Below are 72,089 nucleotides of genomic sequence, written 5' to 3'. Positions count from 1 at the left end.
ACTATGATTTCTCAATGCCTGAGAAGCAGCTTCCCTTGGGTCTGGCTTAGATCCTGCCCTTAAGTCCAAGCAGCTCCTGCCCTGACCCCTCTCTCCCCCGCTCACCCTCCCGCACTCCTACCCTCACTTCCCAAGCTCTGAAGCTTCCAGATCAAGTGCCAGAGATTTGGAACCACCCCTGAGAAGCTAAGTGATGCAGGAGTAGCATCGAGCATTTGGGCGAATTGAGCAAATACAGGTTCGACCTCAGTCTCTTCCGGTGACCAGTTACCATGAGTAAGTTACTAGCCTGCTTTAGGTCTCCTCTTTCCTGTCTAGGAAAGGGTGTGGCCAAGCTGCTAAGAAAATATCAAGGACTCTACACTGGAAGATTCCTCTCCCTTCTACTCCTTTATTTCTGCCTGGAGTATATATTAAGTTTGTGACAAATACTTATTGAATTAATGAACATCTCTACTTGACGTCGTCTTATATGGTCATTAAGAGTGTAGCTCTGCCTATCCCAATGAACTCCATGCTCCTTGGGATATTTATCAAGCGTATACTATGTGCTAAGAACCATGCTGTGTCCATTGTTTCATCTCTGAATCTCCCACAATGCCTTGTATAATAATAACTAACACGCTACAGGGGAACCCAGGGTACTGAGGAGAAGCTCTCCTGACGTGACAAAAAATAGCTCAGGCAAGTGAGGGAGGATTTTCTCCCTGCTGCCTACACCCTGGCAAGATACAGAAGCAGCACATCTGGACGGTTCATCTCTGGAAGTCACGTCCCGGCCCCGGAGCCTCTGCCCCCTCATTCCATGGAGTTGCTATAAAGATTAAATGAGAGAATGCCTGTATGGTATCAGCATACAGTAGGCACTCACTCACAACTCCATTACAATCAGAACGCCGCTATGTCGCATCTCTAGAACAAAGAAAATCACCGAAACCAAGTAGCGATCTATTTTCTTAAAAAAGAAAATCTGTTTTCCACTTCCCTTTTGCTCGTCCCTCTTCTTTTTCCTCCATTCAGGACTGCTTGTCGCAGGCTAAGCAGAGGTGTGTGTTTAGAGGACACTCAATTAATCTTTTAATATACAAAACAACTGAACTATGTGAGCCGGCAAAGTACACGCTGAAGGGATGTCGGCTTCACTGAATACTTCTATTAGGAAAAGAGATCAGGAGAGGACACTTAGGCTTTGGCTGAGCCTGTTTTGAATCTGATGATCTCTCCTGATATTCGTTCTGGAAACTAGGCTTCTTGCAGCAATCAGAACCCCAGAACCCCAGGGCAAAGTTACTGCACGTAAGGAGTCAGTGGGACACCAGGCGGGCCACAGGTGCAGAACACTACTCTCAGGTCCAAGTGCGACACCTGTGTGGGAAGACACACGTAAGGAGTTTTATATTGAGAGGGATAAAACGCACGGTGTTGGAGGGACATTGAAAGCGAAGCCATTAGCACTAAGAAAATGAGTCTGAGACTGTGTCCCGTTTGAGGCATCTCAAAGACTATGTGGGAAGCGCGATGTGCTCTGGGTGCAACCAGGGTGGGCTCTGGGTAAACGGATAGAGCTGTGGGAGAAGTCTGCCTCAGTCCAAGGAGGGTATTTCCTCTGTCACGGCTGTCCAAGGATGTTCAGGCACACAGAGAGGGAGTGGAGAGGGTCTAGACATCCGTGAGGCTAGAATCGCAAATTTCCTTTCTATTTCTCAGTTCTGTGAATCTATAAAACCCACAAACCACCCACATTCCACCACACTGTGAAGGTTTGTTGTTCAATATGCCTGTACGGTCACCAGCTGCCTCCTTTTTCTTTCCTCCTTGATTTTCAAGAAAGAAATTCAAATTTTTTGCCACCTGTTATGCAAAATGACGTCCAATTCCTAGGTAACTTTGTTAGCAGCTAATCCCAGGTCACTGCACGGTGGGAATCTGGGCTGGGATCTGGACCTACCTTTATTCTGTTTATCAAAGCACTTATGGAAGTATTCCTTCCCCACAAAGACAATTTTCTACCTGTCAGAAAGTCATAGGAATAAATCAGGTAACCTCCTGCTGCATATTAGCGTGTGGGCAAGCATATGTGTGTGTGTGAGTGTGTGTGTGTGTGTGTGTGTGTGTGTGTGTGTGTGTGTGTGTGTTGGGAATGTTTACTAAGATTCTTAATGAAGTGCGAATCCATTTGCAGAAGATCAAGGTGGCAATTATTATCTGAACCTGAACTGGCAGCTACTGAGATCTGAGATTTATTTCATAGGTGTGCAATAATCTGAACAAAATCATGAATGATGCGTGGGAGAATTGAGCAGGCATCAGATAAATGAAAGGGGGTAAAATTAAAAAGTCAAAGGTACACAGAGTGAAATGACACAAGAGTGGCCAGGAGAAGGGTGGGGAGAAGTCTGACCAGGTGCAAACCCAGGATTTTCTAGGAGGAAACGAGCCTGAAAATCCAATGCAAATCGGCTGGCTGTCTTGGCCACCCAAGAGGCGAATTTTAAATGCCTCTGGCTTTTGGGGAGATTTTAACCAACTGAAGAATGCAGAGGAGAAGCCAGGATGGGAGAGTGTGGGAACTGAGCCTGCAGGCTGCTGAAGCTTTGGGGGTGCTGGGCTTGGGGACGCGCCAGATGGGGTGGCCCTCAAATCTGGGCGGGCGGGGCATCAGATGGAGCGTCCTTGACTTTTCCAGAAGCAGAGCCAGGAAAGAGAGGTCTCAAACTCACCATCCAGAGAGGTTGGGCGAGTGACGAAAACGTGGACCGGGTGGCGGTGACACAGGGCTTGCGGGGACAGTGATGTGGTGGTCACTCGTGCCCCAGCTAAAGTCAGATGGCAACTGCCCACCTCCTGCCATCTTGCCCTTTTGGAAACCAGCCTTCTGCTTACAGATCTGATATTCTGAGAGACCAGATAAATAAAATCTATTTCCACTGTGAATAATTACATTCAAAACTTAAAACTCCAGGCAGTGCAATTCACATCTCTAAGGGCCACTGGCATCGACCATATCTACACCTTTGATTGAAACTAGTGAGCAGTTGGATTTCTGCTCAACAAAAAGGACTGATTTCTAGTGATTGGAGCTACTCACAATGGACAGGATTCCCGGGGGGTGCGCTGGGATAGAGGAGTGAGCTCCCCTGTCATTAGAGATGTTCACGCACAAGGACACGAGACAAAAATGTGGAAGCATCGGTTGGGGCTGCAGACGGGTGACGTCGTAGCAGACCCACCCGCTGCAAATGAAAATGCCAGGACCTGTCCCCAGAGAGTCCGAGTCAGCAGGGATGTGGCAAAGCGGGGCATGAGCGTGTTATGGAAGCACTCCAGATCTGATGAGGAGCCAGGAGCGGGACGTATTCTGTTGAACGACCACCACGATTCGATCCCCGCAAAGCCTACCGGATGTGGAGCAGAGACGAGGCTCAAGGAACTGCAGCTGGATAGTTGGGAGAATTGATCTCGCACACCCGGAATGGCTTATCACACGTGTCACACTGCATTATTATTATATCTTGTTTGGGTGACTGCGTGTGACAGGTGTTATGAGATTACTTCCTTCGTGTGTGTCTCCTCTGCCTGAGTGCACTCTGTAAGAGTAGGGCATTTCTTGGTCCTGCGCACCAACGGTCTCACTGTCACATCAGCCCGGGTCCCCTTTCCTTCCCCAGATATTTTTATGGCTTCTTTAATTCAGGTGTCTGCTCAAGCGTCCTCTCTTCAGAGATACATTCCTTATCGACAAGCCTTAAAACGGTGGCCTCGCTCTCTCTCCGTTTCTTTATCTGGCATTAACCATTCTAGACGCGTTTATCACTGGCGTTGTTAATATACTCCCTGGTTAGGTGGTCATCTGTTTCTCTTGTAGAACGTAAGAGACGTGTCCTGTTCTCTCTTCCCTGACCTAGAATGCAGCATGGGATACCCGAGACGCTCAGTAAATAAGTGTGGGTGATGCAGAGTCATGGAAGGCTCCAGCAAGTCCCCTGGGTAGAGAGGATTCCCATGTGGCTGGGCCCAGGAAGAGCGGCCAGGTGGAGAATAGTGCACAAAGTATGGAGAAAGAATGCCACAGAAAATTCCCGGGGTTCGCGATTTGCCCTTTAAGCCAAGATAAAAGAGCTAGGGCAGTCCTCTGGAGGGGGTGGGCACTGGGGGGAACAACTCGATTACGTGCGACTCCTCTGGAAAGATCCATCTGAAAAATAAGAAGAAGATTCTCAGCATGTCTCTTTGGAGGATTTAGCATCCTGTGAGCTAGCAGAGTGGCCTCGGAATGCTTGCAAATGCGGCTCTCATCCTCCCTGTGAGGGGCCTGCGTTTCTTGCTTGGTGTTTTCTAGCATGGAAGGTTCATCATGCTGCCTTCCCCGTGTTGGAAGTCAAATCTTTCCAGGGGAACTTGGGAGCAGTTCCTAAGTGACATCCCCTTGTAATTTGACCCAAAATGAAAAGCTATGAGTCTGGCTTGAAGGTCACTCAGGGCCCAGAGTTATCCAGACCAGTGGGCTAAATCCAGTACCGTGAAGTTGGGCAGGGAGTTGGGGCGGGGGGCGGGGAGAGCAAAGCCTTGCAGTGGCCTTCATTAGCTCTGTGTGTTTTCTTTTTATTAAATTTTTTTAACGTTTATTTTTGAGACAGAGACAGAGCATGAATGGGGGAGAGGCAGAGAGAGAGGGAGACTCAGAATCTGAAGCAGGCTCCAGGCCCTGAGCTGTCAGCACAGAGCCCGACGCAGGGCTCGAACTCACGAACCGTGAGATCATGACCTGAGCCGAAGTCGGAGGCTCACCCGACTGAGCCACCCAGGCGCCCCAGCTCTGTGTGTTTTCTAACTGTAGGCAGACAGGACAGCTGAGGCACTGAGTGAGCAGTGCTCCTGGTCGGCCGTGTCACTGTGTGCCTGTCTCAGTTCTATGCCCTGACCCTCTGCCTTCTGAGGGCTCAGCCTCCCCAGCTCAGAGCCCTTGGGGACCAAGAGAGGTGGGGTCCTGGTCGCTAGGATTCCTAGGGTAACACCCGGATGCCTAGGGTCCCTCCTTCTTCCCTGAGCTCTGCCAGGCCCTCACCATGCCCACAGGAACCCTGCCTGGGCAGCAGCAGTCTGCGTGGTCAGTGCCCTGATCTCTAGCCCACCTGCTTCCTGCCTCAAGACCCCCATGCAACTATCTCCACCCAAAACCCTGTACCAGCCAGGAAAGGGGCTCTGACCATACACCCCAGGGACCTTTGCATCCTGCTCCCTCCCCTGTCTCCATCCTGCTCTGCTTCAGACCCCTGAGACAGTGACACCAGGCTGGGTGGAGGGAGTGAGGACAGAGAGGTTGAGGTCAAGACATCATTGTTAAAAGAGCAGCAGGAATAGGGCGGGAGCAAGAACAGTAACACCAGTGACATTAGCGCCTATCTCTGTCGGCACAGAGCAGTTTCCTGCCATGTGTGTCCTGTGGTAGCATTTTACACAAATAGGGACTGTCTGAGCCTGAGGCTGGGAGGGCCCAGTGACCTGCTGAAGGCCACCCATCTGGCTGCTGAGTCCGGATAAGATCCCATGTCTCCTGCTGCCTAGATCTGTGGGTTTTCCTGTCCATAGTGCTGACTGTATAGGTCTCAGATCCCCTCCAATGGTCAGGAAAGTTCCTCTTTCTTCCCTTCATGTATTTCAGAGTTGAAAACCCAACCTAAAAACCTGGCTCTGTGGCTTTGAATCTGAGCGGGGCTTACCTCCTCGAGCCTCAGTCTCTCCATTTGTAAAATAGGAAGATGGGGCGCCTGGGTGGCTCAGTCGGTTAAGCGTCTGACTTCGGCTCAGGTCACGATCTCGCGGTATGAGTTCGAGCCCCGCGTCGGGCTCTGTGCTGACTGTTCAGAGCCTGGAGCCTGTTTCAGATTCTGAGTCTCCCTCTCTCTCTGACCCTCCCCCGTTCATGCTCTGTCTCTCTCTGTCTCAAAAATAAATAAACGTTAAAAAAAAAAATAAAAAAAAAAAAATAGGAAGAGACAAAAACTATCCCGGAGGGTTATGCAAATAAGACAAACTAATGCGTGTCAAAAAGCTCTGTTCTGAGAACGCATTAAATCTGATGGCATTATTGGAGCAGGGACCCCCAAACCCCTCTTTTGGTCATCACTCCTGGCAGCCGTGTAGACTGTGGGATGAGAGGAGGCATCTTGGCACATTTTGCACCAGAAAGAGAACTGAGTGGAGCTGGTGGGGCACGTACTGAAGAGACAGTGACCAGCCAAGACACAAAGAGGCAGAGGAGATGGGCCAAGAGAGGGAAGAAAACGCAGAGAGAACCAGAACCTCCTGACATCGTAGTTCTCAAGGAGAAATTCAGATGGTGGCATCATCTCTAAAGTGATCTCAGAGTTTAAGGGGTTCAGGGTTGAGTCCCTGGCCCTCTCTCTGGGCTGAGAGTGAGGATACGCCCAGTGTCCCTGGTCAGTTGCAGATGAGGTATCAGTTCTATCAACGGTTAGGCAGGCACCCGCTCTTCCTGCTTGGATAGCAAAAACTAGATGGGATCATCCACATTAAAGCCTTATACGGTCTCCCCGCCCCCACTCTCACTGCTTCCTAGCAGACGACCAGAGTGGGAACATGGCGGGACGGAGGAGAACCTGGCCAGGGTGCTGGTGTCGCCAGGCTGTGCCCAGAGCCTGAGAACAGGTTGGCAGAGGGACACAGGGCATATGCACCAGCTGGGCCTCTGTCCCCATGTTTCCAAACTAGTTTCTCACTGATGGGTGTCCCTCTGTCCAACGGATTCCAACAGCCTCCTTCCCAGTGGACGAGCATACTTTGGCACTAGAGAAGGCAGCGGGGACAGGAGCATCTTTCTAGCCCTTTCCTGAGAGGGTACAAGCATTGGCAGGAATTTCCTCCTCTCTGTTCCCAGTCAAGACGAAAAATTGAGAAGCCCTCTCACATCTGTTCCTGCCTCAGGAATCACTCGGCCCCGGTGCATCCCCATCTGTAAGATGGAGATAATAAAAGCACCTCCGAGTTCCGTTGCAGCGAGGTGTGAACGAGCGGAAGTGTATAAAGCACACAGCAAGCGCACAAATGGCGTTAGCTGTTACTTTGCTGCTGTAAAGGAGGCTTCCTTTGTGATCTCACATGGATTCAGAGCGGATGCATTCGTGATGCACCATGGGTTGGCTGGAGGAGGCGATGGGCCCCATGCGTGGTACTGGCCAGTGCTCCAAAGTCCCGTTTTCTCTTACAGATGAGAACGCTGAGGTTAGCGGTAGGCAGTGATCTCCTGGAGTCAAACACAAAGCCACAGGTACGGAAGTGACCTTCACATCCGCCTTGAACCTTTCAAGTTCACTTTTGTTCCCCAGCCAACATTGTCAACTGCAGGAGAACAGGAGCAAGACACCAAATCGAGTGGGTTCCCCTGAGTTTCGTCCAAGGAAAGGGAGAATTTCTCTGTTCAAATGCAGGCTCCTTCTTGTAAGTCAATTTTCACAGACTCTTCCAGAACCACCAGAGACTGCTGGTCTACCTTTGAGGATACCCTGGAAATTATTCGTGCCTTCTTACCTAATGGACTTACTGACAAATTGCTTATTTGCTTTGTGGTTTGAGAACATTTTATTTTGCTGCGGGGGTTTCTGTTTATCTCAGAAGTCCTGAGCAGCTCTTAAGAGCCAGAAATGAACATGGCAGTTCTCCTGTGTTTTTGAGCACCTACTGGTGCTGAAGAGGGCACCAGCCACTTTGAAAACTCTCATCTCATGTAAGCCTCATCAAACACCCTGGAGTGGCTATTGCTTTCCCTTTTGAGGACGTTGAAGCTTGGAGAAGTGACGAAACTTGCCCAAGGTCATGGTTATAAATGACAGCATCAGGAATCAAACCCAGTTTCGTCCATCTCCAAAAATGGAACTGCTCCATTTCCGTTGCGAGAAAGTCAACACCTTCTTGAGAAAAGAATAAGGCATGGGTGGTGGAACTATGAATCATTGAGAATCTGCAGTCCTCCAGGCCTCGTTAGGCATTTTCATACATTGTTACCCTTCAGAACGGTACCACTTGGGCCAGGCTTCTTGATTTCCGTGTTAGAATTGAAACAACAGGGTCTAAGGGTGGTCCTAGCGTCTTGCACAAGGTCACATCAGCTGAGAATGGGTGGAGTCTGGGCCTCATCGCAGGCCCCCTGGCCCTAGACTACCACTTTCTTTTCATTGCACCACATGGCAGAATTTTCCAACATGCTATTGTATATAGGAAAATATGTCAACTATTTTTTATATGCTTCCTTCAGGGGAGTATACATTTATTATTTTGCCTGCCTAGTAATTTTTTTAAATCTGGTAAGAGATTTCGCGGTGGGGGGGGGGGGTGTTGCTTGTTTGTTTTTACTTTTCTTTGGCATAGCCACGGCGGTAATTCTCAGCTTTTGAATTCAGTCTTAGTGAGATCATCAATCACGTCTTCCTACCTTCCCCTGTCCAAGGTGTGGCATGTGACCCAAGTTCTGCAATTTGTCTCTTTCTGCCTAGAATTTGAAATTTAAGTGGAGAGGGGCACCAGGGTGGTTCAGTCGGTTGAGCATCCAACTTGGGCTTAGGTCATGATTTCACAGTTCGAGGATTTGAGCCCTCTGTTGGCTTTTCGCTGACAGCTCAGAACCTGCTTCGGATTCTCTGTCTCCTTCTCCCTCTCTCTCTCTCTCTGTCTGCCTCTCTCTCTCTCAAAAACAAATAAACATTAAAAAATGAAATTGAAGTGGAGAGGCTAACAGTGAGAACCAGTTGGAGCGAGGCTTCCTAACTGCAACATCCAAAGAGACCAGCCCTGTAAGATGACACACTGTGGTAGGTGCCTATTGTCCAACACAGTTATTGTTAGCAGCCTTTTTCACCCCCCAAAGTGCCTTGGTTGAGATGACAAGTTATATAGTCACCTTAAATACCACCACAGATCCTGTAGTTCCCATATTCTGGATACGTTCTGATGCCTAGATCTTCAACAGCCCCTTCCATTATGTAGCTGCCTCAGACCTCCCAGCAAATTTTTTTTTTTTTTGCATCCATGAATAAAGTCTGTGTCTTGTTTGCAACAACTTGAGTTGTGTCCCTTTAAATGATTCACCAGTACAACTTTGTGTAGAAGTGGTTCTCAGTAATCAGGTGGCTAGGGTTTTTGATGGATAATATTCCTTTCTCAGCAATATCTATGCTTGTTCAAAGGGCTTATGGACAGATGTCCCCGGTAGCATGGATAGAAGTCATTCTCAAAAGAATGACTTCCACGCACCTGGGTTGACCCAGTTCCTTCCACCGCTCAGTGCAGAAGCAACAACAAAGCCTGGGGCTGCTGTGGTACCATTCTTTGGAACGATCAGACAATCAAGCTGGAGACAGACTGATTAAAATGAATTTCATTCATTTTGGTGAGAAATGGATTAGTCCTCACTGGAATTGATGCCTATTCTGGATTTGAATTTGCCTCCCCACTCTCTGATACTTACTCTGTTTATGGACTTTCTGAATGCCTTATACGTTGCTCTGGTACCTCTTACCAGGAAACAATTACCACTGCAATGAAGCAGGACAGTGGAGAGATGCTTATGGGATTCATTGCTTTATCATGAACCCCATTGCCCAAAAGCAAGCACATGGCCTTCTAAAGAAGGGAAGAGGCCTACTGATGGCTCTCCCTTGGAGTCAGCCTGAAGACAACATCTTGTAAGGAGGGCAGCCATCTTGCTTATGTGGTTTATGCTCTGAATCAGAGACCAATGTTTGGTTGGTGCTATTTCTTTCATTGCCAGAATAGAGGGAGTGGGAAGCAACGAGAAAAAGTAGAAATGATGCAGTCTGACTGTCCTAAGGACCTGCTTACAGAGTTTTGGCTTCCCATTCCTGAAATTACGGACTTTGTTGTTGTAGGAGTCCCTGCACCTATTTCAGTCAGAATCCAAAAGAAACAGCACACGGAAGCTAGGAAAATTCAAGTATAGTTTATCTGTAAGAAGACTATTTTAAAATCGTAGGCAAAATGTAGTGGAACACAAGGAACAGTGAAGGACCCAGGGCCAGCAGCATTAGGGTTTTTATCACCTCTAAGCTCTAGGGAACAAGGGGATAGGAGGGTCTCAGAAAACTGGAAGAGTGATCCCTATAGAATCAGCTGTTTTGAATGGTTCCATGACCTTCTGCTCAGAGACAGCAAAAAACAATCTCACAGGGATGGAACCAGAGGAATAAACACCCTGCTGAACTCTCTTCCCTCCCTCAGAACCTTGTTCCTTGGGATCCATTGGCCAGACTCAGTAGAAGGCCGAAGGGCATTAGGTCCCTTGATATGTAATCCATTAAGGCAGAGATCAGTATGGGGAGCAATAGCTTATGTGTAGAGAGACAAACAAGATATTCAGCCCACTATCCAAATAAAGAATGCAGAAAACTATTATAATTAATCACTAGCTACCAATCAATGTTTTTAAATAGTCAATTTCTCCATACCACATGAGCAATCAAAACTAAATGTATACATATGTACATACATAACTGAAAAACCTCAGTTATATAGAAACAAATCTAAAAATGGACAAGATGTCTGTAACACAAAGCTGTAAAACATTATTGAGGTGAACTAAAAAAGGCCCACATGAATGTAGAGATGTATCATGTTCACATTATTGGTAAGCCATTATTGTATTATCCAGAGCTGATCCATAGATTTCACGCTACTCTAATCAGAATTCCAAATTCCTTTATGGAAACTTTAAGCTGACTCTCCAGTATACATGGAAATGCAACAAGCCAAAAAATAGCAAAGATCTTAAAGAAGAAGGACCAAGTTGGATGATTTATACTACCCAGTAAAATGTTTCTTATAAGCCATATTAATTAAGACAGTGTGGCATCGGTGCAAGGGCAGACACATATATCAATAGGCCAGAACAGAGTCCAGAAATAGACCCAGTCAAATAAGGACACTTCATTTATGACACAAGTGACAATGCAGAGTAGGTAATGGATGGTCTTTTCAATAAATAGTGCTATGTCAACTGAAATTCATATGCAAAAAAAAAAATGAATTTTGACCCCTATTCTGTCCCCTAAATAAAAACCAATTCCATGAGGCTTTGAGGTCTACATGTAAAAGCTTAAAAAAAAAAGAAAGCTTCTAATGAACTCAAAATGGGTCATGGACCTGAATGTAAAATACAAAATTATAAAACTTCTAGAAGAAGTCACGGAGAAAATTTGCACGGCCTTGGGTTTAGTGATGAGTTTTTAGATACCACACCAAAAATTACTGTAAAATTAAAATGTTAACTTTAGTAAGAAGGAAAAATTGAGAAGTTGGATTTTATTAAAATTGAAAACTTTTGCTCTGTGAAAGATCCTCTTAAAGGAACAAAGAGAGAGAAGCCACATACTGGGAGAGAAAGTTGAGTCACTTACACAGAATATGCAAGCAAGTCTTAGAACGCAATAAAGAAACAAACAACTCAATCCAAAAATGGGGGAAAGATATGAAAAGACACATCACTAAAGAAGATATGAAGATGGGAAACCATCATAGGAAAAGATGCTCCACATCATTTGTCATTATACAAATGCAAATTAAAACCACAAGATCCCACTACAGATCTATTAGAGTGGCTAAAAATAAAAAAGAGAACAACAAACAAAAATGAGTTCTGATGAGGATAGGGAGCAAGAGAAGCTGTCTTTCATTGTTGGTGGGAATGCAAAACGGTGCAGTTTGCGGGATAGGTTGTCTCTTGGAAAACTGAACATCCTCTCAGCATACAATCCAGCCATTGTGCTTCTAGGTATTTACCCAGCCTATCTGAAAACTTACACACACCTACACAAAACCTGTACATAAATATTTACAGCAGTTTTATTCACAATTGATGAGAATTGGAAAGAACCAGTAAGTCCTTTGATAGGTGAGTGGACAAACAGGCCATGCCACAGCCACAATATTGAAAGCCATTTAATCATCCGAAGCAACAACATGCACGAAGCTTAAGTGCATATTGGTAAATGAAAGAAGCCAGTCTGAGAAATGCTTTCACTTGTATAACATTTTGAAAAGGCAAAGCTATACAGACAGACAACAGATCAATGGTGGCCAGGGGTTTTGTGATGGGGAGGGTTGACTAAGTGAAGCACAGAAGGTCTTTTAGGGCTATGGAACTATTTTGTGTGGTAGCTACAGGGCACTAGCCAGTTGTCAAGATCCGTAGAACTTTATAGCACAAAGAGAAAATCTTAATGGATTTAAAATGTTAAATGTCAAATGTTAAAAAAAGTATGAAGGTGGGAGATCTCAAGGTAGAATGCAGACAATGGCCAAAGAATCTAACTCTTGTTACTAATGTGTGACATAGCCTCTCTGAGGATGGTGGGGGAAGAGAGGTGCTGACCTGTGAAACCTCAGGACCAAATAGAAACCATTAGGCTAACTGCAAAAGGAAATGTGTGCGAGCATTGTCCTTTAGCTGACACAGCTGTTTCCCACGGGGCACGGGCCTAATAATTCTGAAACCCACTGTAAAGGTCTACTGAAATCAAACAAATGAGTCAATGGATGACAGATGGCAGAAACCAGGTTTCTCACTTTGGAGTAGGAGGTAACAAGTAAGCGAGAAGACTAGAATGAACCAGGTGGTATTGAATTAGGGTCTGAGACATCGATCAGAATTCACATTTAGCTTCGTATGGATACTACTGCTAGACGTAGATGTGGCTGCAGATATGTGTGTATTCACGTATACTTGGTTTTAATACTTGGTTTCATACTTGGTTTCCTACTTCTGCCCCTGACGTGGTCCAGGAGCAACAAATACACTCAGAATCCAGATTTTGGTCTCTAATACCGATCTCTGATAAAAGAAATCAAGGCTTCTAGGAGAAATGACCGATTCTAGGGCTGGGTGGTAGGGGAAAGCCTGGGGCATATTATAGTGCCAGAGAGCAAGGATGTGCTTTAAAATAAATAAATAGGGGCGCCTGGGTGGCGCAGTCGGTTAAGCGTCCGACTTCAGCCAGGTCACGATCTCGCGGTCCGTGAGTTCGAGCCCCGCGTCGGGCTCTGGGCTGATGGCTCAGAGCCTGGAGCCTGTTTCCGATTCTGTGTCTCCCTCTCTCTCTGCCCCTCCCCTGTTCATGCTCTGTCTCTCTCTGTCCCAAAAATAAATAAACGTTGAAAAAAAAATTTAAAAAAAAAATTATAAATAAATAAATAAATAAATAAATAAATAAATAAAAAGGAATGGGCCATGGGCCCTGTCAAAGGGACAGGAGAGCCAAGGAGAACATTGGCCAAAGCTGGAACAAAAGAAACAGCCCAAGGTGTAAATTAAATATCCATGAGTCCATACCAATGTAAATGAATGATTGAATAAAGAAACAGGAGAGAAGAGTCAAATCTCTAAGACAGAACTCCAAATAGTTTTTGTAGCTCCTCTATCCTCAAGGAGGTGCAGACTTTTGTTTCCAAAAGGCACAGTGTGAAGAAGGGAGAGAGGAAGTAATTCTACAGTGGAGAAGACCCCACTCCAATTCTCAGGCTTTGACACTCAGGTGGGGACTTAGGCCATTGGTTTCCCTGATTCTCAGACCTTCAGATTGAGACTGAATTACACCACTGGCTTCCCGGTCCTCCAGGTTGCCGATGACGGATCATGGGACTTCTTGACCTCCAATAACAATATGTCCATTAGAAAAATGGATCAATAACGTCCATACAATGAGAAACAAAATATTGATGGGAACGAGCGAACCATTGCTATCGGCAACCACATAGATGATGCTCGCAATTGTGTTATTTAGGTAAGAAACTAGACACATTAAATAGATACCCTATGATTACTTTCATGCAACAATTTTTAAACATAAACCAGCATAGCTAATTTGCAGTGTTAAAAGTGAGGATCTTGCTTCCCTCAAAGGGAGAAGTGAGGGTGTCTTAGCACCTGGTCTAAGAAGAGTCTATAGGATTCCAGGGATTCTAGTTCTTAACCTGGGTAGGGTTAGATGGGTAGGCATGGAATTTAGGTAACCTTCCTGTCCTAGCTCAACTGAGAGGAAGAAATTTTATGACGGTTTTATAAAACAGATTGTGACTAAGCATCCTAGCTTGACTCCAATGACAACTTCCCCCCCTTACCAGCAGGCAGCGGGCTTACCTGGGGCAGGATCAGAGTCTGGAATGCTATCTCATTCAGAGCACTTATCATTGAGATCCCCAAATTTACAATTCAATTGATGAGTTCAGCTTTCCAAGTTACCTCACTAAAAGTCCAACTTAGGCAAATTTTAGACACATGGGGAATTCACTCTGGAGGAAAGGTTCTGGAAAGAGCAGTGGCCCTACGAAGAAATTAGTGGGGCAACCATACTAGCAAAGAAACAAGATTTTAAACCACATAGAAAAAAACTATCTGATCATCCCAAGCCATAAAATTTCATCCTGCTTTGAAGAGAGAATGCCAGGTGCCTACTATGGAGTGAGAGCAGGAGAAAATTTGACATTTTTCAGTACTTTTTAAACACTATGATTCTACTTCAATATTGCAATTCATATTAGCCTCCCTAGCACCTTGCCTTCTGTGACCCTCCTCAGCTGAAAGAGCTTGGCCTTTAGAATCAGGGAGAACTGAATTCAATCGTGGTCGCCATCTCCCAGCTGTGTGTCCATGGCCACCTGACTGAACGACAGGCGTGACATGATGACTCTCTAACTGCGTGGCCCCAAGGACAAAGGAGTCATTTTTAGTGCCACATCTTGTGGAGCGATAGGAATTGCAGCTGAGGGATTTCACTCAGGGATCACACCTAAGCCTAACCTGCATTGGGGTCATTGGAGGCTGAGGTTTGGGACCTGGAGCCTCAGCCCATGCCATGACTGGGTGAGACCTGGGGGTCGCGGGAGACCCCAAGAGTATTTTGCACACACGAGAGACATGAACACTTAGAGCCCGGGGGTGAAATGTAACAAATTAACAGCAAAGAGGTCTACGAAAGATTCTCCCATTCTTGTCCCCCTTCGAGAGGGGGACCCCATGTGCTTTCCCCTTAAATCTGAGGGGGCATTGTGATTCATTTTGACCATAAGAATGCCACGAAAGTGACCCTGTGTGACTTTCAGGATTAGGTTTTAAAAGGCTCATGTTCTCAGAGCTGTCTTGCACCCGCCAGCCCCTGATGGGCTCGCAGGGGAGTGAGTGCAGCCACATGACCCACACGAAGCAGCAACAGGGTCAAGTTGAGTCCAGCCAAGCCCTGTGATAGGAGATGTAGTAAGCGTTTGAAGCCACTAAGTTGTGTGGTCATCAGTTACCCAGGAGCAGGTAACGGAAACCTGTAACTGAAAGAGGGTGGGGCTCTGTGACCAGAAACCACAGGGTAAACACATAGGAGGTGTGTAAACACACAGAGGGAACCATACACTTCTAGAAGACAGAAGTGCCATGGCCACTCCATTCCACCTTGGCTGCCCTCTACACACCTGTACCCTCCTTCATATATGTTTGAGAAGCATCCTCTTCTCAAAAAAAGAGAACACTATCCTATATACAAACAGAAATATACCCACTTCCTCCCAAAGACAGACAACCCCCAAACACTTTCAGTCACCACAGCTGCTTCCAAATCCACCTGTTCTGATCCAGCACCTCCTAGTTGGAACTAGGAGGACTCGGGTGTATTTTTCATGGTCTATCAATGTGTGGAATTATAATAATGTAACTAATCCTGACATACCTAGGACACGGTCGTGGAGGGGAGAAGGGAAAAGAATAAGGCCAGGGTTCTCCCTGCTTTGGTAGAAAAGAAGAGGGGCAGTGCCTATGTCCACACAGCCATCCTGTTGGACAGGTGTCCTGAGAATCAATTGTTTTGTCAGTTCAGGGAGTTTCCTGATCGGTCAACCTGGCTGATCTGTCCAGTTCTGATCTCTGAAAGGCTTTCTTTTGTCCACTGTTCTCCTCCACCACATCTGAGTCAGGCCCTGGGGAGGATTCCCCTCCCAGGCCTGCAGTGACTGAGCAGGCTACTTCCTGTTGCTTCACACACCTGGGAGTTGTGCAACCAGACCCTCAATCGCCGGGACTGAACCTCCTCCTGCATACAACTCCCCAAAGATCTTGGTCATCTGTTGGTCGGTGCCATTTCTGGAAACAACACTGGCTGGTAACCAAAGACAAGGGCTTCTTGAGTCAGAGGCCATACATCTGGATACACCCTTGACATTTTCGTTGCTTATTAATGGGTCTCAGACCTCTGCCCATTCTAGCAGGCCTCAGTTACATAGCTTCCACCTGGGTGGCTGGCATGCACGGAGAGACAGAGGTGATCTGCCCTCCACCCCTCTGCTCCTTCAGAAAAAAGCTCTGTGCGCCCGTCATGCCCTTCCTGGCTTCTGAACAGAGGCCTACCACTCCCTTCCTTTTACAGGATTGGTTTGGATGGAAGGGTGTCCCTTGACCACAGTGCAAACAGTGAAGGCCGAGAGAGGAAGGGAATACTTCCCAATGTTCTGACATTTTCTCTGAAGTCCCCTAAATGCCAGCCTTTGAAACTTCGGGGTATAAGGTTTAAGATACCCACTCTAACAATTTTCACAGACTGCTCTGTTACTCCTGCATAAGAGGGCTGCCAGCTTCCTGGCTGCATCAGACAACGTCTCAAACCGTGCACCCTGCCTGACCCTGGGAGCCCTCTAGCACATGGCCTGTTGCTTCCAAGCACACATTCCCCAGTTCACAGAGGTCTTTCAGAGGAATTCAGCTAAAGGTAAATTAGGAAGGAAGGAAAGAAGGGAAGGAGAGAGGGAGGAAACAGAGGCTTAGAGTAAAAGAAAAACCAACAGAGAAATCTGCTAGAGGCATATCCAGATCTAGAGACTGCAGTGACGTCATTGGGCCCCATGTTTCCAACAGCATTTTGCCATTTCCTTGTGTGTTAGTGAGTTCTCCTCAGTCTCAGATGGGCTCTCTGCAGTGGAAGCAGAAACAATGCCTTCTGAACATCCCACACCCCGATTGTTATAGCCCAGGATCCCCCCAAACATGAAGACCCTTTCTTTCCCAGCATCTTCACATTGTTTTGCGAGCTTTGCTGGGCCTCTCACTGGTTCAAGGGATGTGGTTTTGCCCAGCACCCGGATTTTGTTCTTTCCCCTCTGCCGAGAAAGGCAGGAGCTGGGCACTGGCAGCCAAACTGGGCAGGGAGGATCAATTTTCCTGGGGAAACAGGGGTCTACGCAGAGACAATAGATGATGCCTAATCTCTCTAGTGGAGAAAGCATGCTTACACTTTTAACCTGAGTTTGACCTGAGGTTTGTCCAGCTGGAGAGTGGAAAGAGAGTGTCAGTAATCACTTTTTGGCCTGATCCTAGAACAGAATTTTCATTCATTTCTGGGGGCTCGGTGAGGGGCAGAAGGAGCTGCATGCTCATGAGCATAGGGCTCGCGGTTGCCTTTCCTGCTGTGGTCTTGGCTTCCCAATGCCTGGGACCCCATGGCTGAAACCTGCCAATGGCTATGCCCTCTCCAGCTGGCAGCTTAGATACCTCCAAGGACCACAACAAAGCTGCTCAGTGCCCTCTGCTGGAGTACAGAGACCACCCCCCCACCACCAGTGTTGTGCCCCCCAACCCCTGACCCGAAAGCACAACTGCATTGAGCTTCTGATGTCTCAGCGTCCTGGGGCAACAGCCCCCCACCCTTAACTCGGGCCGGAAGACATAGGGCCAGAGGTGCACCGACCGTCTTGGTGACAGACCCCAACTGAGCTCCAGTCACTGCTCCTCTCCAACACATCCTTTGTCCTAAAACCAAATGTATATATTTATAAGTTCTCGTTCCTTCAGGACAGGCATTGGCTCAGTTACTCCTCACGCTCATGGGCACACAGATCCTGTGAGGACGCTGTGCTGGGCCCGCCTTTCACCCTCTGATCTAATTTGACTATAAGATGAATGAGTTCTTTCCAGACTTTAGCTCCACAGGAAACCATTGCTTGTGGTCAACTTTAATTCCAGGGAATTACTTGGTGGAGACTCCCTCTCCTTTCTGGACCCTAGAATACGCTCCAAAGTCAACAGTGATGTCAGTTCACTGTAACCAGCCATGATGAAGTCAGCAGCAGCCAACGCTGCCATGCCTCAGATGTGCTTCCAAATTTAAAGTGGTGAATAAAAGTTGCTTCTTTTTCACAAATATTTTTTCCCGGTTTTATTTATGTTTTTTTAAAATTCACGTGCTTAGTGCCAAAAATATGGAAAACGCACATTTATCAAGACGAAAGTGAGATCACCCAAAACCTTTACAGTTAACTGCTATTATCAGTAACTGCAGTGACTTGGAAAAATAAGCACATTTCTGGGCAGGAAGTTAAGAGGAAATGTGAGCCCAGGCATGAGGTGATCAGTTTCCACTTACTTCATTATGATTTTCTGCCTGCCTTTCAAAATTTTGCCTCCAGGGCAGCATCCTTTTGAAAATGAAGCCACGTGCTTCCTGGTCCATGTCCGGTGGCAGAGAAAGAAGCCCACCCAGAGCCACAACGAACAGTCTTCTGTAGTTTGGATGGGTTAATTAGGTTCTGGAAAGAAAGAGGAGGTAAAGGGACATGGCTCAGTACCCCACACTCATTTTGCAGGAGCTTTATGAGTTTTGAAGGACAGCCTGGCCAAAGGGGACATAGACATTCTGGGGAGTAGTTAACTGTTAGAAGCAATTATCAGCACGTACCTTGTACTTGGCATTATCAGCGGCAGGACTCACTAATGCAAGGGTTCCTCATCCTCACCCCACTACTCGCTGTTTTTCTCAAAGGCAAGTACTCGCCAGATTAGTTATGAGGAATTGTTAATGTCAAGTAAGAAGAGGAGATAAAGAAAATCCCAACATGAGAGATGAGAGGCTGGGAGAGAGATTTTAGCTAAAGAGGCTAAGCTGATTTCTCTACTAAAGAGCATGGGATAAAGAGAAGAGGGAAAAGGAAAAGCTCACGGCCTGGAAGCTTATAGAAGATGCTGGGGAAAGGGGCACGCCTGGGTGGCTCAGTTGGCTAAGCATCTGACTTGATTTTGGCTCGGGTCATGATCTCATGGTTGTGGGATCAAGCCTTGCATAAGGCTCTACCATGAGCATGGAACCTGATTGGGGTTCATTCTCAATCTCTGTCTCTGTCTGTGTCTCTCTTTCTTTCCCCCTCCCCCCACTTTCAAAATAAATAAATAAACATTAAAAAAAAGAAAAGAGGTTGGGGAGAGAGGAGCATGGGAGAGATTCTGGAGCAGGTACAGAATCTGAAGGAACAGTTTCAAGGAAGAAGATCTGTGCAAGCCTGGTGTGGATTACAACTGGATCCCTGCCAAAATTCCTCAAAAAAAAACACGAGAAATCTTTGGAATCACTTTGGAAGATGGTGTTCGTGGCTGGACTGGGCTTCTCTGGCTGTGCCTTTATACAGGGCCTGGACCACCTGTGATACCGATTATACTTGGGTTACAGCAAAATTTATACAGTCCCTTGTTTCCACGGGAGTGTAGGTCCTGGGCAGCAAAATGCAACTTTGTCTAATTAACGATGTTTGGTGCAGTGTCTGTCTTCATGTAGGCACTCGGCCAGTCGGTGCTGAATGAATTAGTGGAGATGAAGAGAAAGGAAGGTGACTTGAATTTATTAAGCCCCCACAATATTCCAAATACCCTCTGCACAAAGTTGAGGGGAAGAAAGCTCAGAGAGGTCAAGAGCCTTGCCCAAGGGTACAATTTATGAGTGAGGCAGCCAGGGGTCAAATCAAGTCTGCACGAAAAAGGATCATGCTCTTTATATTATTCCACAGGGAGGAAGGAAGAAGAAGCCCTGAACGGGGATGGGGGGGTTAATTATAGGTCAATGACTTTTTCCTGTTATATATAAGTTCTCCCCAGGGCCTGCTGGAGTGCGTTGAGTCTAAAGCTACTGCTGCGAATGCCACTGTTACCACCAGTAAGTGCCACCAGACATGATGTCCCCAGTACCTACAAAGACGTGCATTATACGGAGGATCAGGTGATCTTCTATAGGCCTTAGAGCACCTGACTTGGAGTCAGACGATGTCGGCTCTGCCATTCCTCACCATACAGCAAGGTCTGCACGTCCTTTGCGTCTCTGCAAAGTAGGACTAATTGGCAAATGCCTACATCACTGCCTTACTGTAAGACTCAAAGGAAATAATGGTTGTAGAAGTTTCTCCTTTGATTGCTACTGTAATGAGGATTTCTTGGGACGATGTATGTATTGGAAAGATGCAGAAGGTGGTAATGGTGATCACAGAAACTACGCAGTGCACGCTTGTTGAATGAATTAGCAATGACCCCACACATGAGAAACTCCCTCCATCCAGGGACCCAGATGTAGAAGTAAATTGCAGAGAATCTTAGGGTCAGGGCTATGAGGGAGGTTGGTATGAGGAGCTGTGTGCACCAGGATATCCCTGCCTGGTCTCCCCGAAAGCCCACCAGGAAGCAGGGGCTTCCTGCCAAAGAGCTAACCCATCTGTCTGCCTTGACAGCTGGCATCCACCCTATCAGTTAGTGAGTGGCATGTGTGTATCCGTTCAATTACAGAGCAGCTTAGTGTGTGAAAATAAAAGAAAATGTGTCATTCCGGGCTCTTGTCACTCAGGAAGCTTCTAGATTACCTGGATCCCTGAGGGCCCCCCCAGCCACAGCCCTGGCCCCACAGGCAGTCTTCCCACACTGTGTGGGTGTTGGGAGAGAGACAGAGTCAGGAGGCCAAGCTTGTTTCTTCTCCTCCCTGGCTCTCTGCTAAAAGTTGCCTCCTCGGGGTGGGGGGGGGCACCTCGTAGAACTTCACCATGTGGATGGCCCATCTCTCACACTGTAACATGGGCTTCCTTCCTAATGTACTGTCCCATCTGTAGTGACTTGTTAATTTGTGCCTCCTTGTCTGTGGTTAGTCTCTTTCTGTGCTGGAGAAAGCTCCACGACAAGAAATAGGTCCCTTTCTTTCACTAAGGCATTCCGGTGCTTTCCAGCATGGTTGGCACATAGTAGGTACTTAAAAAGTAGTGATAAATGAGCGGACTCTAGCAGTCCCGTTCCTAACTGCTCATCCAATTCTGGGGTCCCAGCTACAAAATCCGAACAAATGGCTACGTATCTCGTCTCGAACAAAGCTGAACAGATACATTCAGGGAATTGGCTGCTGGTGTGGCTTTATTTCTGAAGGGTTTGGTAGAAACAGGCCTGTCCTGGGTACTTTGGGGCCTGAGTTCCAGTCCCATTGTGTCCATGGCATTGTAGGTGAACCGAACAAAGCACTTACACCTTGGATTTGAGTCTGTCATGGTCAACCAGATGAAGCTGGATTAGGTAGTACTTAGTTCCTGGGCTTTGAGGCTCCACCTCATTTCCTTCTTTTCCATGCCCTGTTTCTGTTTCTGCTCACTTGTTCATGGCATCAAGGCTGAAATCTTGCATCTGCCCTCCCCTCATCATTGAAAGGCAGTGCGGTTGCCTAGGGAGAGTGAACTAAGCAGTTAGACAAAGCTGGAGTCCAGCCCAAGCTGAGTGAGCTGGACAAGGCTTAAAAAAAATTTTTTTTTACATTTATTTATTTATTTTTGAGAGACAGAGAGAGACAGAGCACAAGCAGGGGATGGGCAGAGAAGAATGGAGACACAGAATCCAAAGCAGGCTCCAGGCTCTGAGCCATCAGCACAGCGCCTGACGCGGGGCTCAAACTCACACACCGCGAGATCATGACCTGAGCCAAAGTCAGATGCTCAACTGACTGAGCCACCCAGGCTTTTAAATACACACACCGTCAGCTCCATCGTTTGCAGACGGGGGTCATGACAATGCTGCATGTGGCACCTGACACCTGGTACCTATTCAATGGGTCACCGTCATAATCAGTATTTTACTGGTGAGAATATTCCAGATTTCATGGCCTTGATGTAACACGTAGAATTTAGATTCATCAAGAATCCGTGAATAATTGTTCATTCAGCTCACAGGTAACTGATATTTATTATTAACAAATGTGTGTGCTGGGATGTTCGTACATAGTTCGTTATATAATCCTTAACTGTCTATTTCAGAGATCGCACACACTGAGTCCCAAAGAGTTTACTCATCTTGCCTCAGGTCACACAACCAGTAAGATTAATAATAGTTACCATGTTTTGATGGCTTGTTATAAGTCAAGGATTGCATTTTGCTTATGTTTTATCACTTAATGCCTACAACAACCCACAGTGGCATGTGTTTTTTTTTTATCCCCACTTTACAGATAATAAAACTGAGGCTCAGAGAGTTCCACGAAGTTGCCAGGTTAATACAGCTATTAAGTGTCCAACCAAACACTGGAGTCCTATGCCAAGTGACTTCAAAATATCCCTGAACTACGACTAGAAATTCTTGCTTCTGGCTCCAAATTGCCATTTGCTGTGTTAAGTTGGGTCAGTGTCCTCTTCAGAAAGGATGCATGCCCTTGGATGGTTGATACAGTCGAAAAGGAGGTCAAGGTAGAAAGTACATTGTAACCTGTGAAGTGATGTGCTCAAGAATGGCATTCTCAGTGCTAGTGTTAAAGGCTTAACAGTAGGGAACAGTGCTGTGGCCTTTCATGGGACAGGGTAGCAGTGAACATGACAGTTGTCAAGAGAGTTGTCATGGGACCAGTGGTAGTTATGTTAAGAGCTGAAGGATGGCTAGTGTTGCATACACCACGTGAGGGCAGCCCTAGCGTCATCCCCAACTCCTTCCTTTTGGCCTCTCTTTCCAGACTCCCTTGTAGATGGCAATGGCCACCATCTAATGGGATGTGAGTAGAAGTCCTAAGGTGGCACTCTCCAAAAGAGACTCACGAGCATCTGCTCCCGCACCTTTCCCTCTTCTTTCTGCCTGAGATATAGACACAGGCCTGGAGAGACTGCAGCCTTCATGTGCCCATAAGGATGTGAACAGGGAGATGGCAGAGGCTCATTGTTAATGGCTGCCGTGACAGCAGACTTTCGTGTGAGACAAAGATATCCTTAGGTGGTTAAACTCTTGTTACTTGAGTTGTCTTTTATTTGCTACTAAAAGCATTCCCAACTGACACAGGTGAGGATCGCATAGGTGGGGGTCACAAATGACAGCAGAGAGGAGGGGGGTGCAGGAGAGAAGGGAGCTAAGGAAGCCATCTCACGTTGAGCCCGGATGCATGAATGAGGGGGCACCAGAGAGAGGGGTGGCTGCTGGCCCCAGACGGGGTCCCATGCTCTGCATTTCAGTCCATGCATTCCCCCAGCCCTGGTCATTAGCAAGGGATTCCAAAGACTGTGCCTGGCCCAGAGTGGGGACTCATTCACTCATTCAGAAGACAGGTCTTAAGCGTGACTGTCTTCCAAACATACCGCTAAGTGCTCCCCGTGCGTGGCCTTACTTAATCCTCCCAACACCTCTGAAGGATGAGTGCTGTACTATCCTGTCCCCATTTATGGATGAGAAAATCAAGTCACAAAAACCACGTCCAAAGTGGCTGACCTAAGACCCAAGCCCAGGTCTTACTGGCTCCCAGTGAGCTTTAACTCCTGTGCCATATCTCACGCCAAACGTCTGCCCCCCTCTGAAATCAGATTAGACCTACCTACGCACAAAATTGTTCAGGCTCTTTTTGTGGTCCCACATGCCTACCTCTACATGGAATCAAAATATAATAGTTATATTGTCGATTTCTCCAGGGCCGTGGGCCCCTTCCCAACCAGCCTCACACCCCAGTGCCTAAGATGCTGTCTTCAGACAGCGTGGCTTCTGGTTGGAAAAAAAAAAAAAAAGAGTTAATTAATTAAACAGAGGTTAGTTTGGGCACAACCAACCGGAAGGTGCTGATTCTGAGTAGGACAGGGACAGAAAAACTCCAGGCTCTAGTGACAGGAAACAAGAATGAGGTGATTCTGACCCTTCTGAATGATTAGCAGCTTTTCAGCTTTTTGCATCTTTCATTACACAAATTGTAATATTGCTAAACTCTTCACGCATGCTGTGCCTTTGTCTTACGCCTCAGATACACGCTAAGATTTCTGGGTGTGGCAAAATTAAGAAGCCACCTTTCAGTGTGGCTCACGAGTGCTCTGTGAGATCTGGAACACGGCCTGTCCCCTCCCTGTGAGTGGTAAGCCAAAGGAAAGCAGTAACAATCACATCCTGAAGCAGGTGAGGACTGTGGATCTTGTTAATGGCCAAGACAAACGCTCTCCATGCTGGATTGATAATAATTTGTCAACCTTTGTTACCAAAGTCTTAAAAAAAAGCTGATGTGAGTCACGAGGAGCTATTTCCATATGATTTGTCACCTTGATCTGAACGGGAAATGAATTGCTAAATATAAAATGCCGTTTTGCCGTGATTCAGAGCTCTTTCAAGCTGACAGACGTCGTAAGGGGATACAGTGTTTTCTCTCTTTCTCAAAGAATGAAGTCAAGGGGCCTGCCTGCTCCGTAGTTTCTTCTCAACCTGGACAGAGATGAGAGAGAGAATGCCGGCAAGACCAGCACGAGGAAGAGGTTTGTCTTTTCTGCTTTCAGACACTGTCCACGTAAGGAAAAGAGGCCGTAATCCACGTGCTCTGTTTCTAGGAAAACGGCTGCAAACTATGATTAGCCTCACCTTCGGGTGCTACAACTCGATTTGTTTCCTTCTCACAATGCATGTAAATGCTTATATTCGAAAATTAGAATATATTACAGTCCTTCCCCATCCTCCAATACTGCCACGTAATTGTAGCCTATACAGATTGCTTCTACTTACCTAAGCATTTCTGATTGAGTGTATGCAAATGTCGAGGTATTCCTCAAGGTATCTTAGGAGGAAAGACAGAATCCTTAAATGGTGGAGCTCAAATGGTGTTAAGCAGTTAGACACTAAAGCTTAGGGGCTTTTTTGTTTGTTTTTTGAGAGAGAGAGAGCACGTGGAGGAGGGGGACAAAGGGAGAGGGAGAATCTTAAGCAAGATCAAGCTCAGTGCAGAGCCTGACACGGGGCTCAATCCCACGACCCTGGTATCACGATGTGAGCCGAGATCAAGAGTCAGATGATCACAGATTGAGCCACCCAGGTGCTCCGCTAAAGCTTAGTTCTGGGTGTGTGTGTGCTCTGAGTGAGCAGAATGCGTAAACATCTTGCCGAGACTCTTTGAGAGATACAACCTGAAGAGCATCTAGTGACAGAAGAGATTCTCACTAGATATTTACAACACAGTGGATCTGATATCGCACAGCGTCGTGGCCGTCGGCCCAGGTTCTGGGTGTAGACAAATCCATGTGAGAATTCTGGCTCTGCCACTGACGACTGGAGCAGCACTTAACTACTCCAAGCCTGGAGTGTGTGCGTGTGTGTGTGCCTATGTATGTGTGTGCATTCATGCGTGCATGTGTGTACGTGCATGTGTGCCTGTGTGTTCACATGCATGCATTCATGTGTGTGCATGCATGTGTGTGCGTGCCTGCACGTGCATGTGCCTGTGCGTTTCATCTGGAAAATGAACATAGTGTTTTCCCCCTAGGGTTATTTTAAGTAATGGATGATATCACTGATGTCACTCAATGTTTGAAAGTTCCAGGTGTTGTTCACGAAACACAAAAACGCAGTCGATAGGTTAACTATTTGGTCACTAATGCAAGATGCAAATTGTTGGACATACGTGCTGTTTCATTAGAAATGCTAAAATAGGATCTCTGGTGATGTCAGAATTTGACCCATGACCTTGCCCCTCCAGCTCAATTTTACATGTTTTCTTAACCACAGATTCTCCCACTCTGAGAGTTTCGGGAACCCAGTCTGGAGGTGGGTGGACAGTGGAGTGAACCCTAAGGAGCTCACGGCTTCCCAGTTCATATATTTTAATCCCCGTTCCTCTTCTAGCTGGATCCGCATCTCTGAGCATTCTTTCTCCTGGACTCATGTTTCTCTGATCATCCACTAAAGATGGGTGATTCACAGGATCCATTTCTTAGCCCTCTTCTTGCCCATACCCTCTTCTGGAGGATGAGTCTTGTTTTGTGAGTCTGATTGCGACTAGTATGCCAATTCAGGCCAAGTGTGATTCTCCTGCCTGACCTGGGTCCTTCACTTAGAGCCCCTTATAGATTCACCTCCCTGCTGGGCTTCTCCGACTCAATCTTCCATTAGCACCTGACACTCTATGTGTGTCTGAGACTCTTCGTTCCTTCACCCCATCTCCTCTCCCACTGCCGTCTAACTCAGGTGGCACCTAAGTAAAAAAAAAAAATATGGGAGTCACCTGTGTCCACTCCTCTCCTTCACACTCCATATCCAATCAGTCTGAAAGTCCCACCAGTTGTTCCCCCTACATGTTGCTTTAACATACCTGACCTCACAGTGTCCACTACAAGTGCCCTGGGCTCGTCTCTTTGCCCCCTAACCAGGCTTCCTAGAGCCATCCGTATATTCTCACTAGCCTCCCATGTCCCTCTATCCATTTTCCACTCTGAGTCCAGAATAGTCTTCCTAAAATGCTGACCCTATCCCCACCCCTGCTTTAAACCTCGCAACAGCACGCTATTTTTCTCACTGAGTACTGCCCAAACCTAGTGGGGATGCTCAGGGCAAAACATACTCGGTGGTCAGACAACTACGGGGGCTGGTCCCGGCTATGCTTCTCCTCCCCAAGTAGTAACTAATCCCATGTAGGAGGAGCTTGCTTGATTCTTCTAACTTCCTCAAAACTTATTTGATCCTGTCCTTCAGAACCAGTGTTCCAGAAATCTCCAACCTATAGGATAAATCGCAAGGTTCCTGGAGGGATTTAGATGGCCTTCTGGGATCATGCCTGTCCTGTATCTCTGCAGCTCGGTAGGTTATCAATCCCCGCTTCACACTTGATGCTCTGAGAGAACGATCATTGGAAATGGTGAGTCTATCTTCCTCTCCGTGGGTCTTTCCTTGACCCACGTCAGCCCGCATGCCGAGAGCATGGCTGCCCCACAGGGGGCAAGGCAGATCAGAGATCAGCGGCAGGCTCTCGAGCCAGATGGACGAGACCAAATCTGGAGCGGGATCTTGGACGATTTACTTAACCTCTCCTGTCCTTGGTTTCCTTGCTTGCAAAACGGGGATGGTAATAATAAATCAAGCCTCCTAGGGTTATCATGAGGATTAAATAAGTCCTTATACGTAAAGCACTTAGGTCTAACAACTTCTACAAACACTCAGCTAATATTATCAATCTGCAGGTAGACGACTGTCATAAAAGGCAGGGATGTGCATTTAAAATCAACAAAGCTTTCCTGGCAGTGAGGCTCCCTGCTTTCGCTCTCCTCCAGCTTGCTGACTGGCTCCCTGGGCGCTCAGCCCCTGAGGGCTGTGATGGACTGCAATACGGTGCAGCCTCGTGCACCCTCAAGTTCGTCTCCCTGGGTACCCACACTCTGTCCTTGACCAGTCCTCGGGAGCCCACGTACAAAGCCTGCTCAACTTCTCCGAGCTACCTGTTCTCCTCGGTGCCCAGTTCTGCCTAACACAGGATGTGACGTCTCACCCTGTCTAGTCACACTGTTCTTGGAACACGCCAGGGAGCTGATGTTTGTCAATCAATAAGAGCTGAAACTCCACCAGCATCATTGGCTACCCCAAGGGGAGACTTGGAGCCGATGTGGGGGGGCAGTAAAATTGCCACCTGTCCCCTTCACTGATATGGTGGGTTGACATTTTCATAATCTACTGTCACATGCAATGCAAAGCCCGCTTTAAGATAAGTCCTCTAGCCCATACCTTCTTGATGCTGTCCTTACATCAATTTTAAAATTATGAAATATATTCGTGGGTCAAGTTATAGTTACTTTCCAATTTTTTGGAAACAAAAGTGTATAGAATGGCTAAAATGGAATGGAATGGAATGGAATGGAATGGAATGGAATGGAATAAAATAGAAAATGAGTACATGGCAAGCACTAAGGGTAAGTACTGTGTAATATATTTTGTTCAATTTTATATATCTTTTTATGCATTTGTGTATACACGTATGTGCACACTGGAGCATGACATCAAAGGTATTTTTACTCTAGGTCAAGGGATGGGGCAGTCTACAAAGCACTATCTGGAGCCCTTCTCATAGGAAATCTTTTGCAGTCCAACTCACTGGAATTACCCACAACTCTGTCTTTTCTCTTTCTAAGATATGAAGCCCTTCAAAATAGCAAAGTAAAGTGAAATACATGAAATAAAATCCTCCCTGACATGTTTCCTCATTTGAGGACCTCAGCCGCATCATCCCTGGGAACGTGGAGACACGTTCCCTGGGAACCTGTGCTCACAGCCACCCCCGGAGGGGGAAGCAATCTGTCCCCGCTGGAGTCCCAGGCACAGTGGAGATGATTCAGGTAAGCAAGGACAGCCGTCCCTGCCCCCAGAGAGATTTTTAGTCACAGAGAGTGACAAAGACTTGCCGGTGAACTCCGATCACCAGAAAGTCCACTTTCTATGGGTGCCACGTCTACATACTGGAGCTTGGAAAATATTTAATGAATGAACCTTCGTTTCCTCTGCCCCTGTCCTAATACACCCGTGGTTCCACACATTCACACTGACTCGCCCATGGGAAGCTTTGCCCCTTGTTCCTTCAGCATTTGATTTTTCCTCCAGGTATGTGGTTTTCAACCATTTTCAGCAGCTGAGCCCTTGGCTTCAAAGAAAATCTTTAACAGCACCCTAACATATAAAACAGATAAAAACCATGAAAGGGGTCCTACAGCGTTGAAATCACCATTGTTTGATGAGGGAAAATAACTAGAATAGGTTTGTTTTGCTTTGTTTTTAAGAACCTCCGCAACCTATCTTTAGAGCCTGGTTTGAAAAATAAGTACTTGAGACACTATGGCGAGGTAGGTCCTGTCCATCGCTGAGTGTTTCTGAAGCCTGAGTGGGAGAGTGCATGGCCTGGATGTTTACTGGAAGCCGTACAGGCCTGTTCTATTACTATTTCAAAAGAAAACAGATCGACACTTTTTTTTATTTGGAAATAGTTTGGGACTTACAAAAAAGTCATGAGAAAGCAGAATTCCTGCATATCCTTGACCCAGCTTCCCCAATGATGACGTCTTCCATTGCCATAGTACAATGACCAAAAGTAGAAAATTGACACTGGGGCCTTCTGGTAACCAAATGACACACCTTATTCAGATTTCATCAGTGTTTCCATGAGGGTCCCTTTTTCTGCTCTAGGATTCAATCCAGAATCCCATACTGCATTTAGTTGTTGTGTCTCCTTAGTATTTTTCAATTGCTAACAGTTTTTGGTCTTTGCCTTTTATGATCAGGATGTTTTTTAAGGGTATCACTTGGGGCGGCTGGGTGGCGCAGTCGGTTAAGCGTCCAACTTCAGCCAGGTCACGATCTCGCGGTCCGGGAGTTTGAGCCCCGCGTCAGGCTCTGGGCTGATGGCTCAGAGCCTGGAGCCTGTTTCCGATTCTGTGTCTCCCTCTCTCTCTGCCCCTCCCCCGTTCATGCTCTGTCTCTCTCTGTCCCAAAATTAAAATAAAATAAAAAAAAAAAAACGTTGAAAAAAAAAAAAGTATCACTTACTTTTTAAAAAAAAAAATTGGAATCCAGTTGAGGGGCTGAGCCTGGGTGGCTCAGTCGGTTAGGCGTCTGACTCTTGGTTTTGGCTCAGATCATGATCTCATGGTTTGTGAGTTCAAGCCCCGTGTCGGCACGGAGCCTCCTTGGGATGCTCTCTCCCTCTCAATCTGCCCCTCCCCTGCTTGTGCCCACTCTCTCTATCTCAAAATAAATAACATAAAAACTTATTAGATAAAGAAATTTGAGTATAGTTGACAGACAATGATGCATTAGTTTTGGATGTATAACTCAATGGCCCTGTGTTATTATTGTAGGTTCCACTTCAGTTTTCCGTAGTTGAATAGTCTTGGGCAAACCAGCTTCCTTGGGAGCTCTATTTTGCCATCTCTGAATCACCAGGATCAAACTGGAGGACGCTCAACCCTTCTTTAGACTCTGTATATCCACAGAACTGATACGGGCACTGTTCTCAGCACCAAGGTGCTGATACGTGCCATAAAGCCACGGTTCACGGTGGAACTTTAATCACCATGGCAGGTCTTCCCAGTTGTCTGATTTTATAACCTACTCAAAGAGGCTCTACACGTCTCTTAAGTAATTTTTACAATATTTAACTATTCAACCAAGAAACTCATTTTAACATGTATCATTGAGTTCTTATAATAACAATAATAATAACTATAGCAATGTTTTTAAGACTTGACAATCTGCAAATGCCCATGAAAGTTATTTCTTTTGATTCTCCAAACAACCCTGTGTTTCCACTGTAAAAGGAGAACGTAGATGCAGAGAGAATCGCTGACTTGCCAAAGGCTTCCAGCAAGAAGCTGGAGCTGAGATGGAGTGTCCCATGGGGGCCACAGTTCGGAAAGCTTTGGTACCTGGTCAAGAAGTCTCCATTTTATTGGGTCCACAACCCAGATGCAAGAATCCCACGAGGAAATGCAGACTAGCTCCAAACTCAAATTCAATCTCTCTTGGCATGTTAAGTTCCAGAGGGCAGAAAGATTCCCCTTCTCACCTCCTCTTTCTTCACAGGAACCCTTCTCTATAGGCTACTTCCCAGCCTTCCAGCAGTTCTCATGAGTATTAAATACATCGGTGAGTCTGCCGTTCCCCGCCTCAAGCTGGAAACTGGAATCCAAGAGTCACGAGAAGGTTCAGGTCAGTTTTGTGAAGCTGCCAAATCTGACGGGCGAAACGTTCATCCTATTTATGTTATATGTATTTCAAAGGTTCATATTCATTTAACTGTGAAAACTGAACTACTCCCGAGTTATTTGAAAGAACAAAAGCTACATTGTGGGCAGCGGACTTTGGCCTAAGTCCAAAAAACAAATGAAGGGTAAAATAATCCTGAATTTCTTAGGGTCCTATAGCAATGAAGCAGCAGGTGGAGACTGGGGTTCTGACCACAGAAGGCACAGGAGACAAAGCTTCGGGTACCTCGCAGAACAGGCACAAAACTGGTGTACTGGCTTCACACAGCTTTTGCCTCAGAAAGAGAGGTGGGCGTTCCCTGTCATTTTCCGTCCTCTGATGCGCCAGGGACAATTTCGGTGGTCTTTCCATTGAACACCTTCGGTGTGCTGCATGGGAATAAACAAAGATCAGCCAAGTAAGAACAAGCAAAGGTTGCATTCTGCAGAGACACCAAGTCAGGCAGATGGGTGGCAAAGCTTTGGAGTAGAAAGAAGGGAGGGCTTAAGGGGAGCCCTGATTGGAGGCTGTTGGCAGGGGGAGCCGCAGGTGGGCTGCTAGAGGCGGCCATCCTTCGGGATGGGTTACTGACGCATATTTGGCTTTCTCTGGTTGGTTCCAATTGGAATCAAGGACTAAAATTAGGGAAGCTGTTATTAATCAAGTGCTCACTGTCTGGGGCCAATTGTGAAAGGGGTTACTGTTTAGCTTCCTGGATTGTTACTAAAGATAGCGGTTTGACTTCCTACCAGTCCGACTAATGGCAGGCTGGCTTTCTGGGCTTTATTGTAGGTAATGTGTTGCTGTGAGTTTTAGATCAGAGTTTTTTATTTATGTATTTGTTTGTATGGTCAGTCTATCAGTGGGGTGCCTAGGGTGTTCCTGCAGGGAGCTTGGAGTCTGTCTAGAGACACGAGTGTGCATGAGGGTCTGGCAATACCTGGGCAGTAGGGAGGTGTGCAAGATTAAGCAAAAACTCAAGGAGCAGTGCAGCCAATTAGAAGCTTCCAGAAAACTTCACAGATGCTTAACCTCAAGCTGAAAGGAAAGAGAGGACTTTCCCAGTGGTCACGTCAGGGAGACTACTCACACAGAGAGAATGATATTCCAGAAAGGGCACAGGTATAAATGAGTCTAGGATGTTTTGTGAAGCGACATAGTTCAACAATGTTGAGTTTTACGTGAAAAGGAGGCAGGAAGGGAAGACAAGGGGGAAAGGACCTTCCAAGCATGGCTGAGCAGCTTAGAATTTGCCCTGCCCTCATGGGATCCTGTCAGGGTGGTGGGGAAGGGTCTGGAGACAGGGAATGCATATGAGCTTCAAAAGCTGGTCTGCACTATAGGACCTGAGAGTCACACGTGGGGTGCAGACAGAGAAGGAGCAAGAGGAAATTAGGAAAATACACGGGATTCAGTCTTGGGCAATGAGACTGCTTACCTTGTGTTCTCGTCATCAGACTCTGACTTCTCCATGGGACGGGTCTGCCCTTTTCCTCCGCAGAGTCTGGTGCAGAATGGATGCTCAGAGTGTACTAGATGAAAAAATAGACAGTGTACTTCTAAATGCAAACTTTTATGACATCTTTCAGGCATTTAATTTACTGAATAAAATCGCCCCAAGTGACATGCAAAACACAGCTGAAGGAAAAAACTTGGAGAAAACAAAGCATGGAACACAGTGAATCGCAGGTGTCCCTCTGAGTGTCCCCAGGTGGAGACATCCGGTCTTCAGCTGGACTTATGGGTCTGAAGCTAGAGATTCGGACTGGGAAGCTGTTATACAATAAGGCAGCTTTGTGAGCCTCACAGGCCTTCACAGCCTGCGTTCTGGGGCCGGTAGGCAGACAGGGAGAGGAGCCAGGCTGGCCAAACAAAGTCCAGAGCAAAGGTCTGTTCAGAGGTTGGGTGAGGAAGACAGAAATCTTGCAGGACGGGCATCAGGGCTGGCACAAGGTGGGCACAGTCACCAGGGCAAGAGCGCAAGTGGACCAGGTGAGTAGGACTAGGGCCAGGTATGGATAGATACGACAGAGTAGCCCTCCGGGAATGGGGGAGGGGGCGGGGAGCCAGTGAGGTGCGGCTCTAACTCCTTGCTGGCACAGCGTTGCCTTGGCCAGTGCTCGTCTTAGAGCCTCCCAGACACAGAGTCAACCTCCTGCATCTTAAGGTGCTCCCTAGGGCTTTGGAAAGCTTGGAGCAGGGGCATTCTGTGGACGCAAGACTACTTGGCCTTCCTGTCGCAAAAGGTAGTCTTCCTTGTCTTTGCACCCTTCATTCCATAGAATTGGGCAGAGGGTGAGGTTGGCCTGAGACTTAGTTAAAACAGAGATCTCAGCTGGCTTCATGAGAAGCACTGAGGCTGGGAGAGGCCTTTGGGGACATCACATACTTAGGCGAAAAGGCAGGGTTTGGGTGCCCCCACCTCGGCCAGTGGTTGCATGTATTTGCTCCCAAAGCAAAGAGAAATTCCCCCATAGGTACCCAGCTGGGCACTCAGCCAGCAAGACCCCTGACGTCTGCATCATGTACCACAGCATCCAACACCTCCTTCCCCGGAGGGCTAGGAAGAGCCTCGTGGAGGACGGATCTCCCAGACAGATGGGCTTGTGCGTTATGCCAGAGCTTCTGAATACAACCGAGTAGGCAATAGGGGGCCAGGGAATATTTTTGAGCAGAGGAACCACCCTATTGAAATTGAACCGTAAGAAGACGAATCTGGTAGCACCAAGTAGGAGGGAGGAGAAACTGGAAATAGGGGAAAAAACGATTGACGGTCAATAGTCATTAATGACAGGGGAGTGGTCATAACAGCAATAATCAGTCGTGACGGAGCTTGACACTGTGTTCTAACCCTCCCACCAACCCAGAAAGGGAGCTGCGGTCATCCCCAGTGAACAGGTAAAGAAGCCAAAGCAGAGGGGAATTGTTACACGCGTAGCCCAAGAGCTCAGTTTGTCAGAGGTAAACTGGGATATAAATCCCAATCGATCTGCATCCCAAATCCTTAGTCTTTCTAACACGTCCGTGCACAGCTGTGATCGGTGATAATTCACACATCACACGGCAGAACGAGCCCCGGGCAAGAGGGTTCCCGGTCTCCCTTTTCTCCCACAGGACACAGAGGGTTAACTTGCACGAAGGCACACACACTGTTCCTCTTGGCTTAGCTACAACTCGAGTTTCACTCCTTCATCAAAGGAGGTCCCCATAGGACAGTTGCTGGGGCCACAGACTTTCTGTCAACCAGGAAGGGTAGAGTGCTCCCCCTGAAAGAGGCCCATACCCTGCAGGCTTGGACTGTGCAATCTTTATGTAGGCGCAGAGCCCCAGATACTTCTTCCAGAATCACAAGGGAAGCCGGTGTCTGTTGATAGCAAAGTGGTGTAGATGGAGCTTTGGGCTAGATTTTATAGTCCTTAATCACACACACCCATACGTGCCAAGAGGGATATGCCTTGAACAATACACTGTCACGGGTTGATCAGACAGAGGCATGCAATACATTTATTCTCTCAGAAAATAACTTTTTATTGAGTAGTTACTATGTCATTTGTCATAGGATCATTTCTTTTTTCTTTTTTATTTATTTTTTAATTTAATCCAAGTTACTTAGCATAGAGTGCAACAATGATTTCGGGAGTAGATTCCTGAATGCCCCTTCCCCATTTAGCCCATCCCCCCTGCCACAACCCCTCCAGGAGCCCTCTCTTGTTCTCCATATTTAAGAGACTCAAAGGAATCATTTCTGATCATAGATCCTAGGTGAATCAATACATTAAAGCAGCGTATATGATTACATAATGTTATGTTATCACGGGAAGGACATACCGATGCCTTTGCCATATCTGTTACTGCGACGGACAAGCCCTGCCCACACACAAGGAGAAAGAACAATACGCGGGCACGAGTACTAGAAGGTGAGGGCAGGGAGGCCCTTGTACAGTCTTCCCAACAGAGAAGCAAAAGGGATAAGTGTATTAGTCAGGATTCTCCAGAGAAGCAGCACCACTAAGATGGAAAAGAGGGGGGAGGGAGAGAGAGAGAGAAAAAGATTTATTGTAAGGAACTGGCTCATTTGATTATGGAAGATAAAAAGTCCCAAGATCTGCAGGTAGCAAGCTGAAGACCCGGATGGGCCAATGGTATAAGTTCTAGTCTGAAAGCCAGTAGGCTTGAGACTCAGGAAGAGCCCATGTTTCAGATTCAAGTCCAAAGACAGGAAAGGATCCATGTCCCAGCAAAATGCAGTAAAGCAGGGATTCCCTCTTACTCATGAGAAGCTCAGTCTTTTTTGTTCTATTGAGGTCTTCGACTGATTGGGTGAGCCCCCCCCCACCTTAGGGAGGGCAATCTGTTTACTCAGTCTACCCACTCAAATGTTAATCTCATCCCCAATGCCCTCACAGAATCATGTTTGACCAAATGTCCGGGCACCCTGTAGCCCAAGGTGACACATAAAATCACCCATCACCGTAAGGCCTCCCAGCTTAGAGATCAGACTGTGAAAAAGTGAGGAACGGTGCCCTCACAGGTGGGGGTGGTGGATCCCTCAGTACAGCTGAGGGAGGGGGTGCACGGTAAGGGGGACAGGCAGGAGATGTGGGGAACTGAGACCAGACTTTGATGACTGCAGGCCCCCGGACAGGAGTGCTGGGGACATGCCCCTCAGGACCCCATAGATGGGAAGGGACAAAGCAAATGCCCAAAGGGTGATTTCAGGCAACCCCCATTCTCCTACTGACTAGACTTTCAAGAGAAACACTTCAAAGCATCAAAGTTAAAACTAGGTTGTGTTAAAAGTCATCGGAGAAAAGACAGGTTACCGACAAAGCAATGGCAATTAGGCTTACGACAGATATATATGTCCTCCTGCCAACAGGTGCCAGGAAAGAGTGGGTATCATCTCAAAGGTGCTGAGGAACAACTATTGACAATCTAGTGCAAATAATAATAACTAATAGCTATCAGCTTTTGAGCACTTCATACGGCAACCCGGAGGTCTGTACTCAACAGAACAATCATCTCATGGGAGGAAAGGAAGGACTTGCAGACACAGCAAAAATTTACTAACCATTGGCCCTCATGGGAAAGCAAAATCTGCAGGAGGACGGGTAGGGATGGGGAAACCAAAGGGGAGTGCTCGTAAAATAGGTTGCCGAATCTATTTGACAGTTCATTGTAAGAAATTAATAGTAACTTCTATCTTGTTTTAAAAATGGTAGAATTGAAAATGACAAGAAGGAAAATACAAGGGTAAGTAATAAGGGTTTGAGATAATTTGTGCCTCGTGAGAATGGTTGAGATAAAGAATACATTTAGAACTTGGAAAAAATGATGAGTTGAACATGAATATTGGAAATAAAGATTAACAGCACAAAGAATCGAAATAGTCATATCACATAGTAAATATATAAAATACCAATGATGGACCTGATCCACGGAAAGCCCTCCTTTCTAGGCACTGGTGACAGAGAAGGACAAGACAGAAAAGTCTCTTTCCATATGGATTGATTCATTTACAAGTTTTTTGATGTTTGTTTATTTTTGACAGAGAGAGAGAGAGAGAGAGACAGAGCATGAGCAGGGGAGGGGCAGAGAGAGAGAGAGGGAGACACAGAATCGGAAGCAGGCTCCAGGCTCTGAGCTGTCAGCCCAGAGCCCGACGCGGGGCTCAAACTCATGGACTGTGAGATCATGACCTGAGCTGAAGTCGGATGCCCAACCGACTGAGCCACCCAGGCGCCCCTGGATTTATTCACTTAAATTGAAATGTGTTCCCACAATAACCGTGGTTATTTGTGGCAGTGCTGAGAGCCACTTAAGGTTTTCTTTCTAAGAATAGGTGATGCCTATAAACCATAAATAAGGCCTTGCTGCTTATCCAGAAAGAAAGTCTTCTTGATGAGAAATCAGATTCTACTCACAGTCCTTAGCAATTAGCCTGACATCTGACACAGGTCTTTCCCCCTGGGCTTAACATGAGGGTGGGAAATAGCTTGGCTTTAACACTCAGACACAGCTGAAGACTGGAAGGTAGGCAGTGGCCTGGGCCAGGCAGATGTGAGGCAGGGGCCCTGGGGAGACCGAAGCACGGAGCTGGCTTGGGGGAGCAGATGTGGATTCAAGCCCCATTCTCTTGTCTGTCTGTGCTGAGCAACTTTGGACAAGTCAGTTACTTTCTCTGAGCCTCAACTTCCTCATCTGTAAAGTCCGCGAGGTTACTAGAAAAATCACATATGATAGTGAACGTGACCACCCTTGTAGGAGCTCTCTGCTCCTCAACAGTAGGTGTCCGAATCCTGATCGGAGGCCCCTCGCCGATGTTTCTTATTTCTCTCAATGTGCTTGAAGCTTCTGGAGGGCACGTACTGGATCTTATTTGTATCTTTGTATTCCCTGGTATTGCGCTCAGAACACTCTTAACAAATGTTCCTTAATTGAAGTAAATGAAATGAAAGTGGATTGAATTGACAATCTAAACCTGATACAATTAGAGCACAGTGGAGGACGCTATCTCATTAAGGGCTGTTTTCTTGGCTTTTCTAGAAATATCATAGATGTTCAGAGAAGAGAGAGAGATTAAAGTGGACTGAATAAACATTTATTGAGGACAGGCATTTATTGAACACCTGTTTTGTGCCAGACACTCTACTGGCCCTTCTCCCAAACGTTATCTCATTATCCTCAAAAACACGCTGAGAAAAAGTGCGATTAGCTTCATTTTACAAATGAGAACCCAGGAGTTCAGCAAAGCAAATTAAGCCGCCCAAGGTGACTAAGGTGAAGAAGCAGGGATAGGGGCAGGGTAAGAAGGCAACTCCCTCTGGTCTTCGAGCTGCATCCCCTGTCCTCTCTTTCTGATTCAGCCCCAGGCAGGGGGAGGGAGGCACCCCTGCTCGCCTCTGTTTGATTTCTCTTGTTTTCTGCCACACTGGCTGAGCTGCACTCCCCGTGCCCATTTTCAATTATAGCCTGCAAGCCTGTGCTTTGAAAAACATAATTTATTTTCCCAGTCAGACCAAATAGAAAACACAATTGTGTGTTTAAATACTAATTAACCTTTCACAGTTGTATGACTCTCTCTCTCTCTCTCTCTCTCTCTCTCTCTCTCTCTCTCTCTCCCTCCCTCCCTCCCCTAAAGGAAAAACATTCCACGTGCAGGACAATTCTTGCCACAATTTCTTGCCTTGACCCTACCACGTGCAGGTCTGAAGCATGTGGCTGTGCAGACCTCTGGACTCGAATTAAACTTTTTCTGGAAGAGCAGAGGACTGTGGATGTGGTCACTAATGTGCTTTTCTCTCTTCGTGGAGAATTCTAAGCTCCCTTTGCCACAGGGTTTGCATGGTTCATTCCAAGGATGACTCCGTTGGGGTTCCATAGATATCATTCCCAATGATATTATCTTCTCCGCTCTGAGATCTCCAGCAGTTAAAAGGTCATGGGCTTTGAAGGCAGCCAGACTACTCATTTCAATGGACTTCATACGTTCACACAGACCAGTCTAAAGATTATTCCATTAGCAGCTGCGTATCGACTGCCGTCCATTGCCCACTCAGCTGCTTGCCCCTCTTCTGCTTGCCATGTCCTCCAGTTTGGGGCTCCATTTTACATCCAGGTCCTTGCATTGGCCACTTGGGTTTGGAGTAATGATAGCACCTTCACCTTTAAAACCTTTGAAAACGCTACCAATCTACATCTCTCCCCAGTCTGAGGGCCCAACTCAGAAAATCCTGTCATCCTCAGTACTTCTCTTTAATGGACCCTAATGACCCGTTTGATTTTGGCCACATTGACTTTATACTGCTCGAGGGGATATTCAAACAGAGATACGATTGGATATGTTGGTTCAAAGTTCCAGAAAGAAAGGGAAGAAGGCTGGACAATAATGGTGTCATGGAAGGTAGAGAAAAGGGAGGGATTACTAGAAGAAAGGAAGATAATGGAATCAGATGCAACAGAGCAGTCCAGAACAATAATAAAGGGGTGCATTTTTTGAGTCTGCCACTCAAGAACCCAATGTTCTCCTCTGTTAGGTACATTTATATGCTTGAAAGTCAAAGACACCAAATGAATTGCAGTGAGTTAAAGAGAGAATCAGAGGAGAGGATGTTAAGAGGGACAGCAACAATCTTCATTTCCTGTTGCCTAGCACAGGGCCTGGCATACAGCAGGTGCCTGTTGGGTAAGTGCTAAATAAATAGGATTAGAGGGAAAAGCCAGAGTGGAGGGTAAGAGCTTTGGTGACTTGCCTTGAGAAAATGTCGCAAGGATTCTACTCTCAAAACGTGTCTGCAGGCCAACTAGGAATGTAAACGTGCAGGTAACAATTACACTATGACTTTTTGAAGGTGGATAATAAATTGTGCACGTTGTATCAGGGCATACGAAAATGAGGCTGTGTGCTTCAGTTACAAACAGAAGGGTGAAGTCTTGGTATTGTGAACAAAATCCAAGGTGGGATCTCTAAGTCAGAAACGCCATTTGACTAGTGCACGGATAGGTGACCTATCCCTTGTTAATTATATTTAACCAGTCCCCTAGAGGCTGGTATTTATCCATTTGTCTTTTAGTCAACAGATATCAGTTGAGCTCCTACAATGTATAAATCAAATTGTCCGCCTACCGTGTGACAGTGGCAGATTCTATGATTCTTCTATGAGGAAGATCAGAATGTGTGCATCTGTTGGGCACAACAACCGCTCCCAGGAGGGAAAAAAATCTCCACAAATTTCTGTCCGTATGGCTGGTCCCAATGTTGCTGCCAACATGGATTCGGAGTGAGAGGAGCTAAGTGGGTAATTTTAATGACTATGGACTTGCAACAGTGGTAGACCAATGACTCCATTTTTGTCATTGATATTGACTTTCTCAGTTGACCAGATTTCTGTGTGGGCAGGTTTGGGTACCCATCTCCTTGGATATTACTAGAGAAACCAAAGTCACTCTTTTAGGAATTTCTTTTTGGTGAAAGCACAAGGTCAGAGTCAAAAGCTGACAATGGTGAGAAACGAGGGCAAGGATCGACACCTTCCAGATGATTCTCCAGCATCTGGTACATAGTAAGCATGAGGTAACAATTTTTTGAATGGATGAGTGGATGAATACATGAATGGGTTTCATGGAATATGGTACAGGGATGGAGACGATGTTCACTTTTGCTAGCCTTGTTGGTTCCAGCTGCATTTCTCTTGCCTTTTTTTTTTTTCTGCCTTTGCACCTGGCCCAGACTTTCAATGGTTCTTCCTCAAGTCCTTTCGTTCTCAATGGAAGGATGTATACATGTAAGCGTGTGTGTGCATGTTTTATGCACGTGTGTGTGTAGTTGGATCTAAAAATTGATAATTATAAGTCTGAGTATCAACCAAGAAATATCCACCAAAAATTTCTGTGCCCTCATATCCAAAACTTAAAATGGAGCAAACCAAAATTAACTAAACTAACAACAGCCGTGGAGGGCAGTTTCATTATCCCATTTCCCATGAGGAGAGTCCATACCAAAGAGAGTCAGTGATTTGCCTGGGCGTCATTACGAAAAAATGGCAGGACCAGGGTTCAAACCCTGGTCAATTTGGCTCCACAGCTGGTAATACTCAACACATGTAACACTTGGATTTCCTTTCAATAAAAGAAGAGATTCGTCATAAAACTTTTCTACAATCCCAGTATTCTCTGATACAATGGATTCTTTTTCTTTGCCCTTAGTGCCTAGCATTGAGTGTTGTAGGGCATGTGCATAGATCATGGTGGTTTAGACAAGGTCCAGTAGGTGGAGCTAGAGAGCAGACACGAACCGCGTGTGGTTGGGTAGCATAGGTGGCTCTTGAGTGACAGAATACCTGGGCAGTGACTGTCCTCATCAGAATCCCGATAGTTGACTTCCTTCTTCAGAATGTTACTATTACCATCTGGCCTTAGGGTGGAGGGAGATGAATTCCTGAGAGGTAACTCTCCCAGTCCTGAAAGACTAAAGCTAGAGAGAATTTCCCACTTCAACTAAGTTCTGTGAATGTCGTTCTATGGGAAAAGAGAAAATCAATTAAAGAAACATGAGTGCGTCCACAGTGTCTCAGGTGATCAGTGGTTTGAGTCCCGGTTTTCTTTCTTTGTGTGTGTGTGTGTGTGTGTGTGTGTGTGTGTGTGTATCAGGATTCAAGTAAGGTCAAGATATTGATATTTGTTGATGTTTAATAACTTTCCCATTCTTTAAAAAGAGGGTTTATTGGTTTAGATTTACAGAAAAATGTAGAAGACAGTATGAAGCACACCCATATACTCCACACATAACTTCTCTTATCACGGTGGTACCCCCTTACCTGCGAGGGGTGCAATCCCAGACCCTGAGGAGATGCCTGAAACCCCAGATAGGACCAAACCCTCTGTATACTATGTTTTTTTCCTGTCCACACATATACACCACTGATAAAGTTTATAGATTAGGCACAGTAAGAGATTGACAATAGCTAATAATAAAATAGAATAATTACAACAATATACTATAATCAAAGCTATGTGAACATGGTCTCTCTCTCTCCAAATATCCGTACTCACCTTTATTCTTGTGAGGATGTGCGATGCTGTAACACCTACGTGATGAGATGGAACGAGAAGGATGATTCAGGAGCCGTGACCTAGCCTCCTGTTGACCTTCCGACAATGGGTCACAAGGAGGATCGTCTGCTTCTGGACCTCAGTCGGCTGCGGGGAACTGAACCTCAGATAAAGGGGGTGCTGCGTTCACATCTCAAACCAGTCTGGCACATCGCTTGTAGTCAGTGCATTGATATCGATGCCCTATTGCCAACCAAGTCCACATTTTATTCAGATTGTCTTAGGTTCTCATGTCCCTTCTCTGTTCCAGGCTTCTTCTATCCAGGGCACCACGTTATAGTCAGTCACGTCTCCTGACGCTCCTCTCGGCCGTTCCTCAGACTGCCCTCGTTTTTTTATGTCCTTAGCAGTTTTGAGGATTCCCTACTATTGGAACCGGTTTTTCTCGTGAGTAGACTGGGGTTATGAGTTTCAGGGGAAGAAGAGGTAGGTGCCATTTTCATCGTATGTCAAGGGTGCAAACAATCGACTTGATTTATGACTCTTGGTGTTTAAGCTTGACCACCTGGCTGAGGCTGTCTGCCAGTAGAATTCCTCATTCCTGGAGGAGGGGTTCATCCTTTTTTTTTTTTTTTAATTCGAGCCTTCAACAGATTAGATGAGGCCCACCTTCGTTGTAGAGGATAAACTGCCTTACTAAAGTATACTGATTTAAATTTTAATCTCATCTAAAACCACCTTTAAAGAAACATCTAGAATAATATGTGACCAAATATCTGGGTCTCGTGGCCTAGACAAGTTGACACATAAAATTAACCACTGCCAGTGGTAAGACGGGGGGTGATGGTAGGCAGAAGTAAGGTTGGAGGACCTTGCTCAGTGTCACCCCAGTGGGTGTGGAAGATCTCTTTGGGAGAGGTCGGACAACTGATCTGCATTACTCTGGAGGCGGTGTGGGGGTGAGCTAGCTGGAGCCATGTGGAGCAGAGGAATGAGGGACGGGAAAGTAGGAGTTCTGGCTTGTCTCTCTGTAATTTTGACACGATCATTTCACCAGTCTGAGCCAGCATGTACAAATCATGAAAGCCAACCGGTGGGAGGGATGATATCTTGGTGGGTGAGGGAACTGACTTGACTTTTAACAGCAGACTATATGACATGCGCTGTGGTAGGAAATTTATACTCATTCGTGTATTCGTTTATTAAAAACGTAGATGACGGGTCGGTCACTGGGAAAGGGGATTTATGTTCAGTGACTCATTCTCTGCTGATGTTGCAGGATTCTTTACCTCAATCCCCGGGATTCGTGGTCTCGCTGCTTCGAAGAACGAAAAGATGGACACAGATGAGCAGCAGGCAGAAATTTATTAGAGTGTAAGATCAGAGAGTAAGAACACCTTGAAAGCTCTCCTTGCAGAAAGGGGATATTTGAAAGAGAATGCCCGTGACTACAGGCAAGGATCCTTGTTTTATAAGGTTCTGGTCCCCACCCCCCTCCCTTTCCCCCTTGCTACTTCTCGGGTTTTACCCTTACTGGCTTGATAACTCTAGTCCTGGATTGTCCATTCCTGATTGGCTTGATTCCATCACAAGGGGTGACCTATGACCATATCATTCCTTGTGGGTCATACATTTCATGGTCTACTACTTATTTTGTTGTCGGGTCTTTGATTGCCCAATGCCTGAGGGGATCCTGAGGGGGAGTAGGTGGTGTCTATTACACTCAGGAGGAACCTTAGGCCGGAGGGGGTTTGCTGTGGTCAGACAGTCCCATCATTGTTTCAAAATATGTGTTTTTCCCCACTGGGGACCGCAGGTGCTAATCTTTCCCTCTCGGACTGGTTTATCCTATCTTTTCCTATCATACTAACTTACATACCCATCACAAAACAGAGTGTCGTCATACCCATTTTATGGATGGAGAAACTGAGGCTTGGAGACCTTTTGCAACTTGCTCGAAGCTCAGGGGTCAGATGTAAGTGAGATTAGCCTGGCTCCCTGGCTTGTTCCCCCCCACAACTCATGCTCGCTCTCCACATCTTCTATGACGGCACGTACTTGTCCTGCAGGGACTGGGAGAGCTTCACGTGAGCCCTGAGGACAGGAGCCAGCATCTGGGGGGGACCCGTCCCTAAGTCCTAGCGCTGTTGTCTCTGGTGATACATTTCCCTCTGGGCTCTGGCTCCAGCTCCTGATGGAGTTCTCAATGACCATTCATTTCGTAACATCTCCCCACCTGCCTGCCAATTCATTTCCTGGGCTGATCGCACAGAAATCAATGGGGCCAGGATGGAACTCGGCCTGCAGAAAGCCTGTTCGTGTCTAAGGGCAGCGCAGGGCAGAGGGGAGAACACTGCCACCAGAATTAAAAGCAGAAGATGCAGATCAGCACAGAATGTACGCCCAGCAGCATGCTGGGGGGAGAGGAAAGTGAGAAGCTGGGGCGCCTGGGTGGCTCCATTGGCTGAGCGTTCGACTCGTGATTTCGGCTCAGGTCACCATCCCAGAGTCGTGGCTGGAGCCCCGTGTCAGGGCTCCGCGCTGAGTGTGGAGTCTGCTTGGAATTCTCTCTCTCCCTCTCTCTCTGCCCCTCGCCCACTAGCACGTGCTAAACAAACAAGCAAGCAAGCAAGCAAACAAAGGGAAGTGGCCCCTGCCCTCAAGGATCACGGTGCCTGGATACACATTCAGAGACGGGGTACGAGGCTCCCCCAGAACATTGCTCTTCGTGCACGCGGGCGAAGCTCTCCGGTCCTTGCTGCTAACAGTTGTAATGAGCGCGAGAAAACCCACCCACTACACTAATAAAATGTAATGCTCAAATCCAGCAATAAAATCGCCTATTCATATGCACGTTTATGTCTTCTATAGTAAAAAGGAGTCACATTCCCCTAAGAATTTCTAAAGTCAGTACGCAGATTCCCTCCCTTTCTTTTTTTTTTTTTAATTTTTTTTTCTCAACGTTTTTATTTATTTTTGGGACAGAGAGAGACAGAGCATGAACGGGGGAGGGGCAGAGAGAGAGGGAGACACAGAATCGGAAACAGGCTCCAGGCTCTGAGCCATCAGCCTAGAGCCCGACGCGGGGCTCGAACTCACGGACCGCGAGATCGTAACCTGGCTGAAGTCGGACGCTTAACCGACTGCGCCACCCAGGCGCCCCAATTCCCTCCCTTTCTAATCCATTGGTTTCCCAGATAACATCCCGGGGGGCACATCCAGAGGAAAGCAGAAAAGGGAGGAATCTTGGCTTCTGTTCCCCGGTGGCCCAGTGTGGCTTACTGGTTTAGATCTGAGGTGCCAGCCGGAGCGCCTATTCCCTCCTGGGATTCCCTACGGGATTCCCCCCTGGACTCTGGGGAAAGGCGTGGGAGCAGTTAGATAAAATGTATTCTTTCTCCCCTGACCTGTTCTTTCATCTGCTAAGGCGAGGCCTGGGTCAACTGAATGCAGAAAAAGGGAAGAGGAAGCCGATGCAGGGGTTCGCCAGAGTTGGAGGGGGGTGCTCGCCATGGAGAAGTGCTCCCATTTTCCTGTTGGATGGGCAGGAGTTTCAGGGGGACCAGAGGGTGTGGAGCACATTCTGAGCAGGTTTCCCCTCAACTTCCCTTGGGCGCCATGAGCGTTGGGAGTGGTTTTGGCTGATTCATCGTCACCGTAAAGTTACTGTGAGGGCACCTGATCTGGACACACGGAGACTCTCAGGGCCCCTGACGTGGACACACAGAGACTCTGAACGGCAGAATCCTCTTCTGTCTGAAGTGTGTGAAATCTCTGAGTTCCAGCCCTCCCGGGAAACAGCGAAACAACTAGGAATCCCTCACTTACTCTGCCTTGTCCTCAGCGTCCTTGACTCTGACGAGAAGGCAGGGGGCTCCGGGGGCTCTGGGGTGTGAATCCAGCCTGTCTCCTGAGCAGGCTCCATGTGCCCGGCCTGTGGTCAGCAATGGCACCTGCCAGATCCTCCGCCCGAAGCAGCCTGTGCTTCCGTGAGAGAGGCGACACAAGGTGCCTTGTGTCTTTTATTTTTAATTTTTTTTAATGTTTTTGTTTATTTTTGAAGGAGAGAGAGACAGAGAGCATGAGTGGGGGAGGAGCAGAGAGGGAGGGAGACCCAGAATCCGAAGCGGGCTCCAGGCTCCGAGCCGTCAGCACAGAGCCCGACGCGGGGCTCGAACCCACGGACCGCGAGATCATGACCTGAGCCGAAGCCGGACGCTCAACCGACTGAGCCACCCAGGTGCCCCAAGGCGCCTTGTGTCTTAAACACAGTGTGAGGAGGCCTGCCATAGCGGAGGGAGGCATAGTCTTGTGAGCGCCCAGAGAAAAGGGTCCATTTCATTTCAGAAACTGACACAAGACAGCCTGAGAGACTTCGGTTAGCTGGAAGGGGAGCTCTGTGGCAGATTAAGCCCTAAAAGATCTTTTCGAAACAGATGATGCTATTTGTGAATTTTACCTTTGCCACGAAACCGAAGTAGTGATGCCTAGAGCAAGCCCTCTGTAAATATATTCAGCGATCATATAGAATCTTTGCTTTACTGTCGTTGTTTACAGGAAATCTTAGAACATGGGAGCGACACTGCGTTAGCTGATAATAAGCTATCGTCTGGAAGGGAAGGAACACAACATCGCCAGGCAACTTTGGGCACGCTTCTGCACCGTGCTGGCCACTGAGTCCCGTGGGTCAACAGGAAGGGCTGGATTCAGGGATCTCTAGGGTCCCTTCCTTCCCTAACCAGCTACAAACGCCCCTTTGAAATTACTTCAGGGGCTCCTGCGGGGCTCAGTCATTTAAGCGTCCGACTTCAGCTCAGGCCATGATCTCGCAGTTTGTGAGTTCGAGCCCCGCGTCCGGCTCTGTGCGGACCGCTCGGAGCCTGGAGCCTGCTTCGGATTCTGCGTCTCCCTCTCTCTCTGCCCCTCCCCGGCTCGTGCTCTGTCTGTCTCTCTCTCCTTCTCTCTGTCTCTCTACAAGAATAAATCAACATTTAAAAATTACTTTGGAGGTAGGAAAATCCATTGAATGTCATGCATTCATGCATTTGCTCCATCTTTCTTTCATCCAACAAATATTTATTCGCAGACCACATCCTGTGCTTGTAAGAGATAAACGTGTAAGACAAAGCTGCTGTCCTTAGAAATATCCAGAGTGGAAGCATTGTCTTTAGATTCTACGTATTTCTCGTAAATAACACTCCTTCAGAATACAGGCGGAGCTTCCGAACACGGTGGTAATTCCAAAATTTTGTTTATCTTTAGTGCTTAGTGCTGAAAAGACCCACAAATAATCAAGTCGTAGAAGCTAAAGCGGCTTTTAAGTAATGTACGTTCATTTCTGATACCCGTCTGATGGGTTTTTTTTAGTTCATTCTTTGGTTCATTTATTTTATTTTTTGAATATAATTTATTCTCAAATTGGCTTCCATACAACACCCAGTGCTCATCCCAACAGGTGCCCTCCTCCATGCCCATCGCCCACTTTCCCCTCTCCTCCCACCCCCCATCAACCCTCAGTTTGTTCTCTGTATTTAAGAGTCTCTTGTGGTTTGCCACCCCCCCTCTCTGTTTGTAACTATTTTTCCCCTCCCCTTCCCCCATGGTCTTACACCCATCTGATGTTTGAACTGTCTCCCTTACAGCATTTCCTCCGGCAGAGACTTCCTCAGCTTCGCAGGGAGACCCCTAGAGTGGAGGCCACGCTGTCTAGTGTGGTCTCTTGTCTCCCTACGTGGTTCTAGGTGGTTCTGACAATCACACAGCTTTAATTTCACCTGCTGAAGTCTGTCCTCACAGGCCATATACTCAACAGCTCCTGCTCAGCTCTCTCAGGGCCATAAGGAAGGGGCTTGGTCAGTAACCGTCTGCATATGGCAGCTCTTGACCCTGGGAAAGTGACTTTTCCTCTCTTGTCCCACAGTTTTCTAACCTATCAAATGGCTAATACTGCTGTCTCTTCTTTATAACCGGGAGGATCAAGTCTGCTTTCCAACAGTACAGTTATCAGCTGCTATGAGGTACCATATATGTAGCATAAGGTATTAAAAATAATGATTTGGGGCAGCTGAGTGGCTCAGTTGGCTGAGCATCTGACTTCGGCTCAGGTCATGATCTCGCGGTGTGTGAGTTCGAGCCCCGCGCCGGGCTCTGCTGCTGTCAGCAGAGTGGAGTCGGCTTCAGGTCCTCTGTCCCCTTCTCTCCGTTCCTCCCCCATTTGTGCTCTCTCAAAAATAAATAAATTTTTTTTAAAAAAAGAGTAATAATGTTACTACGAGTAGGAGAAATAATATTCATAAATTGCCAGTAGTATTAATAGCAGCAGCCGATTAAAAGGATTTTGCACCAGGAGCGAGTGAGATTTATCCCTGGAATGCAGGGATGGCTCGACACGCAAAGATCTACCAGACTCACCGTATGATCCAGCATTTCCACTTCTGGGAAATTGAGGCAGGGGATTGAACTGACACGTGGATGCCGCAGCAGCATTATGGACAAGAGCCGAGAGGCGGACATTACCCAAGTAGGCAGCAGATGAACGGGTAAACAGAACGTGGCATTTTTATCCGCCAGAGTATCATTCAGCCTTGAAAAGGAAGGAGATTCTGATGCCTGCTACACCGTGGGTGATCCCTGAGGACATTTTGCTAAATGAAATCGGCCAGTCACCGAAAGACAAATGCTGTTTGCTTCCACTTCGATGAGGTGCTTAGAGGAGTCACATTCATAGAAGGACAAAGTAGACTGGTGTTTGCAAGAGGATGCGGGAAGGGAGAAATGAGGCTGTATTTAATGGGTCCAGAGTTGCAGTTTTGGACAACGCAAAGCTTCCTGGAGATTGGTGGTACAATGTGAATACACTTAATGCTATTGAAATGGGTTCAGAGGGGGGCGCCTGGGTGGCTCAGTCGGTTAAGCGTCCGACTTTGGCTCAGGTCACGGTCTCGCGGTCTGTGAGTTAGAGCCCCGCATCAGGCTCTGGGCTGACAGCTCGGAGCCTGGAGCCTGCTTCGGATTCTGTGTCTCCCTCTCTCTCTGCCCCTCCCCTGCTCATGCTCTGTCTGTCTCTGTCTCAAAAATAAATAAAACATTAAAAAAAATTTTAAATAAAGAAATGGGTTAAGATGGTAAAATTTATGCCGTGTGTCTTTTACCACCATTTGAGAAATTAATTTAAATGCATTTTAAAATAAGTAGTATCATTAGTAAAGAAAGAAAGGCAGCTTGGGCCTCTGCAGGTACCAAACCCACTTTGGAGGTCCTGGCTCACGCTATGTTGTCAGGAAGGCAGTCGCTAACTCATTGAGAGCACAGACCCTGGGCCCAGGCTGCCTGCATTTAAATCTCGGTGCCATAAATTACAGGCTGTGTACACGAGTCCTGTTTTGTGCAGTGGACGTGAGGGCGGACCCGCCACGCAACACGGGGGGGAGGCTAGTATCTATGGAGAGTGCTTCAACAAATGTCCGGCACATCGTGAGCACCACTAAGAGGTCACTACTATTTATTCTATCCGATGGCGGCTGCCATTGACTGAACAGCAGGTTTGGGCCAGGTGACGGACACTGCCCTCCACTCCTGTTGTGAAATGGAATCCAGGCACTAACCGTGTAAGAGACATGTGACCCGATTGAGGAATCGTAGGCTTCGTTCGGTTTAATATATATCTGTGATGCCCCAGGCGTGGGCCAGGCAGCATGCTTGGTGCTGGTAGACAGAGATGACTATGGCGAGACCCGGGGAGCTTTGTCGGCCTGCCAGCTAGCAGGTGGCCCCCCGCCCTCAAACACGTCCTGCGCTCCACTCGATGTCATGGTGAAGCCATCTTGGAATACTTATTACTGCCTGAACCGGGGCCCTGCGTCTCCGTTTTACACCGGCCCCGTGAATTACGCAGCCAGTCCTGCCTTGACTGGCCCTGATGGGGAGAAGGGGCCAGCTGTTTGAGGAGACAAGAACAGATACCAGAAGCCAATGGGAAGAGCAGAGAGAGGAGGAGGGCACAGGCTGACAGAGGAACAGGGGAGGGACACGTGGAGTGAGGTGACAGAGGCAGAAAGCCGGCTCAGACCCTCTGTCCCCTCGGCTACCATGCCACTGCCTCCTCACACCGATGTGGGGGTCGGGGGCCCCACCCCTGGCCAACACCCCCTTGAGCCAACCGTGACTCCAACCCCACTCCATCCAACTCACGCCTTCCTGTTCCTGGCACTTTGGGCTCCCGTCTGCAGCGCAGGGCCTCAGGCGGGAGCAGTGTTTCTCAGTGTGGCCTCTCTGCCTGTGCTCCGGCTGGTCTGTGTCCTGCTCTCTGCCACGCTCAGTTCACAACCGGCCAGCGGCACGGCTTTCCCTGGGCAGAGATCCAAGGTGTGTCAAGAATGCACAGAAAGCGAGTGGTTTTGAGCCCTTCTGGTGGGGATTATTACGGGAGGGAAGGAGAAGGAGAACATGCTCAATGGGCCCAAATCTCTGTGCATCAAATTTAGAGCATCACTTGGGGGAGAAGACCTCGGAGGTCCTCCCCCCCCCCCCCGCCACCGCTCTGAGATGCGGGAATGTCATCCGTCCACCTGTCTGGCGGACTCTTAGCCTTCAAAGCCTCAGCTTTGCCGCCTCCTTGAAGCTGTTTCTTCCTCCATGTTTATAGCTGACTACAAAACAGAAGAGGCTGATGTGTGTATTTTTCCTGAGAGGGCCAGGGGAGGGGTGGATCCGAGAGGAAGCAGCCAGGGGAGATTGAATGGCAGAAGCCTCTTGGATGATGATCCTCCTTTTCGAGTTGACAAAAAAAACTCATAGAAGAAAGTCTGCAGGTTGGGGCCGGGATGAGGAAGCCTTAGCTTGTACCGCGTGGGCACTGGGTGATTTGAGGAACTTTTATCAAGAGGTAAGAAGGCCAGCAAGATGTTACAACACACACACACACACACACACGCCGGAACAGTACATTCCAAATGCTCATCCCTTCCCCCCTCTTCTCCACCTGCTGTGCCGGAATCCCTTAGCAGCCATTGTCTTACACTGGGCTTTAGCTTGCTAATTGGTGACTAGATTGGATGGAACTGGGAAAATCAATACAGCCCGAAAGGATCTTTATAAACTGTACTGAGGCTGAAATTTTGGAGAGGAAGATGTTGGGTAAGGAAGACTTTCAGAAAGCTCTCTAGGACGTCATAGAATGTAACTTTCCTCTTGCCAACCCTTTGCAGGGGAGAAAAATCAGCAAAGTATTACCTTCAAGACGTCGACGAAAGTATTACCTTCAAGACGTCAACAGATCGTCAACAGATCGGCGGGGCTCTGTCATCTTGCCGAAGTCATGTTCTAAATTCAATGCGAGTTGGGGAGAGGGTGCTCTAGGCCGCTAACTGACCCCCTACGTCCATTCCCCTCTTCTTTTAGAATTAGGGGCACCCAGGTGGCTCACTCAGTCAAGTTTCTGACTGTGATGTCAGCTCAGGTCACCATCTCACAGCTCTGGGGTCTGAGCCCCGCATTGGGCTCTGTGCTAACAGCAAGGAGCCCGTTTGGCATTCTGTCTCTCCCTCTCTCTCTGCCCCTCCCCTGTTGGTTTCTATCTCTCTCTCAAAATAAAAATAAACCTTAAAAAAAAATAAAAGAAGTAGCCTGCTCCAGGTGTGGTTAGGAACAGCAGCTTCCAACATGACAGCCAGGAGAGGACGTGAGATCATTGCTGGCCCAGAGGTGCTGTGTGCCCTCCCGAGGTTGTGTCCCCCCCAAGGAAAGGGACGTGTCCCGCACTTCTCTCTCTCCCTCCAGGTAAAAGTGGGGCAACCGTTTTTAACACAGGGGTGGACACCCGCTCTTGAGGACCAGAGATTGCCCGGGAGCGTTGAGCTGGGCGCTGTTACAAGAGAGAAAAATAAACTTCCGCGATGCCGCAATCAGGAAGGTGGAAGGTAAAGTGGTGACGCGGAGGCAAGTGCCCTCCCTGAGATGCAAACGCCCCGCTCCTGAAAGGTGTCCTGCTATGTTTAGGAACGTGTGCGCCCTCACACGTCCTTCACAGGACTGTCGTAAGGACAAGATGCCACGAAAGACTATACGATGAACCTGTTCTGAAGCCGCGCACGCTTCGCGCACGCTTTGTGAGTAAGAGCCATTGGGATGGTGTCAAACCCCCCAGAACTTACTGTCCATCTTGATTCTCCAAAGTGCCAGAGTCTTCCCAGCATCACTCCCGTAGCCCACCTGACCCTGACCGTGCCCCACCACCCCACCCCCTGCCCCCTGTGTCCTCCGGCGGCATGGCTGCAGTGCCGTATCTCTCCTCCTCCCTCGGGGCTGCAGGCGACAGCCACAGGGGTCCTTTCAGAGCCTGACTCACCAGACCTGACCCCCAAACCCCCTGACGCTTGCCCCCTCACTCAGGGGAAGAACCACGTTCCTTCCCATGTCCTGCACCAGCCTCCAGAACTGGGTCTCAGTTCCCCCACCGTGACCTGCTCTCCGCGGTCTCCACGTGGACCCCTCTCACACCAGCCCCACTGGCCTCCTGTGTGCCCTGGTCCCACCAAGCAATTCCTGCCACAGGGTCTTTGCACTATCTCTTTGTTCTGCTTTGAATGTACTCCTCAGGCATTGCGTGGGTCCCTGCCTGGCCTCCTTACATGTCTGCTCAAATGCCCCTTTCCTAAGGTTTTTCTTGGCCCAAAATGCTTAAAATGTCAACCTTTTATTCCAGGCCCTCCCTACCTTCTGTCTTCTGTGCACATATGTGTGCAAATACGTGTGCACGTGTATAACATGTTGATCGTCAAGTCACACTGTATCTGTTTGCTTGCTGATTGTCTGGACCCACACCCGTGGAATGCCAGCTTCACGAGGACGGGGTTTTTCCATTTTATTCACAGCCTTATCTGTGAAGCCCAGGACAGCGCCCCGCACAGAGTAGGGCCTCGGCCAGGACTGGTTACGTGAATGGGCGCGTGGATGACCGAACGGCATCTGTCGGTGGACACGGGGGTGCACACGTGGGAAGGAGGCCGGCCAGGTGAGGAGGCCAGGGGTCCGAGGTGACAGAGGACACGGGAAGTAAAGCCACGGCCACTCGGATGTCGCAAGCACAAGCTGCCAGGACTCGACGCCCACAGGTTAGGGAAGCAGGAGAGGAGTGAGAAATGCGTGTGTGCACCAACCAGCCTGCATGGCCGCGAGCAGGGCGGGCGTTGTGAACCTTCCAGAGTCGGGGTGCGGGGCCCAGGGCCAGCCGAGGGGGACGGTGGGGGAGGGGCCAGGGGAAGCTGGTATGGTGCCCACGGTTGGCACACTGCTGGCAAAGGGGAGCACGGCGCTGGAAAGGAGAAGGGACCGTGGTGACGGCTGAGTGGCAAAGGCGGGAGACCTGGCCTGGGAACCTGGCGATCGGTCCCTCCTTCCACTTAGCGTGTGTCCCAACAAGGTGTGTGACCTTGGCCCAGCCACTCGTCTCTCTGGGCTGGTGCTATTTTCTGGACCTGCCGTCTCTTCCCTCTTCCACCCTTGCCAGGCTGGCATCTAGGGGCGGGGCTCAATGGCCCCGTGGGGGGGGGCAGCTCTGCTGGACTGTCCCCACCTCTCAGTCCAGGCAGGGGCCACCTCAGTGCTCTGGTGAGCTTCCCGCCCCCCAGCAGCCTCCCTCCTGAGCCCCCCCGCCCCGGCCTGGCAGTTAGTAACACAGATTGCCTCCCCCACCGCTTTACTTGGAGACGACAGCAGATCAGGCTCTCTGAAGCCAGAGGGGGCCGGTGCCAGCTTGCTCCTTCCTCCTCATTTGCCGCTGATGGCCTCCGGATGCTGCCGACCAAGCCACCCTCACTGCTTCCTCAGTGCAGGGAGAACGGTGCCAAGGTGGACAGGCTTCTGGGCCCGGCTCTGGCTCTAAGCTGCTTGCAAGATGGCCTGCTGCTGAGACGGGCACCGCCTTGTCTGAGGACCCGGGGAATGGCCCCGGCGATTGCCTCCCACTGACCATATGGCCTGGGGCCACTCCCCGCAGCTCCGCGCTGTGCCAGGTGCGGAGATGGGTGGTGGCACCTTCCGGGCCAGCCTCGCACACACGCTTCCCTGCGGGGATAAAGGGCTTAGCAGGTGCTAACCTACTTGGTAATTCTCCAAAGACTGTGTACCCTTAAGGGACTTTGCTACTATTAGTTCTCCCCGCCACCCCCGCCCCCCAACCTAGAATCCTAGACCGGGACCCCAGGGTTCACCAGAGTCACCCCACAGTCCTGTGTTCATCTTCCGCTTTCATTGCCTCCTCTGCGGTCTTCGTGGGTGACGGAAGTGACTTTTCAGGTACGTTGAAAGGAATAATTTGGAAAACCGTGTACATGAGCTAAGATCTTTTCTTCCCAGTTACCCCGTTTGCACAGACCCTCCGAGTTCATTCTTTGTCACCATAGCAACCCTTGTCCTCTGACAAAAGGAGTGAGCATCATCGGGGCAGGTAGGGGAGCCTGCAGACGCAGCCACGTGGGAGGTGTGGGCCCTCTGTGGGCTGTTTTGGGCCATCTCGTGAGCGCTTAGTCACCCCTGTGACATCAGCACCTTCTCATGGGTCCTGGGGCGCTCTTAACACCTCGGCACCAGGGTCACCAGTCAGATTCGCGCACCTCCTTTTGTATGATCTTGTAGTGACGAATGGGAAAAATACCAAAACCATATGGCGTCAACAGGTCAGAGTGTGGCCAGCGGCCTGCCTGGGCACCGCCCACGAGGTGGGCATCTTGTATCTGGTGGGCCTCTGCAGGGTCTTGTAGGCGCCCCAGTGGCATGTCGGGCGGTGCTTGGATCCCACAGACCGGGCGATGCGAGTGGGGACAGGGCACAGAGCGGGCCTGGGGCAGGTCCAGGCTTTGGTGGGGGGAGCTGGGCCTCACGAGCCGTATGACTCAACAGACCCTGTGCCGCTGGGGTGTCAGCGATAGGAAGAGGGGCCGTACGCGGCGCATGGCATGATCCAGGGGACAGATCCTGGGCAGGACGCTGGCTGTTCGCCAAAGGCCTTGCCAGCTGCAGTAGAGAATCACATGTCTTTTCAAAACTGCTGCATGTTCCTGGTGGGGACAGACTGATGACCAGGACGTGACTGTTGGGCCGGAAGCGCCCATCACGAGCCGGGTTCAGTCGCAACCACTGAGTCATAAGGCTGGACGAGATATGCAGCCATGTCTCAGGAGATGGGGGTAAGGCAGCCCAGACGGAGCAGCCCCGGAGGGCACAGTAGGGGGTGCAGACCATCGAGGCTCTGCGGCCGTCACACCAGGGGGCCCCCAGGCCCCCCCCATGCCTCTGTCTGCACAAGGGGTGCTGTGTGACCTGCTGAAGGCGATGGAACGACGTCCGAGCTCGGCGTGGAAGAGTCACTTGTTATGTGGGTACAAGCCAAACACGGACGGCAGTCCCACCCAAGGGTGGCCTTGAAGGACGATAACTAGACAAATCCCCCCCAATGAGCAGAGCTCCGGTTACAGAGCACCCCACACCTGGGGTGGGGTGGTCGCTGAGGATGAGGGGAACTTAGAACAGACAGTGGGGGAGGGAGATGAGCATCGACTGTAGCCGACTGCCATGGCAGGGGCTGTGGCTGGTCCTGCTAACCTCCTTCTTCCAGACGGCTCCTTGAGACAAAGGGTGAGCTGGGACCCCGGAGTTGCTGCGTGGAGCTGAGGGGTGCAAGCTTAGACCGTAGGCAGGAGAGGAGCCTCGTGTGTGCCCTTTACGGAAGGACAGATGTGCCGCTTGGCTGTGAGGAGTGTGGCTGGTAGACCTCTGTTCCCAAGTCACTCCTTCCCAGTGGTGGAGAGGGATAGACTATGAAGGCCTGGGCGCTTCGGCCCACGCTGGATCAAGTCCAATGGACGCTCCTTGCCCCAGAGCCCGGCATCTGGTGGCTCTGAACCAAGGGTGATTGTTCACAGTGTTCCTGCCCGGACATGTGGCAATTTCTGGAAACAGTTTTTGTTGTCCTAACCTAAGGAGGTGCAACTGGTGAGTGATGGCCAGCGATGCGGCTGAATGCACAGGACTGTCCCCCACCACAAAGAATTGTCTGACCCCGGATGTTAATAGTGCCGAGGTGAATGGAGGCTTCATTCTGCTTGCCGCTTAATTCAAATTCTTCCTCCCCTTCCTTTCATAAGTGTTGGTCCCAAATAAATACCTTGGATCCCAAACTCAGCCTTAGCATCTGCTTCCAGAGAAGCCAAGCTGATATGAGGATACCTCCATTTCCTACCACAGTGCCTGGCATGTTGTGGGTTCTCAATAAATATCATGAATTGTGAGGATGATCTAGATTAAACGTCAGACCCCACAGCCTGTATGTCCACAGAGCGCTAATCAGGAGACCAGTCAGGAGCCAGTGTAGTTTTCGCTTTCCATGAAAGGCACCCCGTGAGAACACTGTTGAATCGTGCAAGGTCCTCAGGTCAGAGACGTTCAAATCTGATGCTCATTTCGAGTCTTTGTACAAACTATTCCCTCTGCTTGGGAATCTCAGGGCCCTCACCGCCTCCTTCATAGAGCCTTTCATGCCCGCTTCCCCATCCCTACTAGTAATAAGGATTTATTCTCCAGTGGTCCCAATATCACAAATATCACGTGAGGCTGAGTTCAGTCCCTGGGCTTCCTATAGAATCTGGACAGGTAGTGTGCAAAGCCTCCTTTTTAACCGAGAGGGGAGGGGAATGAAGAGTTTTGACTTCCTTTTAAACAAAATAAATGGTTTCATACCTTTCAGATCTGTGTGGGAGAGGGGGATGGGAAGAAAAAGAGAGACAGAGACACAGAGACACAGAGACATGGAGAACAAGATACCCAAGGCTGTGTGCAACCCCAACCCAGCCCCGACCCTTCGAATCAAGCACACTTTGCACATGGAATTCATTAAGAACAGAATTAGCACAGTTGAGGAGACACAAGAAAGCTTAGGGCATCCCAGAGAGAAGCACAAGGTTGAGATTTTGCTCTATTCCTTTTTTTTTTTAATTTTTTTTAATGTTTATTATTGAGAGACAGAGAGAGACAGACCGTGAGTGGGGGAGGGGCAGAGAGAGGGGGAGACACAGAATCTGAAGCAGGCTCCAGGCTCCGAGCTGTGAGCACAGAGCCGGACGCGGGGCTCGGACTCACAAACTGCGAGATCGTGACCTGAGCCGAAGTCGGACGCTTAACCGACTGAGCCACCCAGGCGCCCTGCTCTATTCCTTTGAAGCAAGGATGGTCAGGAGACCAACCCCCTTGTTGATAAGCTCCCTGATGCCAGGATTTTCTGTTCTGGCCTCTGCTGGCTTGTTGTGCGTCTACATGGCTTGTTGATGCACACCAAACGTGCCCTGGTAAGTATCGGCAGGTGGACTCAGCAGGGACCCCCCCCACACACACTTGCCTGGCTTTAACTCCTCTGGGTCTGTATAACTATGAGGGCCATTTCTACATGTCAGGCTGGACTCCCCTGCTCTCTGCACCATCTCGGGGGTCCAGCATGTTCTGACCATTCCCTCTGGTGTCCCAGGATAAGATGCTAATTGTTTACCCAGGGCCATCAGAGTGCCAGGCACCTTTGTGACAAATCGCTTCCATTTCCCGTGGCAGAAAGCCCCCGTGGGTAGCATCCTTCACCTGTCCCCAGGTGAGGATCCCATGGGGCTCAGAGGCCAGGCACCTCTCCCTGCAGGTGACTTTGTGAGGTAGCAGCTCACACTCTGTGCCAACACCCCACAAGCTAAGGGGAACCTGAAAAGGGAAGACGATTAAAACCATGCTGGCCGAGGAATAATCGTAAGAACTTAAGAGTGGTTCACTTGGTGGTAAGGATATAAGTAGTCAAAGGGTTCCTGGGTGTGACAGAGTTTGGGGTTGTGCTCTGTGGCCCCAGGATCTGTCAAGGAGGGCAAGGGGAGACCCAGCGCAGGTCAGTAGGAAAGAGGGCTTTCTTACAGGATGTGGGGGATGGGCAGTTGGAGAAGTGGAGATTCCCACGGCGAGACGTTCGCCAGCTGCGGCCAGCTGTGCAGATGCGGTTCAGCCACCTGCCCCTGGCTACACTCGAGGCACTTTCTGGTTCTCCAACCCAGCCCATCGCCTGTTTCCATAAAAATAAGTCTTCACTGGAACACAGCCATGTCTCCATTCCTTCACATACAGTCCGTGTCTGTTCTCCCACCACAGTGGCGGAGTGGAGTAGCTGTGGGGGTGACGAGGACCCGACGGCCCAGAGCCGGACGGACTCACTGCCGAGCCCTTCGCGGCAAAGGTTTGCCAGGCAGCCCTTCCTGTAATCCAGTTCTCTGGGAATCTGTTGACTGCCAGTTTCCGGAGGGAAAATTGGGTGGTGTTGTGGAGCTGGAAGTAAGGATTCCCCTGAAAATGACTGAAAAATTTTTTTTTTCCCTAAGAGAACCCGAGACGGGTGATTTTTCTTGTTCCCTTTTTCAGTTCCTTTTCCCGTTTCTTCTTCTTAAACCCTGAGCCGGCATCTCAGCCTCGCCCTGGCAGAGGTTTACACGGACACCCCCGCTGCACTAACCTTCCTATTTCCTAGGGATTAGGCGCAGATATTGTGGAAATCTAAAAAAAAATAAATAAATAAAACTAAAAGAATCCTGGGAAACTGAACCCTAGAGGAGAGAGAGTCTGAGATCCAGGCAGCTCAGCCTGGGGATTCTAACTGGACAGAAACAAGGAGTCAGTTTGATGACCCTCATGGCGTGAATGTACCTTGAAGGTGTGGACTCATCAGGCCCATGCTGGTGCCTAACAGAAGACTTGGCAAATACGAAATGTCGTGGCTTGAATTGTGTTCCCATAAAGATGTCTTGATAGCCTAACCCCTCCTCTGTAAAATTGAATGGGCCTTGTTTGGAAATAGGGCCTTGGTAGATAGAATCACATTGGAACGAGGTCACACTGGAGTAGGGTGGACCTCACCCCAATGACTCATGCTTTTCTAAACCGTGGGCCATTTGGACATAGGCATCGAGGAAGGAGAAGGCCGTGTGAAGAGACAGAAAGACACGTAGGGTAACAGCCACACAAAGACATGGGGGTATATTGGTGTGAGGCACCTGCAAATCAAAGATTGTAGGGATTACCAAGAACCACCAGAAGCTAAGGAGAAGCAAGGAAGAATCCTTGTCTCGAGCCTTCGGAGGGAGCATGGTGCGGCCACCCCTTGATTTTGGACATCTAGCCTCCGTAACTGTGACACTATAATTGCTGCTGCTTCACGTGACTCATTTTGTGCGCCTCTGTCAGGGCAGGCCCCAGGAGACAAACACAGTAGGTGATTAATAAATGTTTGCTGAGGGACTGACCGAGTGAATGCGCACCAACACCAAATCCAAAGGGGTTCAGAGGCGGGGCTGTAGGCGAATCCACAGGTGAAGTGAGACAAAGCAGAGGCAGGTGTCTGTGAAGGAGGCAAGTGTCGAGTGTGTGCTGAGGGTGACAGTGGTCACCTCCCCCTTGCCTTTCTCCAAGTCCCATTCATAATTGTACGGGAAGGTTAGCCGCAAGGCAGAGATTGAGGGAATACAGTTACCCCAGTCTGGGCCTGACTGAGCACACACGCCGTGCTCTGGGGTGGGGCGGGAAGGAGGAGCTGCGTCTTGCTTTGGAACTCTAGAGCCAGGACCACCCTTGAGTGACACAGTTGTTGCCGGGGGCCGGGGCGCAGACATAATCGTTGATGGCCTTGCTGTCACGGCTGAGGATGAGTAAACAGGACTCAGGGACAGATAAGCCATCTGATTTGCCCTCAAAGAACACTGAGGGCAGACGAGCCAGGCCCAGCGCTGGTTGGGTGGGTGGGTCTTCTTTGCTGGAGGAAGATAAGACCCGGGAAAAAGTCATCAGGCACGTGATGGGAGAGGAGAGGAGGGGGTCAAGAGACGGGAGAGGGGCCAGAAGTGAAAATCAAGAATGAGGAAAATGTTCCAAGACTTGGCGGTGCGAGCCAAGTGGGCACGGGGAGACAAAAACGTGCCAGTTACGGTGGCTGGCAGGCCTCACCTCCCTTAACTCCCACGCTTGATGGATAAGAAATCACCACCCCAAATCCCAAGGGTGTGTGTGCACAAGAAATCAGGCAGCTGGGACTTCTAATTCCTTCGATCGAATGTGGAAGCCCACACCAAGTCTGCCGTGGCCCACGCTACCCTCAGATCAGAGGCTAAGTCACCTTCCCCCTCGAGCTCTCTAGAAAGTCCAGGGGGACCTGAGGACACATCATTTATTGCCTGCCTAGTGAGGCTTTTAGATAGTTTCCCCCGATCCCCGCCTCCCCACCATGAGATTTTAACACCGAAGATTTACTTCATATTTGTTTATATTCCACATGTATATCTGTGCCTTATCCACCAGAGAGTAAGATATTTTTTCCCCCAAACAGTTTTGCCCCCACCTCCACTCCGTGTTGGCAATGCATAGGTTGGAGGGTCCGAACCCCATCTTCCCATGTAATGCTGATCGCTCTGGGCAACCCTGTGCATTAGAACATGCTTATTCGATGAAATGGGGAAGCTCTCACTGACGTGGCTAAAGCCTTCTATGAACTAACTGGGTCACGGCATGCAGACAAAAGCAGCTGGGAGCTGGTGTTCTGAGCACCAGATTTCTTAGAGGTGTGTGTGTGTGTGTGTGTGTGTGTGTGCGTGTACATGTGTCTATCTCATTACATCTTCCCAAAACGCAATGAGGTCTATATTGCCACTCCCTTTACACAAACGAGAACACTGAGGTCACACTGTAAGCCCGAGGTCACTCAGCCAGTGAAGTATGAAGTCATGATTTGAACCCAGATCCACGTGACTCCAAGTGGCTGTGGACCGTCACACAATAGGTGGGAAATTTTCCATCTTACAGAGCTTTGGTATCTTGGTTTGCAAAGTAAAGCTGAAAATAAAGACCACTGCCCAGGCCGTCAAATGAGGGTTGCATCTACAGCGACCCTGTCTGGAGCGGGGTCTTAACAGCTCCCCTGAAATCCTTGTGCCTCGGGGCACCGGGCTGGCTTGGTCAGTTAAGCGTCCAACTCTTGATTTCGGCTCAGGTCATGATTTCACTCATGGTTTGTGGGATCGAGCCCCGCGTAGGGCTCTGTGCTGACAGCCTGGAGTTCTCTCTCAACTTTTCTCTCTGCCTCTCCCCGGCTCTTTCTCTCTCTCTCTCTCTCAAAATAAATAAATCAACTTTAAAACAATTTAAAAAATCAAAACAAAACCCCTTGTGCCTCGGGGCCTTGGCCACAGCTGAGCAGAGGGACCACCTGAACCAAGCTGGGGCCATCGCATCCTTGGCTAGGGAACTTGAACCTTGACGGGATTCATGGATTCAAGTCAGGCTGTAGGAGTGGCTGACTAGAGCCCCTCTAAGGAGCCAGGACAGCTGAGCTTTCCAAGCTGGGCATGTGTCTGTCTCCTTCCAGACCTTCCGTCTGCTCTGCACGCAGGGGAATGTGCTTCCCAGCTTCTGATGCCAGCTGTCACTGGGCATGTTCAGACAGTGGGAAGCATTGAAAGGGAGGCTCAGGCATTTCTTACACCTTGCTATTTCCGCTGTGTCTTCAGCAGTGGCCTCATCTCTTGTGTGGGTATCTTCAGGGCCTCTCACCCTGTTATCCCGGCATCTGATGGAACAGCCCCCACCATGGCTCTCGCTTCTGCTGCAGGGTCCCCACTTCTGATGCTGGCTGTCACCACCTCTTCCTGTTTTCCATCTGGCCCTGGGGGAGGTGGGCTTTTTGCCATTGCTAGTCTTGGGCAGGGGGGTTCCATCATCCTCTGGACTCTCACCTGTCGCATCCCCGATAGAAGCACTTCCCTGTATTAAATAGTAAATTAGTAAACCACTTTCTCCCATCCTCTACTTCTCAATACTCGGACTCCCAAAGGGTGGGTTTTTCCAAACCAAGTGTAACCAAACCGACCGCGAGTTCGTCCACCCGCTGCACAGGAAGCCAATAAAAAGCTGATGCCAAGCTTTTGCCGTGAACAAAGACAGGCTGTTTGCTGGCGTGGCACCACCCAGGAGAACAGGGAGCTAACACTCAAGGTCCCCAAGTCCCCGATGGCTTGCAAGTGAGAGTTTTTAAGGGCAAAACTCAAAGGTAAAGGGCCTGGGGTTGCCTGCTTTTCCGATGGGTCAGGAATTGGGTAAACCTCAAGACAGACTTGTCTTTCTGGTGCCATTCCGTCTGGTTGCATCAAGATTGCGGTCAGGGGTCTTTCCCTTCCCTGATCCAGGTCTGTGAAACATCTCAGCAATGTGTGCAGTGATGCTATCTTTGTTAGCAAGGGCAGAGGCCATACGCTTTGTGACTATGTGACGGCACAGGCTCCTTCGTGTCTTGTCCTCTGGGCTACATTTTTCCGTCATGTCAGGCAAAACAGGCTGATGTTTTCCCCAATTACCTTCAACTCTGGGCACCACGCCTCTCTGCAGACTTAACTGTGTGGACGCTTGCACAAGCAGGCAATTCGCTTCTCTCTGGACACCAAGTGGGTAAGCTGCAAGTGAACTGGCTTCCGACTCTACCTGCCTGGAGTTAGTGTGGATCCCGCAGGTTAAGGCTCAGCCCCACGACACTGCCCCCCACTTCAGATGCCAATCGCAAGCAGTGGGTCCCCAGCTTGCCCACGACGTCTGTCCAACCTGGCTAGACATCCGTGTTTTTTCTACCACTCCCTACTCAGCTTCAGTAATTTGCTGTAATGGCTCAGGGAACTCGGGGAAATGGTTACTGACCAAGTTCTTAAAGAGAATATAGTAACGATACAAAGAACAGCCAGATGAAGAGGTTTACAGGCGAGGTCGAGAAGGGTCTAGAGAGGAGCTTCTATTCCTGTGGAGTTGAGGTGTGCCAGCACAGAGGAATTTTGAAGCTCTGTGTCAGGAACCAGGGACAGAGACCAAATGTATATTTCTTATTATACCTTCTGTTTAAAAGATCTACAATGGTTCTACCCAACTTAACCCTGACTGATTCTATCTCAAATTCCCCAGACTCTTGCCCTCTGTGTCTAAGATGTTTATATTTTTTGTTGTTTCTCTGAACTGCCCTAGCATCTTTCCAGTGATTCCCACCACACACACACACACACACACACACACACACACTTTTTCCCCAATGAGTTAAGCACTACTGGTTTTAGATGTTCATCACCAGCAGAACCTTGACTAATTCAGTGTTTGAACCTGAACAGTGCTCTATTAACCATAAAGCAATTTGCACAGATGACGTGTGTCATGGGAGGTCTAAATACATGTTTGAAGAGCGATGAATCGTAGTCATCAGCCCCTGGCCGACGCACACACATGCATGCTGGTGGCAGATCTGCAGTATTAATTTGTGCTCGGTGCTCGCCTTTACAGAGAGTTTGCTCTTCTCCATCGCAGCCTGACTCCACTGCCTCAAGGTTTCGCATCTGTGTCAAAAACCAAAGACACGCGGACGCACAGAGTCACCGTGCCTCCTGGATTTGAGGGGACACGGGCAGGCTATTTCCAGGAGCGGGCATGGAGACAAATGTTCAGGACTCTTAGCAGGAGAAAACCTTTAGGTTTGGTCCACAAGAGAGTGGGAGATCCCTTGGAGGAAAAGGAAAGAGAATAGTTAGGGATTTCCCAAGAGAGCGGGGGAGACTCTTGGGGTCTGCTTGCCCAGAGCTCCCCAGGAAGGAAGGTGCAATGGGGTGTCAAAGAGGCAGATCACGCTCAGTCTTGGTACTGACTCCAAAGCCAGGAGCATCTTCTGCAAAACCGGGGGAGGAGGACGGGCCAAGAGAGCTCACTCTTCAGAGTTTCCCATGCTTGTCTTCATTTCCAAGGGTCTCAGCAGCCTGGGGCTGCAAGAGCTCTCTGAAGGCACAGGGCTCTCATTTCATACACGAAGAGACGGCAGCTCAGGTCTGAGAAGCCACCCGGACGTCACCAGCCAACACGCGGCAAAGCAGTGCCTCGCGCTCTGGCTCTTGATGCAGGACCTGTGATACTGCGTGTCTGAACTCACCACAGCGGGATCTGATTAGAATAAATCAATCGTTTCTTTCAAAACTTCCTTGACTGGGAAATATTAGTCGTTAAACCTTTGGAGAGAATTATTTTGGTCAAATTACATTTCTTTCAGCTACACTATGAAGGTGAGGTATTGGAGGAGACGGGGGTGGGGGGGGCGGTTAAGGGCAGGGCAGGTGTCCTGTGGGCGGGGGTCGGCTAGGGGCGGATGGGAGGAAGGTGGGGGAAAGCTGCAGGGAACCCCAAAGTTTGAGACCGCAAGAAGGAAGTTACAATGGAAACAAACAAAGGCAAACAAAACCAGGATCCTGACGTCCCCCATCCCAGCTTGACCACTGAGTGAGAGTCGGCTTCCATGTCTGTGTAGTGGGGGTTAGAAACCTCCGCCCTCCCCCCATCCACCTGCTGCCCTGGGGCGTAGTGAAATCACATGGGTAACCAAAAGCCCAGGGAAATGTGCAGGGTTGGCACTCTGGGGGTGAACGGTGGAAAAGACCAGAGCTCCATCCCCTGCTGCCCGAGCAGCAGATTCTCGAATCTCTCAGGGTCTCTCCTACCTGCACACAGGCCCGGCTCCTGCACGGACCCAGCCTCATGGCGAGCTGGGCGCCCTCGGGGTAAGAAGTCGAAGATCCAACAACAAGCCCAGACGAGGTTTTCTGTTCTTACCCACTGACCTGTCCTCAGTTCTCAGGTATTTTTAGCCAGCAGAGACCCCTTGATAGAGAATGGCCTCTCCCACATCCTCCGGGAAGTAGAAGGAATGCTGGGACAGAACACAGCGCACGGTGGAAAGGGCAGTCCTCCGAGGTTCGCCGTGGTCTAGCCCCGTCTTGACCTTAACAGGGAAACTGAAAAAGCTTGTAACTGGAAACGTGTTGCTCCCAAAGATGTATCTTAGCTGAAGAAAAGCAAGGGCACTCAAAGGAGCTCTTACTGTGGGTCCAGCACGTCACTGCTCCTTGACTTTGTTTCATCTGCTTCTCATGACAGACTTGCACACAGGGAGCGCCATTCATGGTTTACAGATGAGGAAATCAACACACACACACACACACACACACACACAACGCAAATAGATTGAGGGAAGCCGGCAGTTAATGAGTAGCAAAGCGGAGACTGGCGCCTGGGGCGGCCTGACCTATAAACCCATGAGCACACGTTACAATAAACCGTTGATTACGTGTGCGCCACGAGGCGGGGGCTGGATTCAGGGCTTTGCGAGCACCGTCCCATTTCCCTCTTAACACAGCTCCACCAGATAGGCCCATGGCCACCCCTCCTTCCCTACGAGAAAACCGCAGCTCTGCGAGGTGACATCACTGAACCGATGCCACACAGGCAGATCTCGCTGCCAGATCCCGAGGCTTAACTGTGAGGGCGCACGGTCCCCTTTGTCCAACCCCAGCTGGGCGTTCTTAGGGGGAGTAGAGAGAGAGCGTGGGTTCAGGTGACCAGCACTCTCAAATTCAATACGGTTATGCTTCCTGCAGAATAGCAGTGCAGATTCTAACCCCACGCTGGATGCTTTCCTGGGCTCTCTGAGGGCTGGGAGCGGTACAGCCATCCTCTTGAGGGAGGGAGGCGGCAGAGATCCAGGGTCCCTCCTTGCTATGCTCTCCCTGCACCAGCAAAGTCACCCTTTGGGAGAAAACTTCCAGACATCTGCCCAAAGTCACGTTTTCTTTTATTATCCGCACAACGTACAGGCAGGGTTCTCCTAGCGGTAACTGACAGCCTCTTCTTAAATATCCGGGATAATAAGGACACTATGAAGACTTGCTGAGACTCAAGGTTCTCAATGACACCAATGTTTTGTGCTTTTGCCCTGTGTTGGGTTTTAGCACGCGTTGGGCATAGATCATGGGTTGCAGATACCCATCCTACCCTGACAGTGGGAATTTTCTTTTTTAAAGAGTTAAAACACATACTTCTTGGAAATTTACATCAGCACTCACTGTTGCGTAGAAGCGTCTGCTGTGATGAGAACGAACTCCAGCTAAGCTGTCCAGACGGCGCGGCCCCGGACCCATGTGGCTGCTGAGTACTTGAAACGGGGTGAGTGCAACCGAGGACCGGGATTTTTAATTCAGTTTTAATTAAATTTAAAGAGCCACATGTGACGAATGGTGACAGCATTGGACAGCACGCATCTAGATAATTACTCAGAAAATACCGCCCGGATACTTTTGTATACACTTATTTTATTGTAAACACGGAGCGATTTGAGTTTGTTTACCCAGTGGGTTTACCTCTTGGCCCCAGTATTTTGCACCGTGGGGATTCACAGTTGTGTAAACACCCTGTGCACGAAGTGAAGTGCAAGAAAGAGGCCGTGTGTTTGCTTATTAGCTTTACACTGTGAAAACTCCAAGAGTCATAATTAAAAGATTAAACACTCAGAAATGCAAACAGCCTCACCATCGTACACGCTCACTGCCTACCTGCTCCCCAGCGGCATCGAGATTGAAAGAAGCGTAGGGATCACATCGAGTCTAGCGGCGTGGCCTGCAGAAACGTGCCCTCCGGGCGTGCGGGGTGGGGGGCGCGGTGCTGGGCTCGGCTCCCGATCTCACCACGTTACTATCTCCCTTCCAGCAAGTTCTCTCTGCGGGATAGCCCTTCACTCCTTTTCCCTCACTTATAAATGTGCTTTTCATACCTGGCCCTTCCCTGGCTCAGTAAGGGTTTATTCCCTGTTGTAATGAAATGACCTGTCCTGAAACATGGGCACCAGGACGTCTCTCTCTGGAGTCGCCTCCCGTCTGAACGGGAAATGTCATGGCCGCTCCGGTCTTTAAAATACACGGATTCCTGACTCCAATTCGCAGACCTGGGTCAGAATGACCGCGGCGGGATCCGGACAGCTGTGTTTTCGTACAGCGCCCCAGGTGACTGTGATGTGCAGCCAGATAGGGGAAACAAGGGCCCAAGTCATCCTCCTTTGACAAAGGCTTTTAGCAGTGGGGTCGGACGCAGAGGCCTGCCCCAGCCACAAGGGCTGGATGGGCCTGAATACCGTCATCAGAGCCGTCGGCTGATCCTCTCCTGCAAGCCCTGCCAGGCCCCGCACTGGGCGTTTAATATAAACTGTCTCTGCATAACCCTCGGGGGAAGGTGCTTCCGTTCCCAGGAAGACTCAGAAGTTTGGAGAAATTAAGAAACGTCCGCTCCGCGTCTACACAACAGTTAGGTATCATGTTCCCGGTCTGCACCAGGTGCCGTTATAGGACGCGGAGGTGCAGCAGGGAACAAAACTGCTGTCTCTGTTCCCAAGGACTTTGTGTTCTGATTGGAGGAGACAGACGATTAATAAGTAAACACGTCGATACGTCCGATGGCAAAGGCCACAATGGAAACCAGCAAGGCGGTGTTCCGGGGGCCGGACAGCGAAGCAGGAGCTCTTTGAAGGACTCAGGGAATCCTCTTTGAGGACTCAGGGAATCCTCTCCGAGCAGAGCCTTGAATAGATTGACAACGTTTGCCACGAAGGATCTGGACGAAGAGCTGCGAGGGAGTAGAGAAACAGGTGACAGAGCCCTCAAGCTGGAGGGTACCTTGCTCTCAGCCACACAAGTAATAGAAGGCAGGCCACTTCCGGACTTCAAGAAGAGCCCTTTCCACTGGCCTTTGACCGCCGGCTGTGTTAGCAGTTTGTTGCCAAATGGCACTGTACAACGGGTTGATTCTTTCTCATCTGCAAAAATGCAGTTTGCCTCGAATGGAAAAAGCCCCCTTTAAGGGCAAGTAGGGACTTTGCATGGGGTCGTTCGTGCCGGCACTGTGAGGTGAGTGTTGCGATCACGCCCATCCGACGGGTGAGAAGACCAAGGCACAGAGAGGGGAACCGGCTGGCCGGAAGCTCCCTAGCTACCATGAGGCAGAGGTGGGGTTTGCATCCAGATCTAACCCGATAGCTGATCCCCACCGGCACATCTCTGCTCTAGTCACCGAAGGCCAGGAGTTGTAGAGCCCAGGGGAGACAGCTCTGGGGGCTGGGGGCTGCGATCGGCACCTCGGGGTCTGACTTGGGATTACATGTGATAAGAGGTCCCAACCTCCGTGGGGTGAGACATTGGCAGAATTCACCATGGCAGGTGCCCTCTTAATATTGGCTTTCAAAGGGAAAAAGAAAGTTTTTCATCGAGGCATATGGCAGCTGACACATTAGAGCATCATCGCTCCAAATTGCAGACTTATTAAAGCCATTAGAATAATTATAATTGAGAATTTACTTAAAAGCCCATAATGACTTTTTAGACAGCCTTTTGCTTGAGTGCCTTCTCCCGTGTCTGTCATCCCCAAGCCTCTTTCCCTGACACAATCCTCCCAGACCCCCTGGGAGCCTTTGTTTTCTCTTTACCAGCATCCCCGGAGCCACAGTCTTAGAAGCATTATGGAAAAATCGTGCTGAAGACCGAAAGTGGACCTCTCCAGGCCGCTTGTCTTGCTGTGATCACATCCTGCATTTCCTTAGCCTGAGCTAAAAGCCGTGTTCATTTGGCGAACTCCTACTCATCCTGCATGCCCCACCTACAATGCCCCACCTGAGACGATCCTCCTTCAGGCAGGTGATCGTTTCCCCTTCTAGGCTCTTACAGTTTCTATGCACGACTTTGCTAGAGCTTTTTCAAATCACAGTTTTACTTCTCTTGTTTACATGTCTGTCTCCGTCAGAAGGCCGTGTCTTACAATTTAATTCCTCCGGCGTTTAGTGTAGACCCTGGCACACAGGTGGAGCTTAAAAAGTAACCGCAGGGGCACCCGGGTGGCTCATTCAGTTGAGCGTCTGACTCTTGATTTCGGCTCAGGCCGTGATCTCACGGTTCACGGGATCGAGCTCCGCATCGGGCTCTGAGCTGACAGGGCGGAGCATTCTTGTGATTCTCTCTCTCCCTCTCTCTCTCTGCCCCTCCCCGGCCAGGCTCTGTCTCAAAATAAATACCCTTAAAAAACTTTTTAAAAAGCAACGGCGGCATAAGTTAGTAGATGAAGAAATGAGTGAACAAATGAATTAGTGACTTATTCCACGAAGATATTGCTACCACCGACCCTTCTCTGGTATGAGAATGTGCATCGCAATCCCAAATGTGCATCTGCGAGAAGGACGGGTAAGGAAGCAGAACTGGGCCCAGGGAGCAGCCGAGCTGTGACTCCGTCCTGACAGAGGCCCAGCCAACCCCCCAGGGAGCTCGAAAGCTGAGGCAGCCCTACGGAGCTGCCCTGAGATGAGATGTGGAAACCGAGTCTTGGTGCCTCACCCCTGATCAGTCATGGTGCGCCCTCTTCCCGGCAGGAGGTGCGACCTTGGGCCTGGTGGCCCTCCTCAGCCAGGGCAACCCCCCAGGGGAGACCGTGGAATTACGAGCTACGGTTCTCGCTGCCGAGGGTCCAGCTGGGCAAGAGCAGGAGCCATCCCGGCCAGGATGGCAGACCGATCAAGGGGTAGGGATGCTGCGTCTCTGAGACACAACCGGCCAGGGAGCATATGCCTGGCCCGTTGGGGTCCTCGATCCCTGATACACCTTGCCTTATATTAATTGTGAACAGAAGCGCAGCAGCCTTGATGTGACGGAACATGATGGACCTGGCAGGGATGAGGGTCTGGGTCACCCAGCAGGGAAGTGACTGAGACTGCGGTGCTGACTGAGGGTGAAGGGGGTCTGGAAGGAGCATTGGGGGAGGGGGACGATGATGGTCTTTTACGGCCTGAGTGCTGGGGACTGTAGTGCGCCCCACCCAGTTTCCCTTTCTTAATTTCCCCCGGAAGACAAGCCACGGGAGCCCTGAAGAGATGCCCCCAAGCCTCTGTGAAGAAAGGACCTGAGCAGTACCAGGGACTCTCCTGGGGGGTGGGGGGGTGTGAAGGGGGGTCATATCTCCTGCAGACCCCGAGGTCTCGCCTCGCTGCCCACCCCCAGCCCTCGCTGTCTGTCCCTCGTTTGCTGAGCGAATGGACAAATGATCTGGAATTTCCAGGACATGTTACCGGAAGTGTTCCGCGGGAGATCAGCCCGCTGCCTCCAAATGCCCTCATCGGAGGTGAGCCTCGTCACTTCCATCCCCAGGGCAGATGACGACCCCGTCTACTCCAGAGAGCACGTGTGCATCTATTGCCCGACAAGCAGGGGATCTTCAAGCTCGGGAAGTGAAGCCCGAGGCTTTTTGTTCTCGGTGCCATTCAGCCCAACACCCGTTGTTGGCCAAGGGTAAGTCTGGGTGTCAGACTACCCTACGAGTGGAGTTAAAGATCAAGAGATAAATCCTGCCCCCCTCCCCCTTTTCTTTAAATTGCTTGCATGTGTGTTTTCTCCTGAGATTCCCCAAATTAAGGCACCAGCTTCCTGGAAGGGAGTGGCTCTTTAATTTGCTTATCTTTTGTGAGCCTTGTTGAATGAGGCTTCCAACTTGGGCATGGCTGGGTCACACACACACAGAGTCTCCGGCCAGTCAGCCCTGGGAGTAACTCACGAAGCCCACACACACACGGAAGCCTGAGGAAGAGACGTCCACAAGCCACACGGCCCTGAGACGATGGCTATGGATACTATTTTTTTGAAAATTGCATCTTGTTTTAAAAGTACGAAGGGAGCTTGACTTTTTACAAGATTCCAAAATGGCTCTTTGTCCCTTTTTTTCTTTCTGGCGTCATTCCAGGCACACAGTAGGTGCTCAGATAATGACAGCTACTCCATCCCCTCGTCTTGTATGCAATGAAGGATCCTTCCAAAAGATGAACAATTTGTCATGCCATACGTTTGGGGTTTTATCGAAGAGTGAACCTCAGCTGAAGAGAGAACTTTGATTCTTCATTCATTCATTTATTCACACAAAAAACTTGCTACGTATGGGCACCGTGGGTTAGATGTGTTGTATTCTGTGAATAAGCAAGTGTATGTGGATTTATGTGCATTATATAAAACATTATGAGACCATGATTAGGAATCATATCATTCAAATCATGACAAGGTAGTTTTTTTGGGGGTTTTTTGGTGGAATTTGACAAGCAAGCTGATTATAAAATATAAATGACAAAGCAAAGCAACAGAAATAGCTGAGACATTCCAGGGGAAGAATCAGTGATATAACTTAGGTTATGAGATATCTAGATTTGATATCAAGCTCTAAGGATGAGGACCGCGTGCTGTGGGTAAAGGGTGGAACTGAACAGAGAGCCCAGTGACAGAATCTTCATCTATGAAAACCTGATAACTGATCAAGGGGAAAGAGTCGATTCCGGGATGACTGTCATCCATGTAGGAAAATGTTTTAACTAGGACCCCCTTGTCACATGATTTACAGATATCAGTTCCAGGAGCCCCTACTCTGTGAGGTTCAAGGTAAAACTGTAGAAATTTTATTTATTTTTTTTAACTTTTTTTAACGTTTATTATTGAGAGACAGAGAGACACAGAGCATGAGCAGGGGAGGGGCAGAGAGAGGGGAAGACACAGAATCCGAAGCGGGCTCCAGGCTCCGAGCTGTCAGCACAGAGCCCGACGCGGGGCTTGAGCTCACGAACCGTGAGATCATGACCTGAGCCGAAGTCGGATGCTTAACTGACTGAGCCACCCAGGCGCCATGAAACTGTAGAAATTTTAAAGGGAGGCACGGAAGAGTAGCTTTACAGCCTTAAACTAGGAAGGGATTTATTAAACACGACACAAAAGCACATACAATAAAGAAAACAAAAATAGACAAAATTGTCTACATCACACTGAAGAGCTTCAATTTATCCAAAGGAGCCATAGAGGGTGTAAAGATAAGCCAAAACTAGGAAGAAATATTTGTACGTAGGAAATTGACAACAAATGACTTTTCAGGATATGCAATAAGCTACAAATCAATAAGAACAAACAGCTCAGTAGAATCATGGACAAAACAGATTCTGTTGAACAGAAAAGGCAAAATTAATGGAACAATCAACGTACAAAAACAAACACATCCTCTCTAGTCAGCAGGGAGACATAAAATAAAACCATAATGAGATGTCATTTCGCATCTGCCAGATTAACAAAAATTATAGAATCCGACAGTAAATGCTGCGAGGAAATGGGGCAATCCCTCCTCCCGACCGACGCTGGGTGAGTGTGGGATTTGATAAAAATCACTGTGGGTCGCAATCTGGCATCACGGATGGGGCTGGAGATAATGTGTGAGTCTGCCCCAGCAATTTCACTTCCGGGTAGATCCCTGGAGAGTCTCACGATTGCCCCAAGAAACCTGTAGAGGGTTGTCCACATCTGCACAAATTTTAACAGTAAAAATTGGAAACACCTGAAAAGTCCATTCCCAGCAGAAATGGGTTTTTTCCAAGTGTGCTGTATTCACCCCCTGGAAAAGTATACAGCACTGAAAATGAAGGAATTGCAGAAAGGTGCAAGACTGAACGAATCTCGTGACGGTCGTGTCGAGGGGAAAAAAGCAAGTCGCGGAGAATACGCCGTATAATTCTGATGAGGCAGCGTGGGGAGGGCTGAGGACGCAGTGCAAGCTGGCACCCCACCCCCCGCCCCCCAGGTGAGATGTGTGTGACATTCCACAGGCACTCCTGCCCGCCCAAGGACACAGGGAAAGACGGAAAACAAATGGCCAAGTGATACAGGTCACCGTCCTGCAGGACATGGGTCTCCATCCTTTACGAATATCTTAGTGAATTACAAGAAAGAGGCAATCTTATCAATAGCTTAATCTCCAGAAACCTGTAGACTCAGTTTCCTGGAGCCCCAACATCACCTTCCTCTCT

Source organism: Felis catus, chromosome F2 (assembly GCF_018350175.1).
Source record: "Felis catus isolate Fca126 chromosome F2, F.catus_Fca126_mat1.0, whole genome shotgun sequence".
NCBI lineage: Eukaryota > Metazoa > Chordata > Mammalia > Carnivora > Felidae > Felis > Felis catus.
Note: the sequence above shows the minus strand (reverse complement) of the source record.